We start from the raw sequence: 52,759 nt of genomic DNA, 5'->3' as shown, positions 1-52,759 counted from the left end.
TGTGGCTCTGTTTATTCTCCTCTTAGACAAAGTCTTTCTGTTCTTGAATTGAATCCAAATTCCATGTTAAATATTTCTGCATTTAATTGAACACTGCATTTTACTGCTGGAACACATCATGAAGACCCTGGAGAGACTTGTTCTGGAGCTGCTCCAGCCTATGGTCAGGCCACACTTAGATCCCCTCCAGTTCGCCTACCAGCCCTGACTAGGAGTTGAGGATGCCATCGTCTACCTGCTGAACCGTGTCTACGCCCACCTGGACAAGCCAGCGAGCACTGCGAGGGTCATGTTTTTTGACTTCTCCAGTGCGTTCAACACCATCCGCCCTGCTCTGCTGGGGGAGAAGCTGACAGCGATGCAGGTGGATGCTTCCCTGGTGTCACGGATTCTTGATTACCTGACTGGCAGACCACAGTACGTGTGCTTGCAACACAGTGTGTCCGACAGAGTGATCAGCAGCACTGGGGCTCCACAGGGGACTGTCTTGTCTTCCTTTCTCTTCACCACTTACACCTCGGACTTCAACTACTGCACAGAGTCTTGTCATCTGCAGAAGTTTTCTGATGACTCTGCCATAGTTGGATGCATCAGCAAGGGAGATGAGGCTGAGTACAGGGCTACAGTAGGAAACTTTATCACATGGTGTGAGAATTATCTGCAGCTTAATGTGAAAAAGACTAAGGAGCTGGTGGTAGACCTGAGGAGAGCTAAGGTACCGGCGACCCCTGTTTCCATCCAGGGGGTCAGTGTGGACATGGTGGAGGATTACAAATACCTGGGGATACGAATTGACAATAAACTGGACTGGACTAAGAACACTGAGGCTGTCTACAAGAAGGGTCAGAGCCGTCTCTATTTCCTGAGGAGACTGAGGTCCTTTAACATCTGCCGGACGATGTTGAGGATGTTCTACGAGTCTGTGGTGGCCAGTGCCATCATGTTTGCTGTTGTGTGCTGGGGCAGCAGGCTGAGGGTAGCAGACACCAACAGAATCAACAAACTCATTCGTAAGGCCAGTGATGTTGTGGGGATGGAACTGGACTCTCTGACGGTGGTGTCTGAACGAGGATGAGTCCCAGTTGCCTGCCATCTTGGCACAATGTCTCCCATCCACTACATATGTCAGGTTGGGGCACGTCGTACTTCGACCCAGAGACCTCATCATCACCGAGCTGCACGCTGAGCGTCATAAGAAGTCATACCTGCCTGTGGCCATCACACTTTACAACCTCCCTTGGAGGGTCAGACACTACCCTGCGCCGATAGGTGGGGTCCTGGACTTATTTCATAATTTACTGGCATAATTTACATATTACTATTTAACTATTTATGGTTCTATTACTATTTATTATTTATGGTGCAACTGTAACGAAAACCAATTTCCCCCCGGGATCAATAAAGTATGACTGTGACTGTGAAGTGCTGTCTTTCAGACAAGACCTTACATAAGAATTTTGTTCTTTTAGGTTGATCATAGTCAATTCCCCAAGGTCAATTAAGCTTAGCTCCGAGAGGAATAAACTGGTGTAGGGTATTCAAAATTAATGCACTTTTTCAAAAACACATCTTTCACACTAAAAGTGTTGCTTTAGTCATTTTCAAAAAAGGATGCAGTAAATTTGAAACTTCAGCTCTCTTGCATCTCAGTAGGTAATGGTGTCAATCTTAGCAAGCTTCAAAAAACAATGCTGAATCCATTGACTGTCTTGGATTGGAATGACCACTTGATTAACAATATTATTTCCACCCGAGGTTGAAGAGTGTGATTGAGGCAACACTCACAACACACCTGAGGAACTCAGCAGGTCAGGCAGCATCCGTGGAAACAATCAGTCAACGTTTCGGGCTGGAACCCTTCGACGAACCCTTCCAGCATGTTGTGAGTGTTGCTTTGACCCCAGCATCTGCAGAGTATTTTGTGTTTAGAGTGTGATTGAGTACAGAATATGCCAGTTCTGAACTAATGTGAAGCTAATCACACAATCGTTTCAACCCCACCCAAGTACAAGATACGACTCCATCCTTAATCATACATATCCTTTGCAGATTAATATTTAAGAAATTATTTAAACAAAGAATCTTAACGGAGACGTGAGTGAAAACCTGCTCCAGAGAAAAACACAGTGGTTGGTGCATAAGAATAAGAAGTCTTTTAATAAGTTGAGCATAGTTTAATTGTAATTTGCTCTCAACTGCCACAGGAGCATAAAAGCTCAAAGCTTCTACAGTTATGTACATAGAATCGACCACTTCTACAAATATTCTGGTAATAGCTTGCACATATTTGACAAAATCCTTCAATATTTTCCATCCCTAGGGTTGCTAATTTTACAATTACCGAAAAAGTGACAAAGCTTGAAGGGATAAATATTATACATCTACACTGGTCGAGATACTATTAAGCAATAGCATAACAAGTAAATGGTTTCTCTCCACCCACAGTCACATTAATTCTGTAACTGAACAATTTCCCTTGAAGTCTGCCATAACCATAATATATACCTTGTAACCATCTATGGAAGTAATGACAACAAAAGGATTTTTTTTTTTTGGCTTTTCACTGGTGTCACAATATCAATGTTACTACACTGCAAAAATATTTGTGGTTTGATATGGTATATAACTTCACCACCAAGTTCAAGCTGTTCAATGCCAATTTTCTGGATTAATAGACTGGTTGAAAAGTTTTAGCTGTCCCACATCAGGTTTGCAAGTTTTCCAAATTTTTTAAAAAAAGAGCAAGAATAACTAACATCCAAAGCAAGCTTCTAATTGCATTTAACAACCTATTTACAGGCACTACATAATTGCAGACAATTTTTCTGAAACATAATTACATTGAATACAAGATTATGTTCTTCCGAAGCACTTCATCTAACATGCTGAGACTGAATAAGATTCCTTTAAAATCAAGCACTCAAATTTTCATTCAAATTAAATTTTGTATGAATGGATATAATTGCAATAAACACAGTATAATTTCTGTATCCACAAGGAGATGATATCACGACTTAAGGTTTTTGGAGATACTTATGCAAACAAGTCTTAGGCAAATCTGTGTATTCTTATGCACATCACCAGGAACTTGTTACGTTCCTGCACTCCTCCCCACATACACTCACATAAATTTTTTCAGGTTATTTCCCAATTCTGAACTTCAATTTTGATTCTCTCTAATGCAGAAAATTACCCAGTGTTTTTTTTTGTGATTCTGTGTTTGGGATGAAATAATGTTAACAAAACAACTTTAAGAATTCAGAACAAACTTTATGTAAACTTAGTTAAATTTAGTTGGTATCGTCTTCCATGTTAAGAATGGTATGTTACACTTGAATCTTACAGATGGAATGATATCTTAAACCACAGGAGTAATATGTTAATCCTACCGCAATGCTGAGATCAAATTTAATGTGTTATCTTTTTACACATAGTTAGATGGCTTCATCCACTTCAAGATTTTTTGGTACTACAGGTAACAACACTAATCACACTATTAACTCCAATATATCCTACAGCTTTAAATAATATTGGCATTATCTAATGGTATAACTGAAAAAATATATTTTCACTTGAAGGTTGTGAAACATTGGAACAATAGTACTCCCCCTCCCCCACCAAAAGAACATCACGGTTGGTTGCTTTGTCAAAAACAATACTTCTTTTCCTTTCTATGTGCTTTTCCCCCTTACACCTCTTGCCAGCCATAATTTTGTTTTGGGATCCAAGTGCCTATTTTTTTTCATACAACTCTGGAAAGGGCAGGTCAGCTGATCACAAAAGTTAGGGGTTATTATAATAGCTGAAGAAAATCTAATCCTTGAAAAACACTGTGGAGAAAGTCCATCTGGCATACATTTGGACAACATGTGTATAACACTCTTTCGAGCCTTGCGCTTAGCTAACACCTTTAGGATGCCCCAGGTAACTTCCAGACAATAAAGTCTAGTCGTTGTAGAAACACAGCAACACACACTGCACAAACCAAAATTAGCAAGAACATCAACAACTTGTTTTATTAAAAATCTCTAGTAAGGTAAAATTGATTTAAAAAAACCCAAATTAACCAACTTCCTTTTATCGAAAAGGTTTTCTACGAAGGAACAGGGGAAGTTGCTGTGTCAAGTAAATGAAATCTTTCTATTTTTGGAACCCAAATGCAGTGAAACACTTCAGGAATAATTCCACATGAAGATTCCCTTTATTGTCCAAATAAGTTTGCCTCCAAACCCAATACTATCCTCTCTTCTGGCACAATATATCCAATGACATAAAATTATACATCATTCCATAGCATTTATCAACAATTTGTTAAGTTACCTAGCAATTATGAAGTTAACTGTTTTAATAGTACTGAATTATAGTCAATTTTGTAATGTAGATCTATCCAAAATCATATCACATCGGATGCATTGCAAACAGGGAATATGCTTTTTTTCCCTCCCATCAGAATAATTAAATTTGAAACCCAGGCTAAAAACAAAAAAAAAAACAAATGCTGAGTTGGGATATCCACATCCTACAATGAATGCCTTTGATTAAAGAAGATATCATTTCAACGAGCAAGACAGGCCTCAATATGCACACAGACTTCCACAGCATCTAGATTTGTTTCGCAAAACAATTAATACTAAAAAAAAGTCACTAGTAGACTTTTTTCCTTCAATAATGAGGAGACTAAATAAAGAATTTGGAAGACAGAAAAAAAACACCAAAGTTAAACAAATTCAGACAAATCTAATTATTGTTAAACTTTTATTATGCAGTGATTAACAAGACTTAGATTTCTTACTGCATTGCGCAATTATAACTGATGAATTTGGGAGGAAAAGCTAATGAGGAAGAAAGTAATAAAATGAGTAATAACATAAAAGATTATGCAAATCAGTGAAGTCAGTAGGATACGTGATGATTCAGATCAAGCATAATCTTACACAAAAAAAGGCCTGGTTTTCTCCTGTGGAAAATGCAAAATAAAATTTAAATGACCATTTCGCTATGGTTTTGCATATGATTCTAAATTTTGGCCAATGTACACAGCAAGCTGCGTCCCTGGTCATCACTGATGTAATAACATGCATGGTAGGAAGAGAAATGAAAGTAAAGCACAAGTGCAAGATATTCCAAAGACTGACAGAACAACTGAATGACATAAGGCAACATCTGCAATCAGTGTAAACATGGCTTAAAATTACATTCTGAAATACATGTCCTTCTAGTAAAATTTTTGTAAAGAAATCGCTGTTGTGATTTGTCAATTTTTTAACAAATTAAAGCAATGCCAGAAGTTGAAAGAATAAAGCCAAAATCAATTAGAGGCTCCAAAGCATTGCCACTGCTTTGCAAATCCCCACATCGTGATAATTGAAGTAGCATAGCCCAGCGAAAGTGACAGCTGACATTATCTGGAGGCCCATCTTGGCCAGCTTCACTTTTGCCTCTCCGTGTACGTAATCTGTAATTATTTGCCCAAGGCCCCTAAAAGGAAACAGAGTGGTTATAAAATGGGTTAATATGGGAAATAAACAGGCATTGGACTTGCACAAAATGATCAAATGATTGTTCAGTGCATCCATTTTTGCATTATATAATGAATCAGCCCATTTTCCCCACACGGAATATTTGAATAATAGGTGGTGCTGTGGTGCCAACAATCTGATGTTATAATCTTTCCATTTTAAGTCCATAAATTAGTAACCAGTATTTTGAGCAATCACTATAACATTGGAAAGTCTGATTAAATTATGAAGAGGAACAGAAATCATAATAGCAATGCACACACAAAATGCTGGAGGAACTCAGTAGGTCAGGCAGCATCAATGGAAATTAATAAACAGTCAATGTTTCGGGCTGAGATCCTTCCTCAGGTCTGAGAAGGAAAAGGGAAGATGCCAGAATAAAAAAGGTGGGGGGAGAGGAAGAAGCTTGCTGGAAGATGATAGGTGAAGCCAAATGGGTGGGAAAGGTAAAGGGCTGGAGAAGAAGAAATAAAACAGGTGAGGAGAAGTATACCTCCAAGAGGATCACAACCTTGTCGTAGCTTGGAGGCTTGCGTGCCTCAATGACAGAGAACTATATTGGCTGGAGTCAGGACTTTATGTTTTAGCTCTTGGTAGGCTCACCCATGCCAAACAGGTCAAAGGGAAGAAGCCAGATTAAGAGTGGTCCACCAGTCTTCCAGGTTTTGAATTAGATCTGAGAAACAACCCTGACTGGTAAAACAAAATTGTTATAGAAACAGCAATGAAGAATCCTTCTACATCTGAGGGCAAAGGTATTCCTGAGTCTCCTCCCGGGACTTGCATGACTGACAGTAGTGAAAACTGAGCCACTGACATGATGAAGGAAGCCCTGAGCACTGCCAAAGATGGAGGACCTTCATCGCTGCCCTAAACGCCAGCGGCATAACGGGCAATAAGTACCAAGCTAAGAATGGGCAAGTGGGGGAAGAATTTGTTTACCGGAAGGGAAAAATTGATATTCATGCCATCAGGTCGGAGGGTATCCAAACAGAATCTAAGGTGTTGTTCCTGCACTCTGAGGGTGACCTCATCTTGGCACAAGAGGCAGCCACAGACCGTCAAGTCGGAATGGGAACTGGAATCGGAATTAAAATGCTTAGCCGCTGGGAAGATTTCTCTTTCCAGTAAACATATTCCCCCTTCCCTTCTTTTATTTCCCACTCTGACCTTTAAAATCTTCTCAACTGCCGATTACTTCCCCCTGGGTCCCCACCTCCTTCCCTTTTTCCTATGGTTCACTCTCCTCTCCTATCAGATTCTTTCTTCTCCAGCCCTTGACGTTTCCCACCCACCTGGCTTCACCTATCACCTTCCAGCCAGCCTCTTTTCCCTCCCTCCCCACCACCACTACCTTTTTTTTTACTCTGGCATCATACCCCCTTCCTTCTCAGTGAAGAAGGGTCTCAGCTTGAGACGTTGACTATTTATTCTTTCCATAGGTGTTGCCGGACCTGCTCAGTTCCTCCAGCATTTTGTGTGTGTTGCTTTTGACTTCCAGCATCTGCAGACCTTCTTTTGTTCATAAAAGCACTAGCTTAGGTTTAAGATTCAAGATTGTTTAATGTAATTTTCTGAATTTCCTGTACACAAGTGTAAGGAGAACAAAATAACTGTTACTCTGGATCTAATGCAACACAGACCAGCAAAAGCAAGTACAAAAAATACACAACATTAAGAGATACAAAAGGGACAATCAGGAGTGGTCTGCACTATTCAGGTAGAGCCACCAAATTGAACACTTAAAACTGTAGTAAATGGGCTATATGATATCTACATGCTAACACTGGATTTAACACCAAGGCAAAAAGATAACCAAATGCAGTAACACTGTAAGAAAGGGTATAAATCAACAAATAAATACTAAAAAAAAATGGGGCATATAAATAAACAGTATAATAATCATGGAGGACTGTAACCTTCATGTAGATTGGGCAAATCAAGTTGGAAAGAGTAGCTATGAAAATAAAATTATAGACTGCATCTAAGATAGTGGCTTTGAATCTAATTACACTGGACAACAAAGATTTGGCTTCCTGAATACTTTTGGGTGTATCTTATGGATTGTGGGCTGTTAGTCATGAAAATCACCATGGGATTTCCTTATCATGCACCATTAATTTTTGGAAAGTGCCTATATTTGTTATTTCAATTCATAATTTAAATAAATTAAAACGTTAACCACAATATAAGCTGAAAAGTTTTCTATCTTGTCCAGGAATGGCTGGACATGCTTAGGCAAGGCAGACACTGCGTGGCAGGACAGGTTTTATAAAGGCTATAAAGGCATTATGCACATATCTTTCTATACATTGCGTTTACATGTAAATCAGTTTGTGATCATGTTGATATGCATGCTCTACACGCATAGCATATTGTGTGCACTCCTTATAACCATTTTGTTATTTCCATAAGACCACAAGATATAGAAGCAAAATTAGGTCATTTGGCCCATCAAGTCTGCTCCACCATTTCATCATGACTGATCAATTTTTCCTCTCAGCCCCATTCTTCTGCCTTCTCCCCATACCCCTTCATGCCCTGACCAATCAAGAATCTATCAACCTCTGTCCTAAATATACATAAAAACCTGGCCTCCACAGCTGCCTGTAGCAACAAATTCCACAGATTCACCACTCTCTGGCTAAAGAAATTCCTCCTCTCTGTTCTAAAAGAACACCGCTCTATTCTGAGGCTGTGCCCTCTGGTCTTAGACTGTCCCTCCATAGGATACATCCTCTCCACCTCCACTCTATCAAGGCCTTCCACCATTCGATAGGTTCCAATAAGGTCACTCCTCATTCTTCTGAATTCTAGTAAATAGAAGCCCAGAGCCATCAGATGCTCTTCATATGTTGCACACAACGTAAGTTGAAAGGTTTTCTATCTTGTCCAGGAATGCCTGGACAAGCTTCGGCAGGGTGGATGCTGCGTGGCAAGACAAGTTTTAGTTTTTTTTTGGCGTGTGCCTGCATGCGTGCTCGTCTGTGCGTGCGCGTCTGTGTGTGCATGCGTGTTCGTCTGCGTGTCCGCGATGATAGATTTTTCATGGCTTTTTTTTTTTTACAAGGCGCAGAGAGAGAGAGAGAGAGAGAGAGAGAGAGAGAGAGAGAGAGAGAGAGAGAGAGAGAGAGAGAGAGAGAGAGAGACAGACAGACAGACAGACAGACAGACAGACAATGTGGCGCGCCACTCCTCACACAGACATTTTCGCAGTATTTTCTCTTTGTTTTTACAAGGTCGAGTTGCGTTCTCGACACTCAACCCGGCACAGATGGAAAGCGTACTCGGGGGCGGACCCAACTAGTTTTGAACCCGGGAGCCTCCGCTCCCAGGTCTGGCGCCGATGTCGTTGCGCCACCAGCCGGCCCACAGGACAGGTCTTAGAATGGCTATAAAAGCATCATGCACACACCATTCTACGCATTGCGTTTCCACGTATATCTGTTTGCGATCACGTTGATGCACATGCCATTGCGCATAGCATATTGCGTGCGCTCATTACAATAAAGTAATTGTATTTTTAGGAGTATTTGTGATAGAAAATTTCCCTATCATGCACCATTTTGAAATTGCCTATACTGTATTTGTTATTTCAATTCATAATTCAAGTCAATTAAAATGTTGCACACAATGTAAGTTGAAAGGTTTTCTATCTCGTCCAGGAATGCCTGGACATGCTTAGGCAGGGTGGATGCTGCGTGGCAGGACAGGTCTTAGAATGGCTATAAAAGCATCACGCACACACCATTCTATGCATTGCGTTTCCATGTATATCTGTTTGCGATCACGTTGATGCACATGCCATTGCGCATACATAGCATATTGCGTGCGCTCATTACAATAAAGTAATTCTATTTTCAGAAGTACTTGTGATAGCAAAATGTCTCACCAATGCTGCAACAGCCGCAATACTTCCTGTAATATTTGTGGCGAGTATATGCTTAAATCTCAGATGCAGCATGACTGCTATTAAGCTTACGAGCGCTATTTCAGGTGTAAGATTGGAGACCAAGACAAGGCCTGGGCTCCTGAGACTTGTTGCGCAACATGCACTGCTGATTTTAAGAGCCTGGCTCAGAGGTACTTGGAAGTCAATGCCGTTCGCTGCCCTGATGATAGTGAGAGCAAAAGGATCATGTGACAGACTGCTCCTTCTGTCTGACCAGTATGTCTGGTTTCTCTGCCAAAAATACCCCAATCTCCCGTGAGACCTGTGCCACATGATGATACTGAAGACACCAGAGACATGGAGTGTCGAGGAGGCAAATGAAGATGCCATGGTGCACAAGCCAGGAATGGAAAACAACACTGATACAGATTTTTAACCCCTTATGTCGAGTGAGTCTCATCTGATAATTCAATCTGAGTTAAATGACCTGGTCAGAGACTTGGATTTGTCAAAAGGTAAAAGTAGGATTACTGGGTTCAATACTGCAAGGTTGAAATGAATCTGTTGTTACCAGGCACAAAAATTTCTGTGAAGGATTTCGATATTTGAGACAGACGTTTCCCAGAATAACTGGTATCAAGATTAAGGGAGGCATTTTTGTTGGTCCACAAGTCAAGCAGGTCATCAATGACAGGCAATTCGAAGAATTTCTCATGGGACTGGAGAAAGTCGCATGGATGTTGTTGAAAATTTTCTTGGCAACTTCAGAGGACCAAACTACGTTCAACTGGTTGATAACATGCTTCAAGCATACAAAACCGTGAAGGTCAACATGTCCTTACAGATTCTTTTTCTACATTCCCACTTAGACGTCTTCCTTGCAAATCTTGGTGCTGTCAGTGACGAGCATGGTGAAAGGTTTCACCAGGACATTGCGGCCATGGAGAAACGGTATCAGGGCAACTGGAATCTGTGAATGCTGCTTGATTTTTGTTGGCCACTGAACTGAGAAGTCTCAGACACTTGAGGCCAAACGAAAATCATCAACAACACATTTTTAGCTTAATTCAACTACGACAAAGCGTCAGCACCATTATGCAATTAAACGCACTATATTCAATAAAAGTTAATTTCTTGTTTCTCCAAATTCTGACATGATAAGTCATCTGAAATTATATTTGTGTTCAGCTTCAAGCTTTCTATCATAACCACAAAAAAATTAAGGAAGCAACACTTTTGAAAAAAATTGTGGTCCAATGTTATGGGTAATGAGTCAGGTTCACTAAATAACTCCAGGAAAAAAATGAACAAGTAATGCTCATGGCACAATAGAATTTTTTAAAAATTCAATCTAAGAGGGAGAAACTTGGGTCAGAAACTTTGTTATATTTGTATAAAGAAACAGAAGGACAATAAGAGTTGGCTGAAGTGGATTGGGCAGACAGATAGCGGAAAAGACATTAGGCAAACATAGAAACATAGAAAACAGTGGCAGACATTTAACGAGATGATTTATGACTCTGAAAAGATGTATTACAGCAAGGGCAAAAGATGGGAGGAATGAACCAATTAAGATAAGAAGGGCAATAAAGTGAAAGAAAAAACATTCAGCAAATTTCAGCAGTTGAGCTGAAGACTGGGATAAATTCAAAATCTAGCAAAGGAGATCAAAAGGATGATAAAAATTGTAAAAATAAACCATGAATGTGAACTAGTTAGGAACATAAAAGCAGACAAATAACAGCTTTATTCAACATATAAAAAGGAAATGGGTCAAGTAAACATAAGTGCCTTAGAGAATGTGATTGTAGAAAAAGTCAGGGAAACATGGAAATGGCAGAAGAGTTAAGCAGACATCTTGCATCAGCCTCTACAGAAGCTACTACAAACATTTAATATTGAACAATGCCATTGACAAATTAAACACTACAGAAATTCTACCGCCCTCACTGTGCATATGGGCACATGAATTGTGCCTCTAGAGGCCAGAACAGAAATATTCATAGACAAGATAACATGGTTAATTCCCCTGTAAGATAGCCTGCATCTGAGGATTCCAAAAGAAGTGGCTACCAAGATAATGGATGTATTGGTTGTAATTTTCCAAATATCTTTATATTCTGCAGAAATACCAGTAAATTGGTACAATACAACATCCCTATTCAAAACGTGGCAAAATGCCAGTTAGCCGAATGTCTATTGTTGGAAAATATGAGAATCAATTATTTCAGAAGTTATAGCAGCACATTTGGAAAATCATAATCCAAACATGCACAGTGAGCATGACTTCATGAAGAAATTGTGTCTGACAAATTTAGCACTGCTTTTTGGGGAAGTCTCGACCAGAATAGAAAGATGTAGACTTTTACATTATTTTGGATTCCCACATGTTTAACATGATTTTAACAAGGTTAAAATCATAAAAGATAACTTAGTATTGAAAATAATATATCGGTGCAGATTAAAGATTAATTGACAGGTAATATCAATGGAGTTTTATGGGGATTAGTACTGAGACTGCAACTGATTGCAATGTACATTAATGACTTAGGGAAAGGAAGTGAATATATGGTAGCTAAGTTTACAGACAACACAAAGTTAGTGGGAAAGCAAATTACAAATAGGATACAAGGAACTTGGGGATATTCTTCAGTTGAGTGAGTGAGCAAAAAGTTGGCATAAATAGTGTATGTTGCTGATTAAGGAATAAAAGAGTAAAGTTTTATTTAAGTGAAAAACTACATTAAGCTCAAGCATGAAGAGCTTGGGGAATTTTTATAAACACTGAAAATTTATCTGTAAAAGATAATAGGGAAGGGTGGTTAGCCCTTATTTCAAATGGGTTACTGTATAAAAGGCGGCAAATCACACTGCAGATGTACAATGTACTAGTGAGGCATGAACAGTATTGTGAACAATTGTGGGCTCTGTATACAAGGAAAGTTATTTCACTGCCATTGATTCAAAGAAAGTACACCCAGATGTGGAAGGATAGTCCTATGCAGAAAAGTTAAATAGGTTGGGACCCTATTTGTTGGCATTTAGAAGAATGGCAACCAATCTTATTAAACAAGTGACTTTGGAGGTTTGACGGGGTAAAAGCTTAGGAAAACGTTTCACCTTATGGGAGCATTTAAGACTAGTGAGAATGATCTCAAAAATAATGAGGTGTCCATTTTCAATACATACATTTAATGTCAGAGAAATGTAAACAATTTAAGACTGAAATGAAAAATAATTTATTTTTGGTAATTCTTTGCAAGAAGCAGCATAGTCCTTATGTGTGTATAAGACAGAGATTTGAAAAAATGCGAATCATGGACAAGGTGTGCCAAGACTCTGTTCCTATGCTGCACATATTTATCATTTTATGTTTTAGAGGCGGGAAAATAAGGGATAAAGCAAAAGGGTAGGAAAGCAGACCAAGGAATGTCAGATCCCTGGCACATTGCAATTTTGTGATGGAGGAAGACCATTCGACTTTGCTAGAAAATAAAAGAGCACTCAAGTGATTCAAGGAAGTCCTCCTGGCAATTTTTACTGACAGGAGTCTGACTTCTGCCTTCCATACCATCAAAGTATAGAAAAACAGGAAGAAGGGTGAATGGGAAAACTACTAGTTTCCATTTTATCTCTGATGTAGCCTTTGAGTCTAAACTTAGCTTAATTAAACTTGTTCTAAAGTAATGGTTACAATGTGAATATATATTCAATAAACATTTTGGGAAGATAAAAATAAATATGTAACAAGGTACAAAACACTGCTCTGTCCAGTATGCACCAATTGTTTTGTAAATGCTAATGACAATTAGATGTGATAGAGACAGATTATTGCAGGCAAATAGCTTGGAGATGAACATCATACATCTGTTTAAATAGGATTTTACCTTCATAAGTAACACTGATGGCCATATTTTATCAATAAGTAAATTACTGTTTTAAGACAAAAGTTTTCTTTTAGTTCATTTTACAGGATCTAGGGGTCACTGGGAAGGCAAGCATTCATTACCCATTGCTGACTGCCCCAAGGTGGTCAACCAACTTCTGAAACTGTTGCAGTCCTCTTGAAGTCATACTATACTGTTGGGTCAGGAGCTCTAAGATTTTAGCCCAGAGAAGATAAAGAAATGAAAATGTGCCAACTGAAGTTATTTTAATGTACTAATTTAGTGCACACAAATTAAAACAACCAATATGAGATACAAATATCAGAATGCATCATTCAGTCCCATTCAAAATCTCGCATCTTGACTTGAGATTCAACTACGAATTTTAATTTTTCACCATCACTACAAACTTCTCCGGCTGCAGAACCTTCATAAGTCTCAGCATTCACCAGTTTAGTTTCACCACCCTTTAAGTAATGAACCACAGCATAACAATGGCAACATGAAAATTGGCTTCTTTTTAAAAAAATGTTTCGCTATGACTTACTTTTATAGACACCTGCCAATGAAATGTGTTTCTCTCCCTTTCCTATAATCTGAAGCTCCTGTTTGCTTTCTCTGTTGCAAGGAAAACACTCGAGCTTCTCAAATATCACCACGTAACTAAAATGATTCATTCGTGGTGTAGCTTTATTTGAAGAGTATATCATGTCTTAAAAGTTAATTTAGAAAAATTAAATCAATAGAGGCAGCTTATTAGATGACTTTAAAAAAATCTTACCAGTGGCCATGGAGAGTGAGGGCTGCAGCCAGTGAATAATCCATGATAGATCCCGGATAGACGTAGGCAGCAGGAAGAAGGCCAAGTAAGACTACGCTCAACATCCGTTCACTGGTCCAGTGCAGAGAAGCAGCTTTTGAACCAGCTACGAGAGAATGAAGCAAAACATGAACATTGTCTATCATAATGTTAATGAGAAAATACAGGATTCTCTCATTTCAAATCATAATCATAGCATACATATATTAGAGTAGGACATACACAGTCAACAGCATGGCCCTGAGGAGTGTTATTGAGCAGCAAGACCTTGGGGGTGGAGGTATAAATTTCCTGAAACTGGCAACACAGGCAGACAGTGACGAAAGTGATGTATGGCATGTTTGCTCTTTTTGGCCATGACATTGAGTACCGGAGTCATGTTACAGATGAACAAGTGATTGGCTACAGTATTACCTGCAGTTCTGGTCACCACTTTATAGGGACAGTGTGATTAAGCTAGAGAGGATGCAAAAAAGATTTACACAAATGAAGCACACGAGTCCTGCCGAAGGGTTTTGGCCCGAAACATTGACTGTACTCTTTTCCATAGATACTGTCTGGCCTGCTGAGTTCCTCCAGCATTTTGTGTGTTGTTCAGATTTCCAGCATCTGCAGGTTTTCTTGTTTGTGAAACAGTGTGGCTTCCCCAATGAAGCCAGTTGAGTATATAAACGGATGACGTCCTGCAGACAGTTCGCAAAAATGCTACTTTTACTTCTTTCAAATACGATTCTGCTACTAAGCTGTGTACGATTAGAACCTGTGATGTACATTTTGATGGTTTTTGTCTGAGCCGATTGAGCAATCTGGCGCTTTGCTGTTTCTGAGCGAGTTCAGCGAGATTGGGAGCAGAGTGTGCGTGCCGCCTGGACGCCTGGAAACCCGGAGGCCGGGTGTGAGCCCATGATCGACTCCATAGCTTCTCTCCAACTGAGGTGTCAAGCAAGTCAGAAATCGACAAAGATGAGAGCCAGGGATGGATGGGTGTTCAGTGCCATCTACATGGATTTGACCGGTCTCGCTAGCTCCTGTCGGAGGAAAGTGCAGGAGTCTTGCGATCCGTGTTGCAAGGATTGATCAGTGAGGCTTGTGGCTGTGGACTCATTTTGGGGGACTTCAAAATTCATTTTGCATATGTTACTGGATTCTGGTTGCTGTTTGATGGGGTGATCAGTACTGACTGGGGCACTTTGGTGATTAGTACTAAACTAACTTTTCCCTTGTTTTAAATTCCAACTTGATGAATAACTTAAATTTTAAATCCCTAGCCATAATGATTTAATCTGATTTCATATCTCCGGGAGCAGTATTCCTCCAGTAACCTACCCACGTTGCTATCACATCTCACATCTTAAGCTTTGATCAATAATTACTTCAGATTTCAGATAGCTGGAGGACAAGTGGTCACATAAGGTTTAATATAGCTGTTTACTTTTCTCTGAGTGGTGGCTCCCAAAATACATTTCAAAAGGACTTATTGCAGATCTTCATTATTAGTTGGAAGTAGAGGCATCTCGCAGAGGGAACAGGTTGGCAAAGGATTTTTTGTTTTGCAGACCCATGTGTGCCATCAGTGTCTTTTCTATTTCAGTGAAAAACTGACTTGGAGCTTGGTTTCCAAATGCGTGCATTTTCAAGTATTGTCTCCATACTGTAGCCTGATGACCGAGGGTTAAAGTTGTCTTGACTTTGGAATGAAAGCGACATGATCTCCGTTGCAGACACACCACGGAAAATACAAAGAACAGCACCAATCACTACAGACCTATGTGATGTTATATGGCAAATTCAGCCCTTGAATTTTATGCCTCCTCAGACTGAACAGCTAAATTTAGCATAGTTGCCACCCACAAAACCCAAAGTTTGAAATTACATAATCAATTTACTGTTAATGATTTTTTTTTAAAGTCAAAATTTACCCTGTAATTTCACTCTTCATAAAGCAAAAAGATATGACAGCACACTAAGACAATGAGAAAAGACAGGCAGGTGATAGGGCAAAATTGCCGTCAGTGAGATGCCGTAAAGTGTAACGGGGCCAAAATTGAAAAGGGTGATGAATACACGACAGGAGGTGTTATATTTGAATGCACTCAGTATACGGAATAAGGTAGATGATTTTGTAGCGCAGTTAGAGATTTGCAGGTATGACGTGGACATCACGGAGTCGTGGTGGAAAGAAGATCATAGTTGGATATAGGTTCAAGTGCTTTCCCGTCGTATATGACAAATAAACTCTTCTTGGGCTTCCAACCCAGTACAGGTATCAATTTTAACTGACATTTCAATGACAAACTCTACCATCTTCATCAGGGATGATGCCTGGGCATGTCTAATCTGGTGGTATTTATACCCCCATTATCCATCCGTCCTGATTGGTGAAGGACATCAGGTCCTGATGAAGGGTGTTGGCCCGAAACGTCAACTGTGCTCTTTTCCATAGATGCTGTCTCGCCTACTGAGTCCCTCTGGCATTTTGTGTGTGTCGCTGCTGAATATTTCTATCATTTTCTGCTTTTATTTCAACTTTTTAATACATTTATAACTATTGATAATGGAATAGAAAAAACATATATCCAAACTCATTAATGACCCAGAGATATTCAGGCTCATAGATGAAGTATTAAATTGCAGAAAGGTATGTACAGATTAAGTGATTGGGAAACTTTTGGAAATCAATCTGAAATTATTAGTTTATTATCCAAAACTATTCATGGATCTAGTATCAGGTGCCAGTGTCAATAGAAATATTTCTAAACCTTACTGCTTACAGCTCTGTTTTATTTTTTGGGCTCTCCCAAGAGAATTTTTTGCTTTTTTCTGAATTGGAAAATTTGCTGTTGGTCTAGAGTGGATGATCTCATATTGGTCAATATGAAATCATACAGACGATATGCAATCATCCAGCCTAGACCAACAGCATATTTTCCAAATAGAAAAAAAAAGCCCCAGAGTGTCCAAAAAATAAAACAGACCTTTAGGCAGTAAAGTTCAGAAATACTTCTATAGACACTGCTACCTGATGCTAGATCCATGAATAGTTTTGAATAATTAATAACTTCAGATTCAAAAAGGTATTAAGAAACATGAAGTAAAATATATAAACATCAGAGAAATACATGACAGGTGATCATAACTGTAAGGGATATTCAATGTAATTAGCATTGTAAATAACTCACTTCCCTGCTATCGTATTCTATAAAACAGCTAATTAAAGATAGTAATGCATTTACCTTTTAACCACGTATCTTTAAAATTTTGTGGGCATTCAATAGAAGGCCCTTTTGTTCATTCAAATCACACGGCTAACTACCTTACAGTTGCAACAATACCAATCAACTAGGGTTTCCAGTCACAGAATCAAGTTTGGATTTATGTTGCCACTCCGTCTTCTTTTTAACCAATTTGGCATTGCCACATTAAAATTTGCATGGTCTGCATTAAATACACTGGCCTTCCTTATCATGTCCAAGAATTCAGTTAATCTAGTCAGAGAAAATCTTTCCTTTAACAAAGAGACAGTAAGTGCCCTTGATTAACCTGCGTCTTTTTAGATAAATGCCTATACTGTGCTTTCAAGCTGATTCTAAAAAGTTGAAATAATTACCCAGTGGACCTCATCCCTTACATCACGACTTGCATGTCTGAATCTCAGCCGTGCCTACCACTAGTATGACATATGCATGTGCACAAGTATTTTAGTTCACCAAACTTTATATTTCACTGAAAAATACGTTGTTTCTTCTTCAATATATTTTGTTCAGACAACTATTACAGCTCGTTTGTAACCAGCTACAAGATTTCAGATAAAAACCCTTCCTTATTTCAATAGGTGTAAATGTAAGCAAGCCACTGACAATGTTTGCATGTCAGCTCTTTTAACGCAGGATGTCACATGGTAAGATTATGAACAAGCTGTCTGCTCCCCTCATTCTGTACTCAACACATATCGTATCAACACATGAATAGAATAATTAATACCGAAGAGCCCTGGATTAGAGGACAAACTCTCGTTGACCACATCTATCTTTCCCCAACCATGATTACTAGCTAAATGCCCAATTTGGAAATGTCCAGCTACAACCACAGACAATTCTTTTCCTTCAGCCTGGCTATCTTTGCCATTTCCTACTTTGTGACTTAATGTGATTAAGCTTGTCAATTCAAGTTTGTAAAGACATGGAGGAACTCAGCAGAGACGAATAAAGAGTCAATGTTACGGGGTGAGACCATTCATCAGGACGCCAACTCTTTATTCCTTTTCATAGATGCTGCCTGACCTGCCAAGTTCCTCCTGTATTTTGTGTGTGTTACTCTGGATTTCCTGTCTACAGAATCTCTTGTGTTTAAGAGTACAATGATAGGGTATCACCAGTTTGGAGCACATATCCAGACATTGATTTAAACTTCACCCACACTTCGTACTCCACAGAACTCTCTCTTAAGAGAGAGAAAAAAAATCTTGGCTTTGGAAGTAATAACAAAAATCGCATGATACAACACTTACCAAAATGTGTAGGAGATGTATGAATCTGAGATACTAACAGCACATGGGGTTCCTGAATCTTCCTTGAAGCAACAAGAGGCCCAGCCACCATCAACTTGCATATGAATGGTGCTACAGACAAAGGAAGATATAGGTTTAAAATTAATTTCAATAGAAAATTTAAAATATAAAACATCCTTAAGATTCACTTATTCTGTTACTAATCCTCTGTAAATAATTATAAAATGGTGCTTGGAAAACCTTTGTTTTGTGCAATGATTCTCCTATAAGGTAAAACCTAACAGCATAAATGGCTGTGATGCATCTGGTGATCCTGTAATCCCTGTTACAAAGGCTAACATCGGAACCCCCTTCAAAAGGGCCTGATGGTATACCTGACAAAGTACTGAAAATCTGTGCCAACCAACCGACTGGAGTATTCCAAGACATCTTCAACCTCTCACTGCTTCTTGGGATCATACTGGATCCCAAGAAGAGCAGGGTCAGCTCCCTAAACAAATATCATTCACTGCAATGAAGTATTTTGAGAGAATTAACTGCTTGAGCAAGGACCTGGACCACTGCAATTTGACACCTACCATAACAGGTCTACAGTGGACCCAATCTCACGGGCTTTCCACTTGGCTTTGGAGCATCTAGACAACAGCAATACATACGTCAGGCTACTGTTTATCAATTAGAGCTTGGTGTTCAACACCATCATCCCTTCATTACTAATCAACAAACTTCAAAGCCTTGTCCTCTGTACTTCCTTCTTCAACTGGATCCATGACTTCCTCATCAGGAGACCAGTTGCTGGGGAATGATAATACCTCAAGGATATGTGCTTAGCCCACTGCTCTACCCTCTCTACACTCAAGACTATGGCTCCACACAGATCAAAAACCCCAAGATTGCCAATGATAATATAGTTGTTGGCAGAATCTCAGCTGGTGAAGAGGAAGCAGACAGGAGTAAGAGAGATCAGCTGGTTGAGTGGTGTTGCAACAACAACCTCACACTCAATGTCAGCAAGACCAAGGGATTGATTGTGGACTTCAGGAAGCAGAAGTCAGGAGAACACACACCAGTCCTCATCAAGGGGTCTGAAGTGGAAAGAGTGAGAAGCTTCAAGTTCCTGGGTGCCAACAGCTCTTAAGATCTACCCTGGAACCAACATACTGATGCAATAACAAAGAAGGCATGCCAGGAGCTCTACTTCATTAGGACTCTGAAGAGACTTAGTATGTCACCAAAGGTTCTTGCATATTCCATCAGATGTACTGTAGAGAGCATTCTGACTGGTTGCATCACAGCCTGGCATGGAGCTTCCGATGCACAGAATGTAAGAAGCTGCAGAGGGTTGTAGACTTAGCCAGCTCTATCACAAGCACAACTCTCTCTGCCATTAAAGACATCTTCAAAAGATGATGCCTCAAGAGGGCAACATCCATCATTGAAGACCCACACCATCTAGTTCATGCCCTCATTGCTGTACTACCATGGGAGGTGGTGGTACAAGAGCCTAAAATTCATGTTATATGTACTTCTGGTTACTCCATTTTTTATTGTTACTTTATGTGATTTTGATCAGGGTGGACTGGCACTGCGGCCTGCAGTCAACGAACGACACAGCACTAAAGTGAACGGAACTGAACCAAACTAAACATTCCTGGACTGTTTCATGGACTCTGTGGTTTGATGTTTAATATTCTGTGTGTCTTCTGCTGTTTGTATGATCGGTTCTTTTTTTGTGTGTGTTGTGTGTTTGTTTTTCTTTGAATGGGTTCCATGGTGTTCCTCTGTTTAGTGGCTGTCTGTGGGAAGATGAATCTCAGGGTTGTACACTGCATACCTACTTTGATAATAAATGTATTTTGAATCTTTGAATCAACATTTTAAGAACAGCTTCTTCCACTTCACTATCAGATTTCTGAACACTCTTTGAACACTCTCAGTATTCATTTTTTGAACAAGTTTTTTTTTGAAAGTTAAAGTAATTTTATGTTGTGCACTGTACTGCAGAAAATTTCAGAACATGTCAGTGAGAAGATGGCATCACAGGATCGGGGAGATGGCATTTACCCACAACGTGCTGCCTCCCTGCTTACGCGATCCATGGGAGTCTAATCTATTACGCTGTTGCTACTTCGGAAGTGGTGCCAGAGGCGATGGAGAAGGGCCAGTGTCCTGGTGAGGTTGCGATGGCGTGTTAATCGGCCGCCGCTCCCTAGCATACTCCTGGCTAACGTTCAGTTCCTGGACAACAAGCTGTGGGAACTGATTCTGATTGGTCTAGGTGATGTTACAATGACATCCAATGCAAGCTCAAAGACTCCTCGTCTTCCTTTTAGGCATGATGTAGTTTTTAGGAATTAATATCAAATTCTATAGCATGCTCTTCCTTCCAAGGCTCTTCCATACTCTTTTATCAGCCTGTCATCCATTTCCTCTATGTACATCAACAATCCCAGTATGACAGAACCTGCAACAAATTAGAACCATATCACCTTATTCCACCTGCCAAATGTCTTCACTCTATCAGAAAAGTTTCATTGGCTTCACCATCATTTTGAACCAGCCTGTAGGAACTTATTCCTCTTTCTACACGTGCTGCCTTACATGCTTAGTTTACTGAGAAATTTTTCATTTTTAGTCAAGTCAAGTCACTTTCATTGTCACTTCAACCACAAGTGCTGGTGCAGTACACTGTACAAACAAAAGAACGATCCAGGACCATGGTGCTACATGAAACAACATAAAACTACATTAGACTTCAGGCCTACACGGGACTACATAAAGTGCACAAAACAGTGCAAGACAGTACAATAATAAACAAGACAATAGGCACAGTAGAGAACAAATTACAATATAATAATAAAAGATGTAAATGTAAATGTAAACAATGTAATCATGTTGGCCAGGTTTTTCTTATCCTACCCATGCAAGTCTGGGCAAGTTCCAACGCATTACGATTAACAACTCATTACACAAACCGACATACTTATAACTGTTCCCCTTCAGACTCTGACTCATCCTACTACACACATTTTCTCCATACAAAGACACTTGCAAATTTCTACAGGTGTACCGTGGACAGCATTCTAACTGACTGCATCACTGACTGGTATGGGGCGGGGGGCTACTGCACAGGATCAAAATAAGCTGCAGAGAGTTGCAAACTTCAGCAGCTCTATCACAGGCACTAGCCTTCATAATATCCAGGGTATCTTCAAGGAATAATGCTTCAAAGTCAGCATCCATCATTAAGGACCACCATCACCCAGGTCATGCCTTGTTCTCAATGCTACCATCAGGAAGGAGGTACAGAAGCCTGAAAACACACACGATGATTCAGGAATAGCTTCTTTTCCTCTGCCATTCAATTTCTGAATGGATATTGAATGCATGAACACTACCTCACTAATATATGTGAGGTAGTGAGATATAGATATATATATATAACCAAAATGGCACCACGTACGGCGGCTGTGTTGTGAGCTCCATACCAAACTTACAGAGTACTGCTAACTTCTGCAATTTCCTTCGCACTTCTTGTTCAAGAAGCTGATAGTCACGTCAGATAGAAACTGACTCTTCTGAACATCGGGAAGATGGCGTTTACCCACAACGTGTCACCTTTTCTACACGGAGAACCCCTGCTTACATGATCCATGGGAGGCTCATTTATTACGCCGCTGCTACCTCAGAAGCGGCGCCGGAGGTGAGGGATAAGGGCCGGCGTCCTGGTGAGGTTGACACAATGTGCTAATCGGCTGCCGCTCCCGAGCAGGCTCCTGGCTAACATTCAGTCCCTGGACAACAAGCTGTGTGAACTGACAGCCAGAATCTCCTATCAGTAGGAAACAAAGGAATGTAACATTTTGTGCTTCGCAGAGACCTGGTTGATGGAGGAGATACCAGATCACACCTCTGGGTTCTCCCTGTTCTGGGCGGACAGGTCAAAAAACCTCTCTGAGAAGAGAGAGGAGGTGGGGTACACTTCATGGTCAATAATGCTTAGTGTGACCCCCGGAACATGCATGCCCTCAAATCCTTTTGTTCCCCAGATCTGGAGTACCTTGTGCTGTTGTGTAGACCTTTCTGGTTGCCTAGGGAGTTCACGGCTGTTATAATCATAGCTGTGTATATTCCACTGCAGGCTGATACTGACCTAGGCTCTCAAGGAACTGTACAAGGCCATCAGCACCCAAGATGCTGTACACTCAGAGGCTGCCTTCGTCATTATCAGACTTTAATAGAGCATCACTGTCTAAAGTCTCTCTGAAGTTTTGTCAACACATCCAGGTGAGCACTCGGGGAGATAGCACACACGACCACTGCTACTCTCCCTTCCGCAATGCTTACAAAGCACTCCTCCGTCCGCAGTTTGGAAAGTCTGACCACTCCTCAATCTTTCTGCTGCCAATGTATAGGCAGAAGCTGAAACAAGAGGCGGCCATAGTTAAAACCGTCCACTGTTGGTCCGACCAATTGGTCACCATGCTACAGGACTACTTTGATGATGTCATTTGGAATGTCTTTCGTGATGAGATTGTCTCCGAGTTCACGGATGGGATCACGAGCTTCATCCGGAGGTACATCGAGGATGTTATCCCCCCCACAAAAAAAATCAGTCAACGTCGATCCAAACCAAAATCCCTGGATCAGCAGTTCCATGTGTGCAGCACTTACCATGCAAGATAGAGCTTACATAGCTGATAACCAACAGGAACTCAAGAAATGCAGCTTTCTCTGGCGGACAGAGCGTATGTGTTCAGCGAAATGATCTCCCAGTCTGCGTCGGGTCTCGCCAATATATAGAAAGCCACATAGGGAGCACCGGACGCAGTATATCACCCCAGCCGACTCACAGGTGAAGTGTTGCCTCACCTGGAAGGACTGTCTGGGGCCCTGAATGGCAGTGAGGCCGATGCAGCCTTCTATATATTGGCAAGACCCAACGCAGACTGGGAGATCGTTTCGCTGAACACCTATGCTCTGTCCGCCAGAGAAAGCAGGATCTCCCACTGGCCACACATTTTAATTCCACGTCCCATTCCCATTCTGATATGTCTATCCACGGCCTCCCCCACTGTAAAGATGAAGCCACACTCAGGTTGGAGGAACAACACCTTATATTCCGTCTGGGTAGCCTCCAACCTGATGGCATGAACATTGGCTTCTCAAACTTCTGCTAATGCCCCACCTCCCCCCGTACTCCATCCGTTATTTATTTATTTATATACACACATTCTTTCTCTCACTCTCCTTTTTCTCCCTCTGTCCCTCTCACTATACCCCTTGCTCATTCTCTGGGTTCCCCCCCTCCCCCTTTTCTTTCTCCCTGGGCCTCCTGTCCCATGATCCTCTCATATCCCCTTTGCCAATCACCTGTCCAGCTCTTGGCTCTATCCCTCCCCCTCCTGTCTTCTCCTATTATTTTGGATCTCCCCCTCCCCCCCCCACTTTCAAATCTCTTACGAGCTCTTCTTTCAGTTTGTCCTGACGAAGGGTCTCAGCCCGAAACGTCGACTGTACCTCTTCCTAGAGATGCCACCTGGCCTGCTGCGTTTAAGAAGCTCAGAGACCTCAGCCTTCACCTGTCTTGTGGATTTCCTGTCAGATTGCTGGTAGGTGGTAAGAGTGGACTTCCTCACCTCTGCCCCTCAACACAGGAGCCCCTCAGGGCTGTGTCCTAAGACCCTTCCTTTACTCTCTGTATACCCATGACTGTGTCGCCACCCACGACTCCAATCTGTAAATTAAATTTGCTGACAATACTACATTGATTGGCCTGATGTCAAATAATAATGAAGCAGCCTACAGAAAAGAAGCCATCACCCTGACACAGTGGTGTCAAGAAAACAACCTCTCCCTCAAAGTCACAAAAACAAGGGAGCTGGTTGTGGATTACAGGAGGAATGGAGACAGGTTAATCCCTATTGGCATCAATGGATCTGGGGTTCAGAGGATGAACAGCTTTAAATTCCTCAGCATACACATCACCAAGGATCTTAAGTGGTCTGTACATACCCGCTGTGTGGTGAAAAAAAACACAATAGTGCCTCTTTCACTTCAGACGGTTGAAGAAGTTTGGTATGAGTCCCCAAAGCCTAAGGACATCCTGACTGACTGCATCATTGCCTGGTATGGGAACTGTACTTCCCTCAATTGCAGGACTCTACAGAGAGTGGTATGTACAGCTCAGCGCATCTGTAAATGTGAACTTCCCACCATTCAGGACATTTACAGAGACAGGTGTGTAAAAAGGGCCCAAAGGATCACTGGGGGCCCGAGTCACCCCAACCACAAACTGTTCCAGATGCTACCATCTGGGAAATGGTACAGCAGCATAAAAGCCAGGACCAACAGGCTCTGGGGCAGCTTCTTCCACCAGGCCATCAGACTGATCACTTCATACTGATACATTTGTATTTCTATGTTAAATTGACTGTCCTGTTCTACATACTATTTATTACAAATTACTATAAATTGCACATTTAGACGGAGACGTAACATAAAGATCTTAACTCATGTATGTGAAGGATGTAATAAAGTCAATTCAACACACACCCGCGCCCACACTTTGCAATTATCTGGATGTTCCACAACACTTCCGGGTCAATATTCTGTGGGCAGATAAGACAGAAGTCGAACTTTTTGGTAGAAATGCACACCGCTATGTTTGGAGGAAAAAGGACACCTCACACCAACACCAAAACCAGGTGGTCTTTTGCAAACTTGAGATGTGCAGCAATCTTCTTTTTGGAAAGCAGTGGTTTCCTCCATGATGTCCTTTCATGAACACCATTCTTGTTCAGTGTTTTCTCATAGGGGGACACATGAACTGAAACTTTTAGCAAGTTTAGAAATTTCTGCGGGTCTTTTGCTGTTACCCTTGGGTTCTTTTCCACCTCTTTCTGCAATGCACATTGTGCTGTTGGTGTGATCTTTGCAAGACGCCCACTCTTCAGGAGAGTAGCAACCGTACTAAATTTCCTCCATTTGTAGACAATTTCTCTAGACTGTGGACTGATGAATACTCAGGTATTCAGAAATGCTTTTGTAGCCTTTTCCAGCTTCCTGCATCTCTACAATTCTTCTTCCAAGGTCTTTTGAAAGTTGTTTTGATTGAGGCATGGTGCACATAAACAGATCTTTCTTGAGAAGAGCAGGCTCTGTCAGTAACCTGACTTTCTGTGTCTTTTTCATAGGGCAGGACACCTCTGCAACCCACACCTCCAATCTCATCTCATTGACTGGAACACCTGACTCCAAATAACTTTCGTAGAAGGCACTACCCCAGAGGTTCACATGCTTTGTTGAACCTGGACTTTGATTGTTTAAATGGTGTATTCAGTATTGACAAGAACAAGTGCAATTGTTTGCGTGTTACTAGCTGAGGCAGATTGTGTTTGTCTACTATTGTGACTTAGAAGATCAGATCACATTTTATGAGACATCAATGCAGAAAACCAGGTAACTGCAAAGGGTTCACAAACTTTTCCTTGCAACTGTAAATGTATACACACATATGTAGAGTAATGTAATTGGTGGAAATATACATAATTGACAACCATCAGAGGCTGGTTTGACGTGATGACATAATTCATTAAGTTGGGTTACCGCACTTTGTGTTCAGGTTTTGGAATACAATAAATGAGTTGTTATGGTTTTTCTTAAACATAAAAATACCTAACGTTGTTTTATTTGCCGAAACCTACATTGGTGACTTCAATGCTCAAGAACGATTCCAGAGTTATTCAACATGTCGGCTAATGCAGTCACTTTGAAACGGCCAGTTTTGGGAGCAAAATGTCGTTGTGTGGTTTGTTCAAGCTGAGGCCCAATTTATGCTGCGAGAAATCTCCACTGACAACAGCAAATATTTCTCTGTGGTAGCATCACTCAGCAACTCCACGGCTGTGAGAGTGGTGAGTCTACTTGAACAGATGCCTGAACATGATAAATACCGATCACTGAAAACTCGCCCTGTTCAGACTTCTGGACTATCAGAGTTTCAGCACACCAAACAGTTGCTCTCCATGGCTAATGGACTACATGCTATCTCTCCCAGGAAATCAATATCCTCGTTTTAAACAACTCTTCATGCAGCAAATACCTGATCAAGTTCGCAGAGCCCTTGTTAATGCACCTGTAAAGGACGAAAGAGAGCTTACTAAAATGGCTGATCGTCTCCCATCAGCCAGGCAGTGGTGCATCATCCCTCATCCTTTCTCTACCTCAATAAGCCTGTCAGTAAGGCCTCCAAAGAGACAGCACCGGGTCTGTGTTTTTAACCGCACTTGCTTTGGTATGAATGCTAGGAAGTGCCGACTGCCTTGCAGTTTTGACAGTGCCCAGGGCATTGGGACATCAGAGGTCTGTGAACACTGTGGGTTCCAGCTGCCAGGGACGGCTACTGTTCATTACTGACACCCTTTCAGGGGGACCCTTCCTGTGTGACAGGGGTGCTCAAGTGAGTGTGCTGCTGTCATCACCTATTGACGAGAAGGCAAGGAGTGACAAAACCTCGCTGGAGGCCGCCAACAGCAGCAGGATCCAGACTTACGGGACACAACAGGTGATGATCTGCTTCAGTGGACAACGTTACACATGCGACTTAGTCCTGGCTAAACTGGCTAGACCTCTGCTCAGTGCAGATTCCCTGTGTGCCCAAGGACCATTAGTCGATCTTAAAAACTGCCTGCATGTGGATGAAAATGATTTTGAATCATTACCCTGCTCCCCCAGTAAGTTCTCCACAACGACTCTGTCAAGAGCATGCACCACCGTATGTGAGCTTACTCGACTGCTGGGCAAACTCCCAAACCTCACTAAGCCACATTCTCCACTAGTCACAAAACATGGGGTCAAGCATGACAGTCCCACAACTGGCCTGCCAGTCCATGCCCAAACGTGTAGACTGGACCCAGAAAAGCTGGCAACCGTGAAGGCAGAGTTTGCCAACATGAAAAGACTCGGCAGCATATGCAAGTCGAATAACCCCTGGGGTTCGCCCATCTATATGGTCTGTAAGTCTGATGGTGGTTGCTGCCCATGTGGCGATTATCAACGCCTTAAGGAGGTCACCGCCCCCCGCCCCCCGGATTGCCACCCAGTCTCACACATCCAAGACTTTTCTGCACGTTTAGCCACAAAGTTAATTTTTTCCAAAGTCGGCTTAGTTAGCAGTTATGATTAGGTGCCTATGTGCTCAGGGAACATTCCCAAAATGGCTGTGATAACCCCTTTTGGCATCTGAGTTTCTGCGCATGCCATTTAGACTGAAAAATGCAGCACAGATTTTCCAACAGTCTATGTACTCCATACTAAGAGACTTACAGACTTCATTTTTATTTACCTGGATGAAATACTCATCTCCCGTGTATCCAAATTGGAAAACATAGCTCACCTCTGCACAATTTGAGGGCTTAAGCCAAGATGGGCTGATTATTAGCCCAGCTAAGTGCCAGCTTAGACTGTCAACCATCGACTTTCCCGCCACCGCACCTCCGCAGAAGGTGCATAACTCCTCCCATCAAAAGTAGCCACTATTATGGATTTCCCATTGCCCTGCACTACTGAAAAAACTACAGGAGTTCTTAGGCATGGTGAATTTCTATCATCCCTTCGTCTCGCAAGCTGCTGAACTTATGCTCCCCCCTGTATAGTGCGATTAAAGGCAATACCCCTAATCACATGCTTGATTGGTCAGCAGACATGACCAGCCAAAGACATCTAACAAGCTCTTCTAATGCGACTTGACTGATGCACCCACTCCCCAACGCACCTATAGCCATTACTACTGACGCTTCAGACTATGCTGTGGCTGCTAGGTACGAGCAGATGGTCAGAGGTGCGTGGCAGCCGCTCCCCTTCTTCAGTCAGCAGCTCCGTCCCCCCAAAAGGAAGTACAGCATGTTTGACCGTGAGCTTCTCCATTTCTGTCTGGCTGTCTGCCATTTTTGTTTTCTTCTAGAGGGTCACCATTTCACAGAGTTCGTTGATCACAAACCCCTCATGCATGTAATGGCCAAACTATCAGACCCTTGGTTTGCTTGGCAGCAACGCCACCTGGCCTACATATCAGAATTCACAACTGATATACAACATATATCAAGGAGAAAAATATTACCGAACGGCTTACCGAACAGCAGTCATGGGCCTGCAGTTGGCTGACATTAATTTCAGGGAAGCTGGGGTTTCTTTCCTGTACGATGTCTCGACCGGTTGCCCTCACCCCATTGACCCGCAGACTGGAGATGAATTGTTTTTGACTCCATACACAGCCTTTCACATCCGGGCCGGAAGGCCTCACAAAAATTGGTTGCACTAAAGTTTGCGTGGCACAGCCTTTGAAAGGACGTGTGTGATTGGAGTGCAGCCTGGGTGGAGTGCCGGTGGGCAAAGAATACCCGTCATCTCCAGGCGCCACTGGCACCTTTGAGATTCCTGAGCGACAGTTTGACCACGTCAGCATGGATCTGGTTGACCCTATTCCCCACTCTCCCGTGGTTTCACGCACCTCCTTACCACGGTTGACCATACCAACAGATGGCCAGGAGTTGTCCCTATGGCATCGGCGATGGCTGCAGACGTGGCCCAGGTGTTCACCAGCATCTGGATTGCTCACTGTGGCACTCCGCCTGATGTTTCCTATGACCGCGGTCCCCAATTCATATTAGACCTCTGGGCTGTGACGGCCCAGAACCTCGGTGTTAGGCTACATCACTCCACGGCCTATCACCTGCAGTTCAATGGTCTATGTGAGGGGCTTCACTGCTCCTTAACGGCTGCTCTGAGGGCTTCCCTGTTGGATGAGTGTTGGCATGATCGTCTCCCATGGGTCCTGCTGGGGCTCAGAACAGCTCCAAAAGAAAACCTGCAGTCGTCCGCGGCTGAGTTGGTATACGGGCAGCCGTTACAACTGTTAGGTGATTTCATTCCTGATGCCAGAACGGCCTGCTTGGCCTCTCAACAGTGTTCCACTCTCCTCAGTAAATTCTAATTGTTTGCACCTATTCCTACCTCCCATCATGGCGGACAGCACTCTTGGGTTCCTGTTGACCTACATTCCATCTCGTTTGTTTTCATCCACCATGATGCACACCAACATCCCCTATGAAGGCCCAATCCACATTTTGGAATGGAGAAAAGAGACTTTTATCATAAAGAGGGGTAAGCCTTTATGTATTTTGGTAGATCGCCTTAAACCGGCCCACCAAGATTTGGAGGATTCTGCTACCTTGCCCCTGGAGTTACAATGTGACCATAAGCGTGTCAGCGCACCTCTGGGTGAGCCAGAGGCACCTGCTGTTCCTCCACCCATGGAACATGGGACCCGAGTCAGACAGCTCCTCCGAGCTCCAGACTGGCTCACAATGCCAGTTTTCATGAATTCTGCGGTTGGGGGGCATGTGTAGGGCAATGTAATTGGTAGACGCATACATAATTACAAGACCATAAGATACAGGAGCAGAAGGAGGCCATTCGGCCCATCAAGTCTGCTCCGCCATTCAATCATGGCTGATCCAATTCTTCCAGTCATCCCCATTCCCCTGCCTTCTCCCGATACCCTTTGATGCCCTGGCTAATCAAGAACCTATCTATCTCTGCCTTAAATACACCCAATGACTTGGCCTCCACAGCTGCTTGTGGCAACAAATTCCACAGATTTACCACCCTCTGATTACAGTAATTTCTCTGCATCTCTGTTCTAAGTGGACGTCCTTCAATCCTGAAGTCATGCCCTCTTGTCCTAGGCTCCCCTACCATGGGAAATAACTTTGCCATATCTACAACTACCAACATTGAGTTGGGGTTTCACTTTAAGAGGCTGATCTGACGTGACGATATAATTACATAAAGTTGGGTTGCCGTGCTTTGTGCTCAGTGTGTGGAGTACAATAAATGAGTTATGTTTTTTCTTAAACATAAAAACACTTCACATTGTTTTATTTGCAAAAAACTACACACACACTTACTGTAATTCACCTCTCTCTTTCATTATGTATTGCATTGTATTGCTGCCGCAAAGACAACAAATTTCATGACATATACCAGCACATTAAATCTGATTCTGACATCTCTCCCCTGCTTAATCTCCAAATGAAAATTAACTTGCATCTCTCTCTCCCGAAAACCTGCAGATCCAAAAAATTTACTTATTTTCTTTCCACCTGCTAAGGTTTTCCAATCTTTTCTGCTTTTGTTTCAGATTTCCAGCATTTGAAGTGTTTTTGTTAAACGTGTCAATCCATTTTCAAGCAATTTAAATGACTTCAGTCTCAAATAGCTTCTGGAAGGGTTGTGGATTTCCATCAGCCTCTGTGTACATACGATTTACACACCTAATGCGGACCAGCACTTGTTTTAGTATGAAAGTAAAATAATGTGAGTGCTGGAAATCCAAAAGAAAGAGGCAGATTCTGGAAGTAACACACACAAAATGCTGGAGGAACCCAGCAGGTCAAACAACATCTACGGAAAGGAATAAACAATTGATGTTTCAGGCCAAGACCCTTCAAAGTTCGAAGTAAAATTTATTATCAAAGTGCATACATGTCACCACATACAACCATGAGATTCCTTTTCCTGCGGGCATACTTAACAAATCTATAAACAGGATCAATGAACAACACTGTGCAAATGCAAATATAAATAAATAGCAATAAATAACAAGCATGAAATAACAAGATAAAGAGTATTTACACCTATATTGATACATCAGTCCAGAAGGGTGGCATTTCAGGGATGCCGGGCTGTCTGGAGCACATCGGTGTGGTGACACAGCTCATCAGGGAGGCCAGAGAGAACAAGGGCAACCTGTCAGTGTTGTGGCTCGACCTGGCAAATGCATATGGCTCCATTCCGCACAAGCTGGTGCAGCTCACACTGACCAAATATCACGTCCCCAGCAGAATCAGAGACCTTATCGCTGATTATTACAGCAACTTCAGGATGAGGGTCTCTTCAGGAGCAATTACATCAACCTGGCACAAGGTGGAGATTGGCATCATCACAGGGTGCACTATCTCAGTGACACTGTTCTCCCTAGCCATGAACATGCTCACTAAGTCTGCTGAACCAGAGTGCAGAGGGCCCAGAATGAATTCCGTTCAACGGCAACCACCTATCAGGGCATTCATGGATGACCTCACAGTCACCACAGAATCAGTCCCAGGCTGCCGGAGGATTCTGCAAGGCCTCGGAAAGCTGGTGGAGTGGGCCCGGATGAGTTTCAAACCTGCCAAATCAAGATCGATAGTGCTGAGGAAAGGGAAGGTGGAGAACAAGTGCCGGTTCAGCATCGCAGGCACAGCCATCCCAACCATCACAGAAAAGCCAGTCAAGAGCTTAGGCAAAGTTTTTGACAGCTCTTTGAGGGACACAACATCCATTCAGGCACCTGCACCGAGTTGGATGGCTGGCTGAAATCTGTGGACAAGTCTGGCCTACCTGGGAAGTTTAAAGCCTGGGTGTATCAGCATGGCATTCTTCCCAGAATCCTGTGGCCCCTCCTCGTCTATGCAGTTCCGATCTCGACAGTCGAAACCTCAGAGAGGAGGTTTAGCAACCACCTCAGGAGATGGCTGGGGCTGCCAAAGAGCCTGAGCAGCATCACACTCTATGGACACCACAACAAACTGCAACTGCCCTTCAAATCCTTGGAGGAAGAATTCAAGGTAACAAGAGCCAGAGAAGTGCTACAGTATAAGGACTCAAGTGACCCGAAGGTGGCTAGAGCAGGGATCCAAGTAAGTACTGGCAGGAAGTGGAGGGCAGAGGAAGCTGTTCAGGAGGCAGAGGCGAGGCTGCGTCACAGGAGGCTGGTGGGAGTGGTCACACAAGGCCGAGCTGGGCTAGGATCCTTTCCAACTCCCCAAATGGACACCAGGGGAAGGAAAGGCGTCGTCTAGTTCAGGAGGAGGTGAGAGCAGTAGTGGAGGAGATGAGAGCCTGCAAGACGGTGGGAACGAAGCAACAGGGAGCTTGGACAAGATGGAAGAATGCGGTTGGGAGGAAAGTGACCTGGGCTGATCTTTGGAAAGCCGAACCACACCGCATCCAATTTCTCATCCAGGCAGTGTACGATGTGCTTCCAAGCCCATCAAACCTGCACACATGGGGCAAGGCAGAGTCATCTGCGTGCCCACTGTGCTCCAAGCGAGGAACTCTGGAGCACATCCTCAGCGGCTGTGCAAGGGCACTTGGTGAGGGACGGTACAGGTGGAAGCATGATCAGGTCCTGAAGACCATCGCTGAAGCCGTCAGTGCAGGAGTTGAGTGGGCGAAGCGGTCCCGATCCTCCAAGCAGACCATTGCCTTTGTCAGAGCTGGGGAGAAACCAGTACCTGCCAAATGGACACCTGCAGGCATTCTGACCTCTGCAAGGGACTGGCAGCTGTTGGTGGACCTCGAAGGGCAGCTGAAGTTCCCCAACCATATCGCAGCCACCACCCTGCAACCAGACATTGCCCTAGTGTCTGAGTCTACTAAGCAAGTGGTGCTGCTGGAGCTGAGTCCCATGGGAAGATAGCTTGGAGGAGGCCTTTGAAAGGAAGCTCTCCAAGTACGCAGGACTGGTCAGCAACTATCAGCAGGCTGGATGGAGAGCGAGGTGTCTCCCAGTCGAGGTTGGTTGTAGGGGATTCATAGCCCGTTCTTTAGCCTTCAGCATTTTGGGCATCGAGGGAGAGAGGAAGAGGAGAGCCATCCGCAGTACCACCAATGCGGCAGAGAGGGCCTCAAGATGGCTGTGGCTCAAAAGAGGGGAGCCATGGAGTCATAAGTAGCTAGCCATCTGGACACAAGCTGGGGTCTGATCAGCCCCGGGTGGGTCACCTGGAGGAGGTTGTATGATGTTGAAAGACCCGAAACACCCGATGATTCCAGGAACATCACTGAAGATGTGTCCAGAAGCAGCAATAGATGTATGTACACAGCTAAAGTGAGGCCATCGGTTGTGGGAGCACTAGAAACACAATGAGTGCAGTCATCCCCTTTTGTTCAAGAGTCTGATGATTGAGGGGTAGTAACTGTTCTTGAACCTGGTGGCGTGAGTCCTGAGGCACCTGTACCTTCTAACTGATGGCAGCAGCGAGTAAAGAGCGTGACCTGGTTGGTGAGGATCTTTGATGACAGATGCTGCTTTTCTACTGCAACATTTCATGTAGATGAACTCAATGGTTGGAAGGGTTTTGGAGGTGATGTACTGGGCTAAATCCACTTTTGTAGGATTTTCTGCTCAAAGGCATTGGTGTTCCCATACCAGGCGGAAGCAGCCAGTCAGCACATTTACCACCACACATCTATAGAAGTTTGCCAATATCCGCAGGCTCCTGAGGAAATAGTGGCACTGTGTGCTTTCCTTTCAATAAAATTTATACGATAGGTCCAGGACAGATCCTCTGAGATAGTGACACTGAGGAATTTAAAGTTACTGACCCTCTCCACCTCTGATCCTCTGATGAGTACTGGCTCATGGACCTCTGGGTTCTCTCTCCTGAAATCTACAATCAGTTCCTTGGTCCTATTGACATTGAGTGAGAGGTTGTTGTTATTACACCACTCAGTCAAGTTTTCAATCTCCCTCCTACATGCTGATTTATCACCACCTCTGTTATGGCCCACCACTCATGTCATCAGCAAACTTGGTCTTAGAGTGAGTAGAGTGGGGGAGTAAGCACACATCCCGTGGTGCTCCTGTGCTGATGGAGACCGTGGAGGAGATGTTTTGGCCAATCCGAACTGACTGGGGTCTGCAAGTGACAAAATCAAGATCCAATTGCACAAGGAGGTATTGAGGCCCAGGTCTTAGAGTTTACTGATTATTCAGCAGGACTGGAAAGGAAGGGGAAAGAAAGGGCTTCTGGAATTGCTCAGGTCAGCAGCCTCACATCTCCAGACAATGGGATTTGATCTAGACCTTGGATGGTGTCTATGAGGGTCTGCATGTCCCTCCATGTGTCTATGGTTGGATTTTCCTTCTACACCCTAAAAGTCAATTGGCTTCTTGAAATTACTCTTAGCAAATATATCAGAATCAGGTTTATTATCACTGAGATGCTGTGAAATTTGATGTTTTGTGTAAGACATGAAAAAGTGAACAGTGCAGAAGTGGAATAGGGAGGTAGTGTTCATGAACCAATTAGAAATTTGATGGCAGAGGAGAAGAGACTGCTCTTCAAATGTTGAGTGTGGGTCTTCAGGCTCTGGTACCTCCTCTTTGATGTAGTAATGAGAAGAAGACATGTCCTGGATGGTGAGAGTCCTTAATATTGGATGGCATTTTCTTAAGGTATTGCCATTTGAAGATGTCCTCAATGGCAAGGAGAGTTATACTGATGATGGAGCTGGCTAAATCTACAGTCCTCTGTAGCCTCTTCTGAATCTGAGCATTGGTGCCTCCATGTCAGACAGTCATGCAACCAATCAGAATGCTCTCCATGTACATCTGTAGAAATTTGCAAGAGTCTTTGGTGATATACCAAATCTCATACTCCTAATGAAGTACAGCCACTGGCATAACTTCTTCATGATTGCATCAATGGATACTTGGGCCCAACACATGATACGTTTTCTTTTCGCTCAGGACCTCAAGATCTTGATGGCTAGGACCTTGAAACTGCTCACCCTTTCCAGCACTAACCCCTCAATGAAGACTGATGTGTGTTCTCCTGATATCCACTTCCTGAAGTTCACAATCAATTCCTTTGTCTTGCTGTTATTGAGTGCAAGGTTGTTGTTGTGAATCAACTCAACTAGCCACTCTGTCTCGCTCCTGGACACCTCCTTGTTGCTACTTGAGATTCTGCCAACAACTGTGCCTAACCACACAGTTATCACTATAGAGTTCAGCAATGGGCTAAATACGCATACTTCTGATGTGCATATGTTGATCATCAGCGAGGAGGTGTTATTACGAATCCGCACCGACTGTAGTCTCCCAATAAGGATGATTTTTTTTTAAACTGATAGCATCTGAATGAGAATAAGCTGTACGTCCGTCCACAAGGAAATGATGCGGGGGAATGGGACTGATGAGGACGCGGTTGGGAGTCGCAGTGGACCCAATGGTCTGAATGGCCTCCTTCATATCACAATCAGGTTTATAATTGCTGACATACAGTACTGTGCAAAAGTCTTCAGCACATATATATGGCTTGGGTGCCTCAGACTTTTGCACAGTACTGTAGTAATTTTATCTATGTTTTATGCACTGTACTGCTGTTGCAAAAAGACGACAAATTTCATGACATATGTGAGTAATGATAATCCTGATTCTAATATGTGTCTCTATTGTGGACTGTGGAAGGGGGCAGGGAGAGGGGAATCATGGTTGAGAAAAGAGGAAGGGAGAGGTGATGGAGGGGGAAGTACCAGAGGGGCATTGTGTAATAATCAATAAACCAATTGCTTGGAATCAAATAACCTTACCTGGTGTCTCAAGGCTGGGTGTGTCTGCACCTGCCCCACGCTCCTCCCACGGTGCTCCACTCTCACCATCCCCAACGTCCTTTGCTCCCACAAAATTTTCGCTCTCTGCTCCAGTTGGTAAATACAGTACTGTAGAAAAGTCTTAGGCACCTTCACTATATTATAGCTGGGGGTAGTAATGAGGACAAGCTCCCACGATCTATTAAATGCTCCCAATGGCATACACTTCAGCTAGCCTCTGACAATCAAGTCTAACTCCTGGCCTTCACATGTGGCTTAGCCACTCAGTGTGGCAGAACTACTTCCATTGACAGAAGGGGCAAAGGCAGATTACTGACACCTTAAAACCAGTTGTTTCGGGCAGATGGGGCTTGTCAACCATGGCTGGCAGCTCACCTAGGAGAAGGAAAACTCTGATCTCAAACCACCGCTGCCTTGTGGTTATACCCACTCATGAGGAAGGCTTTGGGAGTATACCCCGAGGGAAAAATCCAGAGCTGGAGTCCCTAAACAGTCCTATATTGAGTTCAACACTGACTGGTAACTCCTGCAACATTGCTGGTAACAAACTGTATCGGTCTCTGCCATTCCTTTGGGTCTATCGGATGCAAGGAGTGGGGGGGGCTTGCTGCACAGGCAATAGCTTGCTGTCCATATTGTACTGCTCAGGCTTATGTATCGAGGCAGCTCAGATGCAATATCCATGGTTGACCCTGACTGATGGAGGGCTCACTCACTGAAGACTTTTGCAAAGTACTGTATGTCTGAAATCTGTTGTTTTGCAGCAGTAGTACAGTGCAATATATAATAATTCCTATAAATTACAATAATAATATATTAAAATAAATAAATAGTACAAAAAGAGAACAAAATAGTGAGGTAACGTTCATGGACCATTCAGAAATCTGATGGTGGAGGGGAAGAAGCCGTTCTTAAAATGTTGAGTGTGCATCTTCTGGCTCCTGTACCTCCTCCTTTCTTGGTAGGAATGAAAATAGGATGTGTCTTGCATGGAGAGAGACCTTCAGGATGGATGCCGCCTTCTTGAAGCATTGTCTTTTGAAGATATCCTCAATGCTGGGGAGGCTAGCATTCATGATGGAGCTGGTCGAGCTTACAAATCTCTGCAGTGGCCCGTCCATACCAGACAGTGGTGTAATCAGCCAGAATGCTCACCACGGTACATCTGAAGTCACTTGCTGGAGTCTTTGGTGACATACCAAATCTCCTCAAACTTCCAATGAAATATAGCCAGTGGCATGCTTTCTTCACAATTGCATCAATATGTTGGGCCCAGGATAGATCTTCAGAACTGTTAACACCAGGAACTTGAAACTGCTCACCCTTTCCACTTCTGATCCCTTCCATAGTCAATCCCTTGGTCTTACTGACATCGAGTGCAAGGCACTACTCAACCAGCTGATCTATCTCACTCTTGTACCCTTCTCATCACTATCTGAGATTCTGCCAATAATTGCTATGTCATTGGCAAATTTATAGATGGCAGTTAGTTGTGTACACAGTCGTGAGTGTACAGAGAGTAGGTCACACATCCTTGAGGTGTGTCTGCCTTGATCGTCAGCAAGAAAGAGACATTATTTATAAGTAAACAAGCAAACACCTGTAGAGAAAAATATGAAATTAACATTCTCTTAAAAAAACACAAAACATTAAATACTACCAGAGATTCTTTTATTCAAAGTGTCCTATGTTTTATAATGCAAGTATACTTCCATCTTCCCATTTCTCTCTGAGGTTTCTTGAAGATGTAAGGTAGAAAGAATTGAGCTCAGAGAAGTAAATGTGTTTGAAAATTTCAAATTTTCAGTGAAGTATTAGCCCAGAGCTCTAGTCATGATCCCTCCTCACCTCAAGTTTTTGCCGATACTTTCTACATTAAAAGTTCCAGGGATGTTGTATTTGGCCTGCTGAGTTCCTCCAGCATTTGGTGTGTGATGTGATTCTGAATATACCGTTATGAATCAAACCTTGTCAAACACCATTGATCTAAAAATGCAATGTGTCACTTTGTTTAAATCTAGATAAAGTCAGCTGTGTATTTGGTCTCTGGCATCAAACTTTAAAACTTGGACAGCCAATATCAACTGTATAGTTAGTGAATTAAGTGAAAGGTCTCAAGACATTTAGTGGATAAGAACATGTACACCAAGTAAAAGTTAGGAAGTAATCAAAGGTTCCAAAATATAAACATGAAATCTCAGACATTACTCAACTGTTAAGGATAAGATCCAATAAAAAGTCGCCAACCTGGAACGTTACCATTGTTTTTCTCTCCAGGCATGGCCTTCCCAATTTATCTGGTTGTACTTAACCATTTCCCTTCTGGATGTTACCCCTAAAACACCCCAATTTCTCGATTATAAGTTTATATTAAATGTACATTCTTATGGCCCCTTTTCTACTATCTTAAGTCCTTCTTATCCCATTAACAATACTTGTTCCACTAGACAGTTCTATGTTAATTATCTCCGATACTCTTCGTTGGATTTTGACTGCCTTTGCATAATCTCTTTCGAGCTGCTATATCTTAAATAGTAAATGTGATGCTCTGGATTTCCAGCATCTGCAGAATTACGTGTGTTTATGATTTGCTACTAAATCCTAGAAGCTCAGGTAGATTTAAATCCTATAATTGTGATTTTGTGCTGTATAGAGGCAAGGCGGGAGCAAGGTCCCCGTTGCCACAGCAACCATACTTGGGCGAGCGGTGCAATCCAAAAATGGCTCACGTTTTCACTCCGTTAAAATCGATTACAGTTAACTCCCAGTCAGTCGCCTCACACTAACAACGAACAGCTGGCGTACTTCAAATACAATCGGATAAAACACTTCCCCTCTGAAATCAGAAGAAACAGCCACTCACATTTAACACCACGTCTGCACATCATGCTTAACCTTACAACAGCAGCCATGTCGAATAGTCCAACCAAGGTCACCCGACCGGAAGTAGTTGTAAAGGCACGGGAATAAGGCAATGCGCATGTCTAAAATTGCTGAGGTTTGTTGCCGTTGTTTGGGCGTTACCATTAGTTTTAAGTTCGCAATTATGTTTTGTGTGGCTTTCCTTTTAGTTTTTCTTTTCAATTCACTAGTCTGAACGTAACAATAATATTGCTGCAAAGTGAGTGTTTTCTGAAACAAGATGCTCCAACTTTAGGGAATATTTGTGAGGCTGAAAATGTGTTCAATGTTCAAGGTGAAATTCAAAGGGTAGTTGGGGTAACTTTAAGCAAGGAGGTTCGTTGTAAATTATTCACGTGTTCTGTCGGCAATCAGATTTGATAAATGTTAGTTCAGTTCGCCCGCACGCAAACTTTTTTTAAATACTTCTGGATACAGATCACTTTCAGTTAACCATCAAAATCAATGTGAATAGCACCGTAGATCAAAAGTTAAATCAGCTATTTTGTTCCGGTAATTCTGATGGACACAGTTAACTGAAGTCTTGGATTTCTTTTGGAAACTGACGGATATGATCAAAACAAGTTCATCTTTAAAATTTCTAATAATCTAGTACCTTTGAGACTTTGGTTATGCCTATTTAGTAGGTTAGATCCAAAAATGTCCCCACCACACACACACACATTAATACCCAAACAAACCCTTATTACACTTTATTAACATATTGCACAGATGTATAGGTCAATTTTCCAGTGGACCCAGTAAGTTTAAAGGGAATAAAAATATACAAATACTCTAGACTCCAATCCCATCTATAAACCTACCCATATTCCTGAAACCTAGTTTTCTGGGACTAAACCCATTCCCAGCCACCCAACCGGCCTATGATCCAGATTCTGATCCCAGCTGCACTCCAGATCCCTGACTCTGGCTGCATTGGATCTCCAGCTTAGATTCCAAACTAGCAACTGAGTCTAGGTGCTAGAGTGTCTGAATTAATGAACAACTGGATGTTGGATTATCAGAGTTTTATTTTACTGCTTCAATAAACTTCTTATCTGATTATATACATGTAAAGTGCTGGTGTATTGGGCAAGATTGTGTCAGCACATTTTATGGATTGGACTCTAGATCATGTTATGATGGGTTTATGGTTTCTAGATGCTCCTGTTTTGTTGCTGTTTTGATTGAGACAGACTGGCTCTGCAGCCTGCGGTTAACGAACGACGCAAAGCAAAATTGAACTGAATGAATATGCCTAGACTGGTTTGATGATTTGTGGTTTGGTGTGTTTTTCACTTTTTTTTTTGCTGCTTGCATGATTTGGTTTTATTTTGTGCATTGGGAGTTTGATGTTTCCCTTTGAATGGGTTCCATGGATTTCTTCCTTTGTTTCTTGGCTGACTGTAGGAAGACAATCTCGGGGTTGTACACTACATACATACTTTGGTAATAAATGTACTTCCAATCTTTGAATCTTAATATCAGCTGCAAATTCCAATCATACCATGCTGCCATACATTTAATGCTCCAGATTTTGTTGTATGTCAAAACTAAAATGTTATGTTGTTCTAACACATATGATAATTATTCCTTGATGTTGTTGACTAGACATTGGCATCTATCTTGTTGAGAACCAGGAGTGGATGATAGATGGGAATCCGTGAGCACGTTCCTTATGGATGAGATTAAAGATGAAGTTAGATTTATTTGTTACACATACATTGAAACATACAGAGAAATGCATCCTTTGTGTCAGTGACCTACATATTCTGAGGATGTGCTGGGGACAGCCGCAAGTGTTGCCATGCTTCCTGTGCCAGCATAGCACATCCACAACTTACTAACTCTAACCCATACATCTTTGGAATGTGGGAGGAAACCAGAGCACCTGGAGGAAACCAACACAGTCGGGGAAGTAACATACAAACTCATTACAGACAGTGGTGGAGTTGAACCTGGGTCGCTGGCTCTGTAATAGTGTTACACTACTGTGCTACCTTGGGACTGATCCCCAAATTGTAATTTGTATCTATTTTTCCACAAAAACATTCAGATCTGCATTAAATTTCATTCAATGTAAGGATTGAATCTCTTTCAGCTGCCCTTTTTAATGCTGCCTTCACCAGAAAGATTGCAGTGGTTAAGATGATGACTCATCAAGGACAGTTGGGGATTGGAATTGAAGACCGCTGTATCCAAATTCCCAGAAAAAGCTGCATTAATTGTGCAGCTGGATCCTGGACTTCCTGTCAGATCGCTGGCAGGTGGTAAGAGTGGATTCCCTCACCTCCACCCCTCTGACTCTCAATACCAGAGCCCCTCAAGGCTGTGTGCTAAATCCCTTCCTTTACTCCATGACTGTGTAGTCACCCACAGCTCTAATCTGCTAATTAAATTTGCTGACCACTACGTTGATTGGCCTAATCTCGAACAATAATGAGGTGGCCGACAGGGAAGAAGTCATCTCTCTGACACAGTGGTGTCAAGAAAACAACCTCTCCCTCAATGTCACAAAAACAAAGGAGCTGGTTGTGGATTACAGGAGGAATGGATATGGGCTAACCCCTATTGACATCAATGGATCTGGGGTTGAGAGGGTAAACAGCTTCAAGTTCCTTGGCATCCATATCACCGACGGCCTCACGTGGTCTGTACACACTGGCTGTGTGGTGAAAAAGGCACAACAGCACCTCTTTCACCTCAGACAGTTGAGGAAGTTTGGTATGGGCCACCAAACCCAAAGAACTTTCTACAGGGGCGCAATTGAGAGCATCCTGACTGGCTGCATCACTGCCTGGTATGGGAACTGTACTTCCCTCAATCGCAGGACTCTACAGAGAGTGGTGCAGACACCCCAGCGCATCTGTAGTTGTGAACTTCCCACTATTTAGGACATTTACAAAGACAGGTGTGAGAAAAGGGCCCGTAGGATGATTAGGGACCCAAGTCATCCCAACCACAATCTATTCCAGCTGCTACCATCTGGGAAATGGTACCGCAGCATAAAAGCCAGGACCAACAGGCTCCGGGACAGCTTCTTCCACCAGGCCATCAGACTGATTAACTCACGCTGATTTGAGTGTATTTCTATGTTACATAGACTGTTCTATTTATTATAAATTACTATGATTGCTCATTGCACATTTAGACAGAGACATAATGTCAAAGATTTGTACTCCTCATGTATGTGAAGGATGTAAGAAAGTCAATTCAATTTTTTTTAAATGACGATTTCATTGAAAAGTACAACATTTTTGTCGGACTTCAGAAGTTATTTGCAGGGATCAGAATCAGGTTTATTATCACCGGCATGTGTCATGAAATTTGTTAACTTAGCAGTAGCAGTTCAATGCAATACATAATATAAAAGAAAAATAAATAATAAATAAGTAAATCAATTTCTGTATACATATATTGAATAGATTAAAAATTGTGCAAAAAGCATAAATAATATATATTAAAAAAGTGAGGTAGTGTTCTTGGGTTCAATGTCTATTTAGGGATCAGATGGCAGAGGGGAAGAAGCTGTTCCTGAATCACTGAGTGTGTGCCTTCAGACTTCTGTATTTCCTACCTGATAACAGTGAGAAAAGAGAATGCCCTGGATGCTGGGGGGTCCTTAATAATGGACGCTGCCTTTCTGAGACACTGCTCCATGAAGATGTCCTGAGCACTTCATAGGTTTGTACCCAAGATGGAGGATCCCCAAATAAAAGATTGTATGGAAGCAAGAACACAGCTGAAAGTGTGGCACAAAAAGGAAGGGCCCTTTATGGCTCCAAGGAAACTCAGAAAACAGAGCTTGATATATTTCTCATTGTCAATGAAAGCAAGATATATGGGGGAGGAGCTGTGGTAGTGTAGGAAAGTGGTGTTGAGAAGTAGTAATGATAGGAGGGCATGCCCTGGGCATTGGGGGTCCTTAATGATGGATGCCAACGTTTAGAGGCTTGCTCTTTGAAGACATTGACATGTTGTTGACTATTATCAACGGACTAGGTTAGGACACTCACTACGCAATCACTATGTTCACTAATCAGGTGATTTGATTTCAGTAGAAGAGCATTTGAGAAATAAAACATTAGGCAGGAGCTGGAGAGTGTTCATTGGAAGCAGCTTTTATTGATGAATTATATGTAAAAGAATTAAATAAGTAGAGAAGAAAGAGCAAAAATAGTGAGGCAATGTTCATGGGTTTATTGTCTGTTCATAAATTGAATGGTGGAGGGGAAGTAACTGTTTCTAAAACATTTTAGTGTGTGCCTTCAGACTCCTGTACCTCCTGCTTGGTGGTAGTAATGATAAGAGGGCATATCGTGGTTGGTGGGGGTCCTCAATGATGGATGCCACCAGTTAGACACTTTGCTTTTTGAAGACATTGTCATACTGTTGACTATTATGAATGAACTAGGTTAGGACACTCAATGTGCAACTCTCAATTAATCAAAACTCGCACGTTGTTGTCTCTGCACAAACCACAACAAAACTATGTTGACGCCGGTCAACAATTTAGTACATGAATACTACTGTTCTCTTGACACCAATACTCACTCAGACCACTTCTTCAATTTATAACACCAAAATAGAGATCTCCCATTGAGTGAACAATTGATCCTTTTATCTCTCAGCCCCTGGCATGGGGGTTCTTCCTTGTGATGGTTAGTGTCTGGAGATATCACCCCTTTGTATTTGAAACTCCATATTTTTAAACACTTGTTAACAGTTCAAATGTTGTGCTTCCATCTTTTTGGCTCAAGGCCATCTGACTGACCTATAACAGATTTCCATTTGATGTAGTCCAAGGGCTACACAACTTCGGTGACTTCTTTTGTTCTGTTCGACTCCGGTTCAAACTTATCAAACCAGATCACTCAGACATTGGGAGATAACGAGATTACTTCTACAAACCTGCCATTGTACACAATACACAGCCTATCTGAGAACATTCTCAGGTTCAGCAGATCAGAAACTCCTTGTGTCGGTGGTCAATTTCTCTGATTAAATTATCCCAGAGTAGGAATCAGTCCATCAAACAATCCACAAAATGGAGGTTACAGAGCAGCTACACAAAATGACAGCCTCCATTCCTTCAAGCACGTGGCAAGAACAAAGACATCTGGTTTGTCTACTTCCATTGACCTAGACCCATTAAAATTCAATGTTTTCCTCCATATTTTAGTTTCTTCATGGCCATCAATCTGGGAGCCGTTAAAGGCCAGTTGGACAGAATTGAGAACCAATGTAGTCATGTGAGGCAGAAAGTCAAAGATGGCAATGGTGGTGTTATGTTTGTGGTACTGGGAATCCGGGTGGCCATGAATAACACACACAAGAGATGGAGAGGTGAGAAGCAAACATGTCGCTGTTTATTTTACTTGTAAGTCACCTATCCAGAGTGCCCTCTCACATTATGTTCAGTATGTAACACACAGGGAAGCTTGACAGCAACCCATAAGGGTCAAAGTATATATGACTATATAACATATTGCTCCCCCTTACTTTAAAGCTTTCTAATTTTCATTCGTTAGTTACCATGTCTGCCACTTTGGATAGAACAGGGTTAGGACACGTGTAGTTCCGGACTTGGGCTGCAGTTATCGGAGCTGTAGGTACCTCCTTGAAGTAAAAATCTCTTTCAGGGATGGCTCTGGAGCTGTAACAGCTAAGGGAAGTGTGGATAGTCCATCAGAATTTGAATGGTGTTCAGACCTCCTGTGCTTGAGATCATACTGATGTGCAGATAGTAACCCAGCCCTACGTTGCATTCAACTTGCAGCCAGGGAAGGAATGCTTGATGTTAAGAGGTGATAATCTGTCAGTAGTGTAAGTCGTCAACCAAAGATGCTCTGTCTGGGCGTAGTGGCTTTCTGCCTTGTTTAATGTCCTAATGCAAAAGTGATTGGATGCTCTTCACCTGATGGCATGATGTTTGAGATAACTGCCTCCATACCATAGGGTGATGCAACACAGGCCAACAGCATCAGCAATGGTAGGTTGAAGTGTATGCTTCAGATTGTGTGTGCTGCCTTAAGTCAGTTATTTTATTTGTCATTTAGCACCCTTAGCTGGTAGTTTTGTATAGCAGTCATTTAGGTCATGTGATCTGTGTCTGTAGTTGATGACATCATCAGTAAGTGTGGAGACAGTTCTCCATATAGAGTTGAGGGAGAGCTTGTGCCTTTTCATTCGACATCATCCTGACGTTCAGGTATTTTAAAGCATCGTTGGTATGTCAAAGTAATCTTTGGATTTATTATTTATTGATGTATATGCATATTTCCACAAATCAAAGATATTTGAATGGTTTGTGTGCAGTTAAAATACAGATGGAATATTCATGCGGGCCACATGTTCTGGCTAACCTGTAGTGAGAAAATGTGCATAAGATACATTATATGTAGCAACATCTTGCTTACTAGTAGCTTTATGATATACAGTATTTGGAACTTATTTGTATACGGTATCTTGTGTGTTATTTTGTATCATTTGTGGTATACTTAATGCTTGCCTTGTACTTAACCATAATGGGAATTTGGACACCTTTTGATTGTATGTTTTTCTTTCTGTCGGTTTTACCCTACCACCAGTTGCTACATTAAAGAAAATCAACTTGGAACGTCTTTGTCAGTGTGGTAATTGGGGATGGAGTTATCTGCCTGTCAATTCATGCAAGGCCTGTGAAGAGGACAGGACATTGTGACAAAGCTGTTTTGGTCTTTTTAAAAGTCTGTTCACAGTGATCTGTCCACTGTCATTGTGCTGATTTATTTAAAAGCTCATGAAGTGGTTTCAGCATGCTAGCTAGGTTAGGAACAAACTTTGTGTAGTACTTTAGTAGTCCTAAGAAAGATCTTAATTGACGTACATTCTGTGGTGATGGAGCTTCCACGATTGCCCTCACCTTTGATGGTGTCTTCTGAAGCACCAAGTTGTCGATCATGTGGCCCAGGTATTCAGTCAAAGGTAGAAAGAACTCACACTTGTCCTTCCAGATCTTTAGCCCATATTCCTTGAGCCTTTGTACTGTAACATCTGAGTTTTGTGGTTGCTTACGCTAATTTCTCCCAGTAATAAGTAAGTCACACGAGTTGCATTGCCCCCTCGTCAACCCGCTCAGGATCTGGTCCATTGCTTGTTGAAAAAGTGCTGGAGCTGAGATGATGCCAAACGATGGCCTTCAGTACCTGAACGTTCCTTTGTGAGACACTATGGTGTATGGTTCCTGTGACTCTGTTCCACATGCATCTGCAAGTAGGCTTGACACAAGTCAATCTTGCCGAGTGTCTGTCCTCCAGCCAATCCTGAAAAATGGTCATCAATGAGGGGACGAGGGTACTGTTCAACCAAAAGACCCAGGTTAATGGTTCTAATAAAGCATTAAAGACCCATCCCTTTTTAGGACAGGAACCATTGGAGTTGCTCATTTACTTACAAACACTGGTTCCAATACCTTACTCTGGACCAGTCTTTCCAATTCAGCTTCTACCTTTGGTCTTGCCTTCAGGCATTTGAGTGTTATGTCGGGCTTAGCAGTGATTTCTTTCATACTGCCCAGTTCTCTGTTGAATACTTCTGCACGTTGCTTCAATATCACTTGTAGATCAGTGCTTCCATCAGTCAAGTACTCTTCGTGCTAGTTGAGTTTGAGCTGTTCTAACCAGGTGCAGCCCAGAAGTGCTGGAAAACTACCTTTAACAATGTAGAGTGGAAGTTTCTTTCTCTGCTTGTTGATCTCCACTGTAACATGTACGACTCCCCTCACTGGAATAACCTCAGCAGTTTAAGTCCTTAAAGTCAAACTAGCCCCCTCTGGGGTGACATGCTGCAATTGCTCCTTGTATATTGTCTCTGACACTGTAGCACCAGCGTTCACTGTGGCCCCATCCGACAGCGGGGTTCACCCAGTAGCCGTCGTTGTGTCCTGAAACAGGCAAAAAATGCAGAGTTTCCTCAACCACAGAGCGAGAGTCACTCAGCCTGTCCTCAGCATTCTCCATCTTGTTCACATGTTTCTTTCTGTTCATTTTTCTTTATCACAGTGCTTTTGCGTGACAGCTCTCTTTACTTTTACATGCATGTTCAATATTTCCCTTTTTGCCACGGCTTCAGCAGTCTAAATCCTTGTGCTAAATTCTTTTGCTGAATGCCCAGTTTTGCCACAATGGTGGCATTGATTGCCAGCAGGTGTCTTATTCTTAAAGTCAGTAGAAACTTTATGAACTTGGGAAGATGTTCTTAAAAGGTGTGCTTCTTTAGCTGCCATCTCCATAGATGTACTGTCCTAATCTCAATCGCCTTCTGTAATGTTAGTCTGTCTTCTGTAAGCATTGCCTCACTACACAGACCACATATGAGTCTATCATGTAAATGTGTCATTCAGTGACTGTCCAACATCAGTGTTCAGACAGTTGCTTCAGCAAACTGAAATAGTCTCACCTTCCTCTTGATTCCTTTTGTGAACTCAAAACCTCTCAGCAATCATCAAAAGTTTACATGAATGGTGGTCCTTTAAGACTTTAACTATGTCCTCATAAGGCTTATCACCAGCCTTAGCTTGTTGCACTGGACTGCATAACAAATTTAACATATTTGCACCCATCACAGTCAGTAAAATTAGAACATGGATATCATCAGAATTTTGATTTGCCAGTGCAAAATATCCAAATCTTTCAGTATATGAACTCCATTGCTCTGTTGTTTCGCCATACAGCCCCAAACATTGTCGCTATTTTCAAACTCAGTCACATTCCAGAACAGTTATCTATCTTTCTCTTTCCCTCTCTTATTTGTTTTATTTAACCATCCAGTTCTCGTTTCTTCCTCTCGGATTCTTCACTCACCACGCTTCCAGTGCCCAATTTCATTCACCCACATTACACAGCGGTACCCAACCCTGCCACGGACTATTCTTGTCAAAGGGAGCGAAACGATAAATGGTTAATGAGGACTTGTCACCTCATCGCTGGTTGTTATGTTTGTGGTACAGGGAAGCCGGGTGGTCGTGAATAACACACACAAGAGACGGAGAGAGAAACAAATGTGTAGTTGTTTATTTTACTTGTAAGTCATCGACCCAGAATGCCCTCTCACAACACCTTCAGTACGTAACACACAGGGAAGCTCGGCAGCAACATGTCAGGGTCGAAGTATACTGTACATTAATACATAACGGCAGGTCCGGGAGCCTTAGAAGACAAGATGGAGTGAATTTAATCAAAAACCAAAGAATCATATGTAAGGTTGAGAGAACTGAAATTGGGCAGGGTGTTTGAATAACGTAAAGGAAACAGGAAAAAAAATAAACAGGGAATAAAGAGAGCTAAACTATATCATGTTATGTCCTTCGCAGGTAGGGTTACAGAGAATCCTAAAGCATTTTATACATGCATTAAAACCAAGGAAGTAACCAGGAAGAGGATAGAGGAAAGACAAAGGAGGAAATTTATGCCTGGAGTGAGAGGAAGTGGGCGAGGCAGTAAATGAGTACTTGATATCAGTATTCACCAAGGAGAAGGACGTGCAGGAAACAAGGATCTACTCTTGTAGCATTTTGACAAAAAACAAAGGATATCTTTGGGGACTAGAGGGAAATCTTGCAGTAACGGATAATGCACAAACTCCAGGTAGCCACCATTGAAGTCGGGTGGCTGGAGCTGTGGGACATCTGCTGTAGCACCACTATGCTGCTGAACTAACAAAGTTTTGATTATTTTTAGAGCAAGTCTGAATGTTTCTTAGCACCAATGTATCAAAAAAATGTTTAAGCACTTAAACAACGTAAAATAAAAATCTGAAGAATTAATCCAATCACAAACAAGAAAAAATCTGCAGATGCTGGAAATCAAAGCAACACACACAACTGCTGGGGGAGCTCAGCAGGCCAGGCAACATCGATGGGAAAAGAGGACAGTCAACTTTTCAGGCCAAGACCCTCAGCAGGACTGGAGAAAAAAAGATGAAGTGTCAGAAATAGAAGGTGGGGGGGGGTGGTGAGGAAGAAACACAAGGTGATAGGTGAAATGGAATGGTAGGAGGGGTGAAGTAAATAGCTGGGAAGTTGATTGGGGAGAGAGATACAAGGATAGAGAAGGGGGAATCTAATAGGAAAGGACAGAAGGCCATGGAAGACAAAAAAGGGGGAGGTGCACCAGAGGGAGATGATGGGCAGGCAAGGAGATAAAGTGAGAGAGGGAACTGGGGATAGGGAATGGTGGGGTGGGGGGGAGGCAATTACTGGAAGTTCAAGAAATTGATGTTCATGCCATCAGTTTGGAGTCTACCCAGATGGAATATAAGGTGTTGCTCCTCCAACCTGAATGTGGCCTCATCACGGCAGTAGAGGAGGCCATGGACTGACATGTCAGAATGGGAATGGAAAGTGGAATTAAAAGGTATGACCACTGGGAGATCCCGCTTTTTTATAGCAGACAGAGCATAGGTGCTCGGCGAAGCAATCTCCCAATGATATACAGGAGGCGACACCAGGAGCACCGGATACAGTAAGTGACCCCAACTGACTCACAAGTGAAATGTCGCCTCACCTGGAAGGACTGTTTGGAGTCCTGAATGGTAGTGAGGGAGGAGGTGTAGGGGCAGGTGTAGCATTTGTTCTGCTTGCAAGAATAAGTGACAGGAGGGAGATCAATGGGGAGTGGCAAATGGATAAGGGAGTCGTGTAGGGAGCAATCCCTGCGGAAAGCATAAAGTTGGGGGGGGGGGAGGAGTGAAAGATGTGCTTGGTGGTGGGATCCCATTGGAGGTGCTGGAAGTGGAGGCTGGTAGGTGAGGACACGAGGAACCCTATCCCTGGTGGGGTGGTGGGAGGATGGGTGGAGGACAGACGTGCGCAAAAAGAGGGCAGTTGAGGGCAGCGTTGATGGTGGAGGAAGAAAAGCCCCTTTCTTTGAAGGAGGAGAACATTTCCTTCATTCTGGAATGAAAAGCCTCATCCTGAGAGCAAATGTGGTGGATACGGGGGAATTGAGAGAATTGGCATTTTCACAAGTAACAGGGTGGGAACAGGTATAGTCCAGGTAGCTGTGGGAGTTGATGGGTTTATAATAGACATCGGTAGGTAAGCTGTCTTCAGAGATAGAGACATTGAGATCGAGAAAGGGAAGGGAGGTGTTGGAAATGGACCAGGTAAATTGGAGGACAGGGTGGAAGTTGTAGGCAAAGTTAATGAAGTTGACAAGTTCGGCACCAATGCAGTTGTCAGTGCAGCATAGGAAAAGTGGGGGAGCGACACCAGTGTAGGCTAGGAATATTGACTGTTCCCCGTAGCTGACAAAAACGCAGGCAGAGCTGGGATCCATGCGAGTACTTATGATGACACCTTTTGTTTGAGAGAAGTAGGAGGAGCCAAAGGAGAAATTATTGAGATTGAGGACAAGTCCCGTTGGATGGAGGGGGAGTGGTGGTGGAGGGGGAACTGGTTGGGTCTGGTGTCCAGAAAGAAACAGAGTTTTGAGGCCTTCCTGTTGCATGGTGAAAATAAGATGCTTGGGGCCAGGGAATTTGAAATCATTGAAAAGATCCAGAGCATGTGAAGTGTCATGATATAGGTAGCAAGGGACTGAACCCGGGGGGATAAAACGGAGTCAAGGTATGCAGATATGAGTTCAGTGGGGCAGAAACAAGCTGAAACAATGGGTCTACCTGGACTGGCAGGTTTGTGGTCCTGGGCAGGCCTTAAAGCTCTCTGTTTCTTTCTGGACATCAGATCCAACCAATTCCCTACCTGTCTCTTCATAATTTTAAATAACTTTACAATCACATCCATAACCCCAGCTGTTTTGAAATATATTTTCTGTTCTTGTGGGCATATTCAATAAATCTACAGAATAATAACCATAAAAGAACCATAACAGAAACATAGAAACCCTACAGCACAATACAGGCCCTTCGGCCCACAAAGCTGTGCCCAACATGTACTTACTTTAGAAATTACCTAGGGTTACCCATAGCCCTCTATTTTTCTGAGCTCCATGTACCTGTCAAGGAGTCTCTTAAAAGACCCTATCGTATCCGCCTCCACCACTGTCGCCGGCAGCCCATTCCACGCACTCACCACCGTCTGTGTAAAAACACTTACCCCGACATCTCCTCTGTACCTACTTCCAAGTACCTTAAAACTATGCCCTCTCATGCTAGCCATTTCAGCACTGGGAAAAGCTTCTCACTATCCACACAATCAATGCCTCTCATCATCTTATACACCTCTATCAAGTCACCTCTCATCCTCTGTTGCTCCAAGGAGAAAAGGGCAAGTTCACTCAACCTATTCTCATAAGGCATGCTCCCCAATCCAGGAAACATTCTTGTAAATCTTCTCTGCACCCTTTCTATTGTTTCCACATCCTTCCTGTAGTGAGGAGACCAGAACTGAGCACAGTATTCCAAGTGGGGTCTGACCAGGGTCCTAAAGGACTGTAACGTTACCTCTCGGCTCTTAAACTCAATCCCACAATTGATGAAGGCCAATGCATGGTATGCCTCCCTAACCACAGAGTCAACCTGCGCAGAAACTTTGAGTGTCCTATGGACTCGGACCCCAAGATCCCTCTAATCCTCCACACTGCCAGGAGTCTTACCACTAATACTATATTCTGCCATCATATTTGACCTACCAAAATGAACTACCTCACACTTATCTGGGTTGAACTCCATCTGCCACTTCTTAGCCCATTTTTGCATCCTATCAATGTCCCACTGTAACCTCTGACAGCCCTCCACACTATCCACAACACCCCCAACCTTTGTGTCATCAGCAAATTTATGAACCCATCCCTCCCCTTCCTCATCCAGGTCATTTATAAAAATCCCGAAGAGTAGGGGTCCTAGAACAGATCCCTGAGGTACATCACTGGTCACTGACCTCCATGCAGAAAATGACCTGTCTACAACCACTCTTTGCCTTCTGTGGGCAAGCCAGTTCTGGATCCACAAAGCAATGTCCCCTTGGATCCCATGCCTCCTTACGTCCTCAAGCCTTGCATGGGGTACCTTGTCAAATGCCTTGCTGAAATCCATGTACACTACATCTACGGCTCTACCCTCATCAATGTGTTTAGTCACATCCTGAAAAAATTCAGTCAGGCTCGTAAGGCACGACCTGCCTTTGACAAAGCCATGCTGACTATTCCAAATCATATTATGCCTCTCCAAATATTCATAAATCCTGCCTCTCAGGATCTTCTCCATCAAATTACCAACCACTGAAGTAAGAATCACTGGTCTATAATTTCCTGGGCTACCTCTACTCCCTTTCTTGAATAAAGGAACAACATCCACAACCCTCCAATCCTCCGGAACCTCTCTCATCCCCATTGATGATGCAAAGATCATTGCCAGAGGCTCAGCAATCTCCTCCCTCATCTCCCACAGTAGCCCGGGTACATCTCGTCCGGTCCCGGTGACTTATCCAACTTGATGCTTTCCAAAAGCTCCAGCACATCCTGTTTCTTAATATCTACATGCTCAAGCTTATCAGTCTGCTGTAAGTCATCCCTACAATCACCAAGATCCTTTTTCGTAGTGAATACTGAAGCAAAGTACTCATTAAGTACCTCTGCTATCTCCTCCAGTTCCATACACACTTTTCCACTGTCACACTTGATTGGTCGTATTCTCTCACATCTTATCCACTTGCTCTTCACATACTTGTAGAATGCCTTGGGATTTTCCTTAATCCTGTCCACCAAGGCCTTCTTGTGGCCCCTTCTGACTCTCCTAATTTTCTTAAGCTCCTTCCTGCTGGCCTTATAATCTTACAGATCTCGATCA

General features: G+C 42.7%; 1 protein-coding gene across 1 annotated transcript; it reads right to left on the bottom strand.

The window, feature by feature from the left end:
* Positions 1–2,145: 2,145 nt before the first annotated feature.
* On the bottom strand, positions 2,146–39,015 carry LOC140184916 (succinate dehydrogenase [ubiquinone] cytochrome b small subunit, mitochondrial-like). The gene is made up of 4 exons (XM_072238115.1): positions 38,934–39,015; positions 18,626–18,736; positions 14,080–14,224; positions 2,146–5,478 (listed from the first exon to the last, which is right to left on the bottom strand). Exons 1-4 carry the CDS (start codon positions 38,980–38,982, stop codon positions 5,313–5,315), a joined length of 471 nt encoding a protein of 156 aa, XP_072094216.1. The 5' UTR covers positions 38,983–39,015; the 3' UTR covers positions 2,146–5,312.
* Between the last annotated feature and the right edge of the window lie 13,744 nt (positions 39,016–52,759).

The sequence above is a fragment of the Mobula birostris genome, chromosome 20, assembly GCF_030028105.1.
Source record: "Mobula birostris isolate sMobBir1 chromosome 20, sMobBir1.hap1, whole genome shotgun sequence".
In the NCBI taxonomy this organism is placed as follows: Eukaryota; Metazoa; Chordata; class Chondrichthyes; order Myliobatiformes; family Myliobatidae; genus Mobula; species Mobula birostris.
Note: the sequence above shows the minus strand (reverse complement) of the source record. Positions and strands in the feature narration are given on the sequence as shown.

Excerpts from the sequence above, each read along its gene's own strand:
- LOC140184916 (XM_072238115.1), bottom strand. The coding sequence starts at position 38,982 with ATGGCTGCTGTTGTAAGGTTAAGCATGATGTGCAGACGTGGTGTTAAA. Across the intron at positions 18,737-38,933 it reads GTGCAGACGTGGTGTTAAAT|CACCATTCATATGCAAGTTG; the intron begins GTGAGTGGCTGT and ends CTTTGTCTGTAG. Across the intron at positions 14,225-18,625 it reads TACATCTCCTACACATTTTG|CTGGTTCAAAAGCTGCTTCT; the intron begins GTAAGTGTTGTA and ends ATTCTCTCGTAG.